The 72,089-nt window shown below is 42.0% G+C and overlaps 1 protein-coding gene across 1 annotated transcript; it reads right to left on the bottom strand.

Moving 5' to 3' along the window:
• Nucleotides 1–18,567: 18,567 nt before the first annotated feature.
• LOC110211382 (sodium-dependent lysophosphatidylcholine symporter 1-like) lies at nucleotides 18,568–64,818 on the bottom strand. Its single transcript, XM_020990632.2, has 14 exons — nucleotides 64,442–64,818; nucleotides 59,623–59,742; nucleotides 53,964–54,088; nucleotides 47,115–47,247; nucleotides 45,122–45,200; nucleotides 39,148–39,317; nucleotides 37,327–37,417; nucleotides 34,598–34,719; nucleotides 33,641–33,724; nucleotides 27,896–27,979; nucleotides 26,146–26,258; nucleotides 24,648–24,791; nucleotides 23,719–23,895; nucleotides 18,568–19,997 (listed from the first exon to the last, which is right to left on the bottom strand). Exons 1-14 carry the CDS (start codon nucleotides 64,511–64,513, stop codon nucleotides 19,973–19,975), a joined length of 1,539 nt encoding a protein of 512 aa, XP_020846291.1. The 5' UTR covers nucleotides 64,514–64,818; the 3' UTR covers nucleotides 18,568–19,972.
• Nucleotides 64,819–72,089: the final 7,271 nt, after the last annotated feature.

Here is a 72,089-nt window from a genome sequence, read left to right as displayed (position 1 = left end):
TCAAAGGCTCTGCCAGTGGAGCATAATCTGTGGCAAGTCCTAATTTAGTTTCTGATTGTGATTCTATCCAAAGATAAGAAAACTTCACAGAGGGCATTCTGGGAGTCTGCCATGTGCAGGCTAGAATAGTGGGGTTGTGAATAGAGTATTAGATTTGGAATCAGGGAGGACTTGCATTCAAACCTAATTTCTGACATTTCATAACTATATGACAGTGAGTAAGTAATTTTTAACCTTAACTTGAGAGTAATATAAGTTTCTTGTGGGCAAGAACCATTTTGTAAGTCTTTATATTTTCAGTTCTTAATGTTGTACTCTAAGATTACTTAGGTGCTCAAATGAGGGAGGGAGGGAAAAATATTAAATTCCTTCTATATTCTAGGCACTGTGCTATGCACTTTACAGATATTATCTCATTTGATCCTCATGGCAACTCCATGAAGTAGTGCTATTATACTATATTGTTTTAGTTCTTCAGTTTTGTATGACTCTTCATGACCCCATTTGGGTTTTTTTGTTTTGTTTGTTTATTTTGCAAAAGCGCTAGAGTGGTTTGCCATTTCCTTCTCTAGCTTATTTTACAGATGAGGAAACTGAGGCAAACAGGTTAAGTGACGTGCCCAGGGTCACACTGCTAGTGAGTTTCTGAGGCTAGATTTGAACTCTGATCTTGAAATGCAAACCTGGCACTCTATCCACTTCGCTATCTAGTGAGGGAGGTGATATTCCCCATGTTACAGTTGGGGAAACTCAAGCAAACAGGTTACATGACTTGCTTAGTCATACAGCTAGTAAATGTCCAAATCCAGAGTTGAACTTGAATCTTCCTGACTCCAGGTACAATGCTCTATCCACTGTGCTGCCTAGTGGCCTCAATTATAAATGTAAATCATTATTATCTCTCTTAGGGTGGTGTCAAACCTACTGAGGGCCTCAAAGTCACCCTTTCACCTTGATGCGGTAGCCTAAAGGGAATATTTTGGGTTCATAAGCTTGGAAATGACTGCTTAAGTGGTGAATGAAAACTATATTTTAGGAAACTTAGTTTAGGAGCAGCCTCTGCTAACCCAGAGCTAGTTGCTTAGTAAATAAATAACCACTGTTTTTAAAGCTCCTTCCTCTCCTGTGACCAAGAATGCTAAACACTTATTTATTATATTCAGAGAGATCACTTTTTTCCCCTCTTTCTTCATAGCTCTAGGGAGTTTTAATGCTTCATATTTGTGTGAAGTTTACACCCTTTCACATCCATTATCTTATTTGATCTAGACAATCACCCTTTGAAGTATCATCTGCCACATTTAAAAATTAGGAAACTGGAGCCCAGAAAGAGATAGTGATGCTAGCAAAGTAAACAGCTAATAAGGAGCAGAGGTGGAATGCAAACTCCAGTCTCCAATCCCCAGGCACCACATCACTTCTCAGTGAGTCTATTAAGTGAGTTAGGACTAGAAGGACCCTGTCTTATCTAAACTTGGTATCTCCTTCCTGCATCCAGCAGAGTGACCTTTAAACAGCAGTCACTTAGTAAATGTAAATTGAACTGAAATGGGTTGCCTGAGGCGCTATGTGACCTGGAGAGTTGGGGGCCTCTAAGACCCAGGTGAGTGGTAAAAAACTTTTTACCTTAAGAACAACTGTTAGCAAATAAAGTCCCAGCTTTGGTTCAGTGGAGCAGTAGAAGAAGTGGAAGCTGTGATTTAAAATTCAAATATATTGAAAATGACAATATCTCGGGGAAATTTAGAGAATCATTATTAGATGTAAGGTGTTTTCCCAGAAAGTTTCAAAAATTCAAACATCCCAAAAGGTGTCCTATATTCACCAGTGAAGATGCATCAACTCATAGGAAGTAATAATAATGAAAAGAAGCAGTCAGGTGTAATGGGAAGAACATTCCCCTTTTTTCCTAACTTCCCTATTATTGTAAAGGATACCACCATCCTCCCAGTCACCCGGGCTTGAAACCTAGGTGTCATCCTTGACTCCTCACTCACACCCCATATCCAGTCTGTTGCCAGGGCCTGTCAATTTTATCATTGTAACATCTCTCACACAGATCCATGTTCTCTCCTTTGATGCTACCACTATGCTGGTGCAGGCCCTTATCATCACACATTTGGATGGATGCAATAGACTTCTGGTTGGTCTGCTGGGACACAAGTCTCTTTCCATTCCAGTCCATCTTCCACTTAGCTGTCTGTGAGCTTCCTAAACACAGGTCTGACCATGTCACTCACTTATATAATAAACTCCAGTGATGCCAAATCACCTCCAGGAACACATATAAAGTCTTCTTTTCGGCATTCAAAGCCCTTCATAATCTCATTCCAGATGTCCCCCCTTCCCACACCTTTCTGGAGTTCTTACATCCTGCCTGCTTGCCTTCCTCCTTATCCCTTCTAGGGATAAGGTCTCTGGCCATGGAAGAGCTCAAAAAGGATTTTGAAAATCAAGTAAGAGAAGTAGAGGAAAACATGGGAAGAGAAATGAGAGTGATGTAAGGAAATCATGAAAAAGGAGTCAACAGCTTGCTAAAGGAGACCCCCCCCAAAAAAAAAGCCTGAAGAAAATAACAACTAAAAAAATAGACTAACCCAAATGGCAAAAGAGGTACAAAAAGCCAATGAGAAGAATGCCTTAAAAAGCAGAATTGGCCAAATGGAAAAGGAGGTCCAAAAACTCACTGAAGAAAATAATTCCTTAAAAATTATAATGGAGCAAATGGAAGTTAATGATTTTACAAGAAATCAAGAAATGATAAAATAAAACCAAAAGAATGAAAAAAAGTAGAAAACAATGTGAAATATCTCATTGGAAAAACAACTGACCTAGAAAATAGATCCAGGAGAGATAATTTAAAAAGTATTGGACTACCTAAAAGACATGATCAAAAAAAGAGCCTAGATATCATCTTTTAGGAAATTATCAAGGAAAACTGCCCTAATATTCTAGAACCACAGGGTAAAATAGAAATTTAAAGAATACACTGATCACCTCCTGAAAGAGATCCCAAAAGAAAAACTCCTAGGAATATTATAGCCAAATTCCAGAGTTCCCAGGTCAAGGAGAAAATATCACAAGCAGCCAGAAAGGAAGAATTTGAGTATTGTGGAAACACAATCAGGATAACACAAGATTTAGCAGCTTCTGCATTAAGGGATCATAGGGCTTGGAATATGATATTCTGGAAGTCAAAGGAGCTAGGATTAAAACCAAGAATCACCCATCCAGCAAAACTTAGTATAATCCTTCAGAGGAAAAAATGGACATTCAGTGAAATAGAAAACTTTCAAGCATTCTTGATGAAAAGACCAGAGCTGAATAGAAAATTTGACTTTCAAATACATGACTCAAGAGAAGCATGAAAGAGTAAACATAAGAGACATATTAAAGTTGAACTGTTTACATTCCTACGTGGAAAGATGTTTTTTGTAACTCATGACACCTTTCTCAGTATTAGGGTAGTTGGGGGGAATACACACACACATACACACACACACACACACACGCACACACACACACATACATACACAAACAGAGGGCATAGAGTAAGTTGAATATGAAGGGATGATATCTAAAAAATAAAATTAAGTGGTGAGAGAGGAATGTACTAGGAAAAGGAGAAAGGGAGAGGTAGAATGGGGTGAATTATCTTACATGAAAGAGGCAAGAAAAAGCTTTTACAGTGGAGGGGAAGAGGGGGCAGATGAGAAGGAATGAGTGAACCTTACTCTCATTGGATTTGACTTAAGGAGGGAATAACATACACACTCAATTGGGTATGGAAATCTATCTTACCCTACAGGAAAGTAGGGGGGAAGGGAATGATAAAAGGGAGAGCAGATTGGGAGAGGGGGAAATTAGAAGCAAACACTTTTGAGGAGGGACAGGGTCAAAGGAGAGAATAGAATAAACAGGGGGCAGGATAGTGTGGAGGGAAATATACTTAGTCTTTCACAACATGACTATTTATGGAAGTCTTTTGCATAATTACACATATATTACCTATATGGAATTACCTACATTCTCAATGAGGGTGGGTGGGGAGGAAGGGAGAGAATTTGGAATTCAAAGTTTTAAAAATGAATGTTAAAAATTGCTTTTACATGCAAGTGGGAAATAAGATATACAAGCAGTGGGATATAGAAATCTATCTTGCCCTACAGGAAAATAGAAGGGGAAGGGGAAAAGAGAAGAGGGAGGTGATAGGGAGGGCCGCTTGGGGGAAGGGGTAATCAGAATGCACACTCTCTTGGGGGTGGGGGGAGGGAAGAGATAGGGAGAAAATTTGGAACTCAAAATTTTGTGGAAGTGAATGTTGAAAACTAAAAATAAATTAATTAACTAACTAACAACAACAACAACAAAAAGAAATTAGCAAGGAAAACTGCCCTGACATCCTAGAAGCAGAGGGTAAAACAATCATTGAAAAAAATCCACTGATCACTTCCCAAAAGATACCCCAAAATGAAAACTCCAAGGAATATTATAGCCAAATTTCAGAATTATCAGGTCAAGGAGAAAATACTGCAAGCAGCCAGAAAGAAACAATTTAAATATCATGGAACCAGTCAGCATTATGCAGGCCTTAGCAGCTTCTATATTAAAGAGTCTGAAGTATGATATTCCAGAAGGCAAAAGAGCTTGGATTACAACCAAGAATCAACTATCCAGCAAAATTGAGTATAACCTTTCAGGGAAAAGGATGGACATTCAATGATATAGGAGACTTTCAGTCACTCCAGATTAAAAAAAAATCCATAAATGAACGGAAAATTCAATCTTCAAGTACAAGACTCAAGAGAAGCATAAAAAAGTAAAACAGGAAAGAAAAAAAAAGGTGTTATTCATTAAGGTTAAACTGTTTATATCCCTACATGGGAAGATGATACTTGTAACTCTTGAGAACTGTATCTTTATTGTGGCATTTAGAAGGAATATACATAGACAGAGGGTGTGGGAATAAGTTGAATTTGATGTGATGATAAAAATAATTATTTAAGGAGTGAAAAAAAGGATTGTATTAGGAGAAGAGGAAAAGGGGGAGACAGAATAGGTTAAATTACATCACAGGAAGAGGTGCAAAGACCTATTACAATAGAGGGAAAGAAGGGAGGGGAGTAAGCATTGTTTGAACCTTGTTCTCATTGTATTTGGCTCAAAGAGGGAATGAGACACATTCAGTTAGTTGTAGAAATCTATCACGCTCTATAGGGAAGTAGGAGGAGAAAGGGGAAAGAAAAGAGAGGGGGTGGATGGAAGACAGGGAGGGAAGAAGTAATAGGAGAAAGGAGAAAGAAAAGGGAGAGGGACTGATAGAAGGGAGGAGAGATTAAGGGAGGCAGTGGTCAGAAGCAAAACACTAGTGAGGAGGGAAAGGGTGAAAGGAGAGAGAAAAGTATAAGCAGGGGGGAAAATAGGATGGAGAGAGACACAGTAAACGTAACTATGAATGTACATTGGATGAATTCTCCCATAAATGGAAGTGGATAGCAGAGTGGATTAAAAACCAGAATCCTACAACATGTTGCTTACAAGAAGCACATTTGAAACAGAGAGATACACACAGAGTAAAGCTAAAAGGCTAGAGCAGAATGTATTTCGCATCACCTGAAGTAAAAAAAAAAAGGGGGTAAGAATCTTGATCTCAGGGGCAGCTAGGTGGCGCAGTGGATAGAGCACCAGTGCTGAAGTCAGGAGGACCTGAATTCAAATCCAGCCTCAAACATATAACACTAGCTGTGTGACCCTGGGCAAGTCACTTAACCCCATTACCTAGCCAAAAAAAAAAAGAATCTTGATCCCAAAGTAAAAGCAAAAATAGATCTAATAAAAAAGATGAAGAAGGAAACTACATCTTGCTAAAAGGCACCATAGACAATTAAGTAATATCAATACTAGACATATATGTACCAAGTGGTATAGTATCAAAATTCTTAGAGACGTTAAGTGAATTATAAGAAGAAATAGATAGCAAAACCAAACTAGTGGGGGACCTCAACCTCCTCCTCTCAGAACTTAGATAAATGTAACCACAAAATGAAAGGGGATAGAAAGGAATATGCCTTTTTCTTGGCATTACGTGACACCTACACAAAAATTGACCATGTACTAGGGCATTAAAAACCTTACAATCCAATGCAGAAAGGCGGAAATAATAAATGCATCCTTTTCAGACCATGATACAATGAAAAATTACATGTAATAAAGGGCCGTGGAAAGACAGACTAAAAATTAATTCGATACTGCATAATCTAATCCTAAAGAATGAGTATGTTGAACAACAAATCACAGAAACAATCAATAACTTCATCCAAGAGAATGACAATAATGAGACAACATACCAAAACTTATGGGATGCAACCAAAGTGGTTCTTAGGGGAAATTTTATACCTCTAAATGTTTACATGAATGAAATAGAGAAAGAAGAGATCAAGGAATTGGGCTTGCAAATAAAAGAGTTAGAAAAAGAGCAAATTAAAAATCCCTAATTAAATACCAAATTAGAAATTCTGAAAATCAAAAGAAATATTAATAAAATTGAAATTTAAAAATATTGAACTAATAAATAAAATTAACATCTGGTTTTGTAAAAAAAAAACCATAAACTTTTGGTTAATTTGATTAAAAAAAAAGAAAGAGGAAAACCAAATTACCACTATCAAAAATGAAAAGGGTGAATTCACCACCAATGAAAAGAAAAATTAAAACAATAATTAGGAGCTGTTTTGCCCAACTCTATGCCAATAAATCTAACAATCTAAGTGAAATGGATGAGTATTTACAAAAATATAAATTGTCAGGGCAGCTAGGTGGTACAGTGGGGGGCAGCTAGGTGGTGCAGTGGATAGAGTGCTGGCCCTGGAGTCAGGAGGACCTGAGTTCAAATATGGCCTCAGACACATAACACTAGCTGTGTGACTCTGGGCAACTCACTTAACCCCAATTGCCTCATATGAAAAAACGAAACAAAACAAAACAAAAATATAAATTGTCCAGATTAACAGAAGAGGAAATAAAATACTTAAATAGCCTTATTTCAGAAAAAGAAATTTAACAAGTCATCAATGAGCTCCCTAAGAAAAAATCTCCAGGGCCAGATGGATTTACAAGTGAATTCTACCAACATTTAAAGAACAATTAATTCCAATACTATATAACCTATTTGGAAAAATAGACAAAGAAGGAATCTTACCAAATTGTTTTTGTAATACAAATATTATGCTGATACCTAAACTGTGAGGAACCAAAACAGAAAGAAACTTATAGGCCAATTTCCCTAATGAATATAGGTATAAAACTTTTAAATAAAATATTAGCAAAGAGATTACAGCAACTTATCACAAGGATAATACAACATATCTAGGTGGGATTTATACAAGGAATGTGGGGCTAATTCAATATTAGGAAAACTATCAGCATAATTGATCATATCAATAAAAAAATGAACAGAAATCATGTGATAATCTCAATAGATGCAGAAACAGCTTTTGACAAAATACAATGCCCATTCCTATTAAAAACACTAGAGAGCATAGGAATCAGTGGAGTTTTCCTTAAAATGATAAATAGCATCAAATGATAAGCAGTATCTATCTAAAAGCATCAGCAAACATTATAGGTAATAAGGATAAGCTAGAAGCATTTCCAGTAAGATCAGGGTTGAAACAAGGATATCCATTATCACCATTGTTATTCAATATTGTACTAGAAATGTTAGCTTTAGCTATAAGAGAAGAAAAAGAAATTAAAGGAATTAGAATAGGCAATAAAGAAACAAAGCTATCATTCTTTGCAGATAATATACTTAGAGAATCAACTAAAAAACTACTTGAAATAATGAACAACTTCAGCAAAGTTGCAGGATATAAAATAAACCTACATAAGTCATCAGCATTTCTATATATTACTAACAAAGTCTAGCAGCAAGAGATAGAAAGAGAAATTCATTTAAAGTAACTGTAGACAATACAAAATATTTGGGAGTCTACCTAAGACAAATCCAGAAATAAATCCAGAACACAATTACAAAATATTTTTCACACAAATAAAGTCAGGTCTAAATAATTGGAAAAATATCAGTTGCTCATGGGTACACTGAGCTAATACAATAAAAATGGCAATTCTATCCAAATTAATTTACTTATTCAGTGCCATACCAATCAAACTATCAAAAATTATTTTATAAAGCTAGAAAAAATAACAAAATTCATCTGGAAGAACAAAAGGTACAGAATATCAAGGGGATGAATGAAAAGAAATGCAAGGGAAGGTGACCTAGCTGTACAAGATCTAAAACTGTATCATTAAGCAGCAATCATCAAAACTACTTGGTACTGGCTAAGAAATAGAGTGGTAGATCAGTGGAATAGGTTAGGTACAGAAGACATAGTGGTCAATGACTTTAGTAATCTACTGTTTGATAAACCCAAAGACTCCAGCTTATGGGATAAGAACTCACTGTTTGACAAAAACTTCTGGGAGAACTGGAAAACAGGATGGCCGAAACGAGGCATAGAACACCTTACACCATATACCAAGATAAAGTCAAAATGGGCACACGATTTAGACATAAAGGGTAAAACTATAAGCAAATTAGGAGAGCAAGGAATAATTTACCTGTCAGATCTATGGAGAAAGGAAGAATTTGTGACCAAACAAGAGACAGAACATTATGAAATACAAAATGAATAATTTTGATTACTTTAAATTAAAAAGTTTTTACACAAACAAAGCCAATGCAGCCAAGATTAGAAGGGAAGCAGAAAGCTGGGAAATAATTTTTACAGCCAGTGTCTCTGATAAAGGCCTCATTTCTAAAATGTATAGAGAACTGAGTCAAATGTATAAGAATACAAGTCATTCCCCCAGTTGATAAATGGTCAAAGGATATGAACAGGTAGTTTTCAGATGAAGAAATGAAAGCTATCTATAATCATATGAAAAAATGCTCTAAATCACTTTTGATTAGAGAAATGCAAATCAAACCAACTCTGAGATACCACATCACACCTATCAGATTAGCTAACATGACAAAACAGGGAAATGATAAATGCTGGAGATGATGTAGGAAAATTGGAACACTAATGCATTGTTGGTGGAGTTATGAACTGATACAACAATTCTGGAGAGCAATTTGGAAGTGTGCCCAAAGGGCTATAAAAATGTGCATACCCTTTGACCCAGCAATACCACTTCTAGGTCTTTATCCCAAGAGATCATGAAAAAAGGGGAAAGGATCCACATGTACAAAAATATTTATAGCGGGTCTTTTTGTGATGGCCAAGAATTGGAAATTGATGGGATGCCCATCAATTGGAGAATGGCTGAACAAGTTGTGGTATATGAATGTAATGGTATAAGAAATGATGAGGTTCCTCTTCCAGGAGCCAAGATGGCGGAGTGAAAAGGTAGTCGCTCTCACTCTCCCCTATCAACCTCTGAAAACCCAGAAAATATCACACCAGAAAAAAAAACCCTGGAATAGCTGAACTGGAGGAAAGATGGGGAGCAGCAGTGCAGCAGCCCAGCAAATGGGTCTCCCAGTGCCTCAACAAAAATAGGGGAAGCAGCACTGCAGGGGGCCCCAGGCGGATAAGCACCCTGCAGCATTCATCTGAAAGGAGCTGAAGAAAGCAACCTAAAGTCTTCATAAAGCCCCAGCCTTGCTGATTCCAGCCCAGCACCGGGTAAGCAGTCAGAACCCCAGGAAGAGATCCTGAAGCCCAGGTGGTGGAGTGGGCAAGCACCAACACCTGGACCTCCGATGCCTTGGTGAGGACGGGGGAAACGAGGGAGGCCATCTCAGAAAACCACCAGGTGCCTCAGCACTCTATCACAAAGGAATCTCCCAGTGCATTAGCAGAAACAAGGGAGGCAGCATTACAAGGGGCCCCAGGCAGATAAACACCCTGCAGCACCCATCTAAAAGGAGCTGAAGAAAGCTAAAGGAAAGGAAAAGCAGGCAACCTAGAATTGCCTGAAAGTTCCAGCCTTGCTGATTCCAGCCCAACACGAGGTAAGCTGCCAGAAACCTACAGCCTCCAATTCCCCACATAACAGGCCCCAGCACACAAAGACAGTGACCAAGACCTAGGCTCCCAACACAAGAAGCTTGGGTCAGTGCCCTCTGTTCCCCAGCAGGAGAGCTCAATCTCTTTAAAGGCCAGGGAATAAAAAAAACACCATGAGTAAAAAGAAATATACCATAGATTCATATTATGAGAAGAGTGAAGATCAAGACAGAAATTCTGAAGAGGACAACATTGTCAACAAACCCACATCTGCAACAACAAAAGGGAATATGAACTGGTCTGAAGCCCAAAAAGCCTTCTTAGAAGAGCTCAAGAAGGATTTTAATAGTCAAATGAGAGAGGTAGAAGAGTCCTTCAAAAATACAATTGGCCAATTGGAAAAAAAATACACTGAAGAAAACAAGTCCCTAAAAAACACAATTGGCCAATTGAAGAAGGAAGTACAAAAACTAACAGAAGAAAACAATCTGTTAAAAACTAGAATTGGACAAATGGAAACTAATGTCTCTATGAGAGAGCAAGAATCAGTCAAACAGAAACAAAAAAATGAAAAAATAGATGAAAATGTAAAATACCTCATCAGTAAAACAACCGACCTGGAAAATCGATTCAGGAGAGACAATTTAAAAATTATTGGACTACCTGAAAATCATGATGAAAAAAAGAGCCTGGACAGTATCTTTCAGGAAATCATAAAGGAAAACTGCCTCGAAGTCCTAGAACCAGAAGGGAAAATAACCATAGAAAGAATCCACCGATCACCACCTGAAAGAGATCCCAAATTGACAATGCCAAGGAATATAATAGCAAAATTCCAAAATTACCAGATGAAAGAGAAGGTGCTGCAAGCAGCCAGAAAGAAACAATTTAAATATCATGGAACCACAGTCAGGATTACACAGGACCTTGCAGCTTCTACATTAAAAGACCGCAGGGCATGGAACATGATATTCCGTAAGGCAAAGGAGCTTGGAATGCAGCCAAGGATCAATTACCCAGCAAAAATGAGCATCATTTTTCAAGGGAGGATGGATATTCAATGAAATAGGGACTTCCAAACTTTCCTGATAAAAAGACCAGAGCTCAACAAAAAATTTGATCTTCAAGTACAGGACTCAAGAAGGATATGAAAAGGTAAATGGGACAGAAAGATACAATATGTTGTTTGGGGGGGGCTGTTTACACCCCTACAAGGGAATATGACACAACCCTTGAGAACTGTATTGTTATTACACCATGTTAAAGGAGTATACATAAAGAGGGTGGATATTAGTTGACTTTGATGTAATGATAAAAAAAAATCTAATCAAGTGGGTTAAATGGATCCAAATAAGTGGATCAATCTGATCTTAGAAAATGTACTGAGAAAAGGAGGAGGCAGACAAGGGTAAATTACATTACAGGAAAAGACACAAAATCCTATTACAGCAGAGGGAAAGAAGGGAGGGGTGAGCATTGTTTGAACCTTACTCTCATCAGATTTGGCTCAAGAAGGGCATAACATAATCAGTTAGGTATAGAAATCTAACTTGCCCTATAGGCAGTAGGAGGGAAAAGGGGAAAGAAAAGGAGGGGGAAAGAAAAGGGAGGGGGAAAGAAGGGAGGGAAGAAGCAGTAAGAGTAAAGGGGAAGAAAAGGGAAAGGGATAATAAAAGGGAGAGGGACTGAAGGAGGTGGTGGTCAAAAGCAAAACACTAGTGAAGGGGGGAAAGGAAAAAGGAGAAAGAAAAGCATAAATGCGGGGGGAAAGGATGGAGAAAAAGACACAGATAGTAATCATAACTGTGAATGTGAACAGGATGAACTCTCCCATAAAACGGAAACGGATTACAGAATGGATTAAAAACCATAATCCTACAATATGTTGTTTACAGGAAACACATTTGAAAAAGAGTGACACATACAGGGTAAAGGTAAAAGGCTGGAGCAGAATATATTATGCTTCAGCTGAAGTAAAAAAGCAGAGGTAGCAATCCTGATTTCAGACAAAGCAAAAGCAAAAATAGATCTAATCAAAAGAGATGAGGAAGGAAACTACATCCTGCTGAAAGGCGCCATAGACAATGAAGTAATATTACTAAGCATATATGCACCAAATGGTATAGCATCCAGATTCTTAGAGGGGAAGTTCAGGGAGTTACAGGAAGAAATAGCAAAACTATACCAGTGGGGGACCTGAAACTCCCCCTCTCTGCACTAGATAAATCTAACCACAAAATAAACAAGAAAGAAGTTAAGGAGGTGAATAGAACATTAGAAAAGTTAGATATGATAAACTTCTGGAGAAATGATGAGCAGATGCACTTCAGAAAGACCTGGAAAGACTTGCATGAACTGATGCTGATTAAAGTGAGCAGAGCCAGGACAACATTGTACATAGTAACAGTAACATTGTATAACAGTAACTTCATTAGACTTGGTTCTTCTGAGCAATGCAATGATCTAAGACAATTTCAAAAGACTCATGATAGAAAATGCTGTCTACATCTAGAGAAAGAACTATGGAGTCTGAAAGCAGATTAAAACATACTATTTTCTCTTTGTTGCTGTTTTTTGCTTTTTCTTTCTTGTGGTTTTTTCCTTTTGTTCTGATTCTTCTTTCACAACATGACTAATGTGGAAATATGTAATATGATTATACATGTATAGCCTATATCAAATTACGTGCTATCTTGGGGAGTGGGGAGTAGAGGAGGGGGGGAAATTTAGAACTCAAAATCTTAAAAAAGAGAATGTTGAAAACTAAAAATAAATAAATTAATTTTTTTAAAAAAAGGTAAAAGTAGTCTAAGACAGTAAAATCCGCATTTCTCATCTGGACTAATACCTTGACTTTTTTTTTTTTGGCAATTGGGGTTAAGTGACTTGCCCAGGGTCACACAGCTAGCATCAAGTGTTTGGTCTGAGGCTGGATTTGAACTCAGGTCCTTCTGACTCCAGGGCCAGTGTTCTACCCACTGTGCTACCTAGCTGCCCCAATACCTTGACTTTTTATGAGGAAAAAAATTGTGTTGGTACAATAGCCTATGATAGTTGGGAAAGAATTGGTACGGGTTGGGGAGAGCAGTCTTTACCAAGCCCCTAATATGACACTAGGCCTAGAAAGTGGATCCAGGTGCACTTCAGGTATTCAAGACAAAAGACTGTTAACATATTATGTTTTGATGGGCAGAGCTGTCTAGTAGAAACTGAAAACAAGCTCTTTCTGTTTTATTTTAGTGGCCAATGGACATAAACTCAGAAACCGGAAAATATAGCTTGGTTTGCAGTGCCAACAAGCAGACAATATCCTGTGCTTGTGATGATTGTCGGACTTGACACTTACTAGCTGTGTGACTCTGGGCAAGTCACTTAACCCCAATTGCCCCCCCCCAAAAAAAGTAGTTATTGTCTCAGTGGACGACAACAGTTTCAGAGAATGGATCCTGATGTGACTGCAAATGCCAGTCCAGTGCACATTCTACAGATCAGAATTCTGCTGTCCAAGACGTTTATGACATCTCAGACCTTTTGGCCACTCACTCCAGTAAACTAAAACTCGTTCTCAGTCCACTCAACTTATCAGGTCCCTCTGAAAACAAATGCAATGCACTGTATAGGCAAACTCCTTTTCTCTGGGCCTCAGTTTTATCTTTTGGAAAATGAAAAGGAAACTAGAGTCTTAGCAAAAAGCAAGGTCAATGACTACAGTTAGTCAATCTAGCTAACACAGGCTATTCCAATTCTGCCTCTGGTTATTGTATGACCTTGGGAAAGTCACTTAACCTCTTGTTTGTAAAATATTTGTAAATATTTGTATTTGTAAAATAGAGGGATTAGGATTAAATAATCTTTAAGGTCCATCCTAGCTATTCACTCTGTGTATGATTTATGAACTAATAATCTAAGGAGCCAAGAATCTCAGTCTTGCTTTATATACACCCCCTGTTCCAAAGCTATGCATATGATACAATGGAAAGGTTACTGACTGGAGTTAAGAGGACCTGTGTTCAGATCTTACCTCCATTTCCTGTTTGCCCTTAGGCCTCAGTTTCCTTAACATGTTAGACTAGGTCAGACCTATGATTTAGAAAAATCGCTTTGGCAGCTGAGTGGAAGATGGATTGGAATGGAGAGAGATGAGGCTGGAAGACCAATTTGAAACCTAATTCAGTAACCCAGGAGAGAGGTAATGAGAGTTTTAAATGAGGTGGTGACTATGTGAGCTGATAACAGGAGACCGTGGGAGAGATGTGAAAGCAGAAACAATAAAATCTGGCAACGGTTTGGCTCTGTGGGGTGAATGAGGAGTCAAGGATAAAACTGAGGTTTTAAGCCTGGGTCTCTAGAAGGCTGTTAATAAGAATATTCAGAAGAGTTTGGTAGGTCTGTTTCAGTTCCCAATCTATGATCCTCTGACTTGTTTTTTCCAGTGTTTGCATAGGTCCAATTTTTCATCCATTCAATTAAAATTAGGTATTGCCTGATTCCATTGTCTGGATCAGCCAAGTCATTCATCCACTATTGGTCTGGCTGCTGTGTTTCATCCTCATTGGGTCATTCCTTGGTCCCATGAGTAGCTTTTGTATAGATCTGTGCTACTTGGAAGCTAAATTAAAAACCCACAACCATAATTGGCTCTTGGGTCACCTCAGCCAGGACCATTGGTTCCAAATAATGCTTGGCCATCTCCTGGCTGCCAAATGCTTCATTTATATTAATTCTGCTATGCATTTTAGAATTTAGGGTTTCTGGGACCTGAGATTGACTGTGTGGCTGATTAGCGTATGTTCCTGCCTTTCATTTTCCCCTTAATAAGCCACTTGATTTGACCAGTAAGTGGTGAGTGGGGGTGGTTTGTTCTTTGGCTCTATTCTGACAGCAAAGGGGAATCAGCAGGCAAATTAAATGAGTCAACAGTATGACCAGGCAGGCAAAAAAACACTAACGGAGACTTTAGGCTGCATTCATGAACATCCATTGTTCAGTGAAAGGGAGGTGACAGTCCTGTATGCTATAATCTGCCCTGAACAGACTGAAATCTGAAGTATATTGTGTTCAGTTCTTGGTGCCATGTTTTTGGAGGGACACTGACAAGCTGGAATGTGGTTGGAAGAGGATGGATGACCTTGTGACCCTATCCCATGAATATTGGGTTCTCAAAGGAGATTTAATGGAGAAGCGTATCAATCCATCACTGATATCAAAACATATTTATTCCCCATGCTTTACAAAGCTATTGTTTCACCATTCAGAAGTTCAGGTACAAAACTAGCAATGTCACAGTTTAACCCAACATTAACAGAAATAGGACTTTTAGGATTAATTAAACTTTCATTCAGAACAGACAAACTTAAGTTGTCCACAGATTACAATTTGGGAAAGTCACATGCTATGCTAAACTGCACCAAGTGGGACAAAAATGTTAATCTTGCAGTGCTAGGGAGGCCTCTTTCTAACTTGGAAAGATGCACAGAGAATGCCCTAAAACAATATGGACCATCCTCTTACCATGGGCAAGTCTGGCAGAGGAAAGCAGTCCGTGTTTAAGAGTGATGCTTGCAGACTTATACAAGCATGTTGTATTTGGCATGCACTAGAGAACCTGGAAGATGTACAGGTAAGCTAGGTGGGGTTTTTGGTCACAACTTATAAGCTTTCCATTTGATGCATACAATACTGGTGTGGCAGCTCCTACCAGAAGAGATGGAACATGCTTATGGTAACCCAGGTCTTGTTTCTCCTTCATTCAAAGCCCAGCTCGGGTGCTACTTCCTTCACGTTTCCTTCTCTGATCCACTGAGCTGGATCCTTTCTTCCTCAGAGCAGAGGATTCTTCCTCATATTACTATCTTGATCACTTTCTATTTATATTATAATTTATCTGTGTGCTTGTCTTCAAAGGCAGTGTGGCGTATTGGCTTAGGGTACAGGATTTGGAATTTTTAAAACTTGAGTTTTGAAACTTTGCTCTGTTACTATCTGTGTATTTTAAACTTCTGTGCCACAGTCTCCATGTCTATAAATTAAGTGGATAGTGACCTATTGGACTCTAGATGGTCAGGAATATGCCAATGGGCAGGACCACTAAGGACATACTCCTTAGTGGCAGGGAGGAGCCAACCAAGGATTAAAGGCTGCTCACAGATAATCTACAAAATGGATAATTAAGGAGTGATCTTTTTAAGATAAATCCTTTAAAGATAAACACAAATGATCTCTTAAGGTCTCTATACAGTGGAAAGGGCACTGAACTGGGCATTAGGCTGGTTTAGCCATTGACCAGTTGTGTGACTGTGGCTAATTTGTTCCTCTTTGCAGGGCCTCAGTCCTTCATTTAGATTAAATCATCTGTAATATCTGTTTTAGCATTGGTACTTTATGATCTGACATTCCTTCTAGTGCTAGTGTGGATGACTTTTGAGGTCCCTTCCAGATTTTATGATTCTATGAAATGTTTTCAGAAAAGAAACCAAGAATTAAATAATTAAAATACAGAACAGGAAAAAGGCAATTTGAAGTTGAGAGATTTGGGGGCACAATGACCAGGGAGAGCAATAGCCATCCATTGTGATCCTTGGGCTATAGAACAGTAGAACCAGAAAAAACCTCATTTATTTTGAGTTTGAAGAAAGAAAGCTAGACTGCTAGTAGAGCAAGATGGAATTACCAAATGAAATGAGACTTTTGAGGGTACCTGATTAGAGGGAAAGCTGTGCCTGGAAAGAGCTGAACTCTGTAGCCATATAGAGTACTATCGTTTGTCTCTGAAAGGTGGCGCTCTGCACTCTAAACAGCCAGTCATATGTGATATTGTTGATAAGTAGATACTGAGAAGAGGGCAAGAAAGGGCCAGAGAAGTCTTTCCAAAACCACAGCCACTAAAAAAAAGTCCTTAAATAGTGAAATTCATCTGGAGGAACAAAAGGTCAAGAATCTCAAGGGAAACAATGAAAAAAAAAAGTGGGAAGGAAGGGGGCCTAGCAGAATCAGATCTTAAACCATATTACAAAGCAGTTATCATCAGAACTATTTGGTACTGGCCAAAAAATAGAGAAGTCAATCTGTGGAACAATTAAAAGCAAATGAACCTAGGAGGTTCGTGTTTGATAAACCCAAAGATACCAACTACTGGGCTAAGAACTCACTATTCGACAAAAACTGCTAGGAAAACTGGAAAGCAGTATGGCAGAAACTAGGTCTAGACCAACATGTTACACTTTATACTAAGATAAGCTCCAAATGGATACATGACCCAGTAATACAGGATAACATCCTAAACAGATTTAAAAAGCAAGGAATTAATTACTTTTCAGTACATTTCAGATCAATGAATGTACAGGAAGAATTCATGACCAAATGAGGGATAGAGTACAATTAAAAAGTTTTTGTACAAACAAAACCAATGAACCTAAAATTATAAGAGAGGTAGATAATTGGAGGGGAAATCTTTGTAGCAAGTTTGTCTGATAAGGGTCTCTTATTTTACAGATTTTATCTGCCTAAGTAGACTGTAAATTTAGTAACAGCAGGAACCATTGTCTTATTCATCTTTATATTCCTGACAGTTCCCAGTATAGGGGCTTATGAAGAATAAGTACTCCATAAATGTTTGTTAAATGATTGAAATATATATACATATATACATATACATATACATATACATATACATATACTATATAAAGATTGGGCCTGGTGGTCTTGAGACCACCATTACAGTCTCCCCTTAAGGGAGGCTGTAGCTTACAGAATTTATGCATGGAAACCATTGTTATAAGATTATGCCCAATGGTCTTGAGGCCATCATGATGGTCTCCTCTTAAGAGAAGCTACAAAGGGGGCAACTAGGAGGCGCAGTAGATAGAACTCCAGCCTTGGAGTCAGGAAGACCTGAGTTCAAATCTAGCCTCAGACACATGACATTTACTAGCTGTGTGACCCTGGGCAAGTCACTTAACCCTGATTGCCTCACCAAAAAAAAAGATGCTATAAGCTCATAGAACATACTCATGGAAAAATACTAACAACAATATTTTTTGAAGGTTAGCACACCCGTGTGCCCCAAATAATATTTTGCCTACCACCAGCTTGTTTTTTTTCTCCTTGATAATAAACCCCAAAATATTTTTCCCTGACCTCTGATATGCATACTGACCAGCTCCAGGGGGGAGGGACACCCAAAATCAGAGTATAAGAACCCCACTCTAAGAAGAGCACTTTGAAGTAACCCTTCCCTCCAGCAGGCACATACCTTCACACTGGAGCACCCCCTTCCTGCTGAATGAACCTGTGTCTCTGGGATTCCCAATGCAGTACAACCCTTATGTGAGATATTCTCTATGTTGGTGTATATGCCTTTGAAAGCCTTAAGAACTCTGATCAACATAACAATCAACCACAATCCCAAAGGATTGATAACAAAGTATGCTACCCACCTCCTGATACAGAGGTGATGGACTCAGTGCCTATATAAATACATACATACATATATATATATTATATATATATAATATATATATATAATATATAAATATATATATATATATATATATATATATATATATATATTTGTAAACAAGGCCAATGTGGGAATTTGTTTTGCTTGACTATACAGATTTGTTCCAAGGGTTTTATTTTTCTTTATCTTTTCCAATGGAAGAGAAAATAATTTTGCTAACTGAAAAAAAAATTAAACCAAATGTTAAAAAGACAAAGAAGAAAGGGCCCTATAGTTCTTTGGGTAATGGGGATAGAAGTGACCAGCATTAAATGCTAGGAGCTCACTGTTTGGAATGCCCCTGGAATTTTGCCACAGCCTTTCAATGGGATAGAGAGACAGCTGAGTTCAGGGGAAACAGCTTGTTCAGTTGTTTTAGTTATCTCTAACTCTTCATGACCCTATGGAGTTATCTTGACAAAGATACTGGCGTGGTTTGCCATTTTTTTCTCCAGCTCATTTTACAGATGAGGAAACAGAGGCAACCAGCATTAAGTGACTTGCCCACATAACCAGTAAGTGTCTGAGGCCAGATTTGAACACATGAAGATGAGTCTTCCTGACTCCAGGCCCAGAAACTCTATCCGCTATGCCACCTAGCTGCCCTGTTTTACAGATGAGGATCCCTATTACAGATCCCTATTTTACAGATGCAGAAACTGAGGCAAACAGAGGTTAAGTAGAAGGAGCACAAGGCTTAAAGACAGAGGACCATGGTTGTAATCCCAGCTGTGTCACTTACTGGCTGCGTAACTGGGCAAATCCTCTTACCCCTCTGAACCTCAGCTTCCTCTGATGTCCCCAGTCTTTAAGTACTATATAAAGGTGAATCTTTATAAAAGAGGTTGGGCTTGTAGACCTAGTCCTGTCAAAGAGGTAAGCATTCAGGATGGCTTTGGTTGTCATGGGCCTCCTGGAAACAAGGCTAAAACCAAGCTTCCTCTCTGCTGTCTGCAATAAAGGAAGCACAGCAACCTCTTTTATGTCAATATACTCCAAAGCTGCATTTACCCCCGATGAGCTAGAGAGATTCAAGGAGGAACAGTGCTGTGTCCTGGGAAGAACGTAAGATGTAGGAGTCAGACTCGGGTGCCAGTCCTGCTTCTGGGGCTTTGCATGAATCAGCTGTCCTCTCTGGGCCTCAGTTCCTTCCTCCATACATGAAAGGTTTGGATCAGATGATCTCTAAGGTTCTTTCCAGGACTGACAGCATATGTTGCTGAGGTCATGTTTTCAAGCAGGAAGGATGCAAGGAGATAGTCTGGAGTTCTTCTGAGTGTATTCTTCCCCTCTGGGTCTGGCACGCATCCTCAAATGACTGACACAGCTTGATGGTGACTAAACAGGAACCTTCCCTGGAAGGGCTGCAAGGAAAAGGCCCCACCAGATGTTTATTGTTCCTCCAGCTGTAGCACCATCTTCATGATTGTAAAAAGTAGAAGTTGGGCTCCTTTGGAAATCACAACTGCTGGCATAATGGGTCCCTGTAGGAGAAAGAACAGTTTCCAGGGAGAAGTTAAAAGCAAATGCCACCGGATGGTTTGAAGCAGTCATCGGAGCTGGTACTGTGCTGTTAACTAGAGAGCCTCTTCCTTCCTAGAACTGGACTCTGCTCTCTGGCTCCAGAACAGTGCTCCTTTAAACTCAGGCTTCTGGCTGTCTATGGATCTCTTGTCTCCATCTTCTACCCCATTAACTCTCAAATCCTGGGTATTTCTATGCCAAAGCTGCCAAGCATTGCTGAAGAAAATCTCAAAATTGTCTTTATGGTATAAATTTGTGTTATCTAACTTCAACTGGACCCTCACCACTCCATGGCAAACCTTTTACCCATCTCTTATTGATTCTTTTTCATATCCCCCAGGGTGGTTATTTCAAGCCTTCTTCTTCTTCAGGACTCCAAGTCCATTCTCCCTACCACTAGCTGCTCTCAGTGGATGATTTGTACTCCTGCTTTACTTAGAAGATTGAGGTTATCCCACACTAACCCCCTCCAAACACTTCCATTCTTCTAACCTTCAGTGTCCTCACTAATCCTGTCCTTCTTCCAGTCTCAAAGGAAAAGCTATCCTCCTCCTTGCTAAAGCTAAAACCATACACTCCATTCTGCCTTGAAATCTTGCTCTATCAAACACTTCCACCCTATGTCATCCATCTTTAGTATTTCCCTCTTTACTGGCCTTCCCCTTCTCAAGCTACAAACATGCTTGGGTCTCCTCTTTGTTGTTGTTTAGCTATGTCTGACTCTTCGTGATCCCTTTGAGGTTTTCTTGGCAAAGATATTAGAGTGGTTTGTCATTTTCTTCTTCTAACTCATTTTACAGAGGAGGAAACTGAGGCAAACAGGGTGAAATGACTTGCCCAGGGTCAAACAGCCAGTGAGTATCTGAGGCCAGATTGAACTCATGAAGATGAGTCTTCCTGATTCCAGCTCTGTGCACCATTGAGCCACCTATCTGGGTCTCCTCTAGCCTTAAACAAGGCTTTTTCTTATCTTGTCACCCTTTTGATTCATTGCCTCCCTCCTCCCCTTTACTACCAAATTCCTCCACTTCCTCAACACTCCCTCCTCAACCCCCTGGAATCTGGCTTCTATCCCTCCACTATGTTGAAACTATCCTCTCCTTATCACCCAGTTTAATGGGTACTTTTTCCTGTTTTCATCTTTGACCTTTGGGCAGCCACTGTTACTGTGGACTGCACCATCCTTCTTGATACAAATTGCCTGCTAGCCATTTCTCAAACTCAACAATCCATCTCCTATCTCCATTCCTTTGTACAGACTTGGGAATATCACGTGCCTGGAATGTGCTGCCTCCTCCAAGAATCCCTAGCTTCCTTCAAGGTTCAGCTCAGATCCTACCTCCTACTCAAACCCTAAATGGAATCTTGTTAAATGCTCTCTCCCCTTTCCACACTATCTGGTATTTACCTATCTGTACACCTAATCTATCATCCCAGTGGAAATGTAAGCTCCTTGAGAGTTCTTCCTTTTTTTTTTTTGTTTATATTCCCATGCCTATCTTTTAATCTCTTATTTCCCCTTCTCTGTCTCTTTTTCTGGCTCCTCACTTTCCTCCTGACTGTTAAAGGCAAGTATCTCCCGAGACTGTATTCTGGGCCCTCTTCTCTTTTCTGTCTATACTGTTTTTCTTGGTGATTTTATCCACTTCTACTTTAATTGTAACCTTTATACAGATGACTTCCAAATCTATAATACCTCCCTGAAGCTCCAATCCAACATTGGTGCGCTGGATAGAACACTGAACTTAAAGTCAGGAAGAGCTGAATTCAAATCCAGCCTCAGACACTTATTAGCTGTGTGACCCTGGGCGAGTCACTCAACATCTGTTTGCCTCAGGTTCCTCAACTGTAAAATAGGGATGACAATAACACCTATGTCCCAGGGTTGTTGTGAGGATCAAATGAGATAATATTTGCAAAATGCTGATTACAATGCTTAATTAAGTGCTTAATATTAAGTAAGTGCTTAATAAATGCTTGTTTCTTTCCTACATTCCTTCAACTGGATAGCTCCCACCTGGATGTTCCATTGGCATCCAAGAATGGAAACTCAATGGGACCAAGTATAAACACATCATCTCCATCTCCCAAACTTGCCCCTCCCCCAATTTCTCTGCTGTTCACAAAGGGCCCCCACCCCTGAAGTCATCCAGGCTTCTAACTTTAAAGTCATCTTTGACCCCTCCCATTCTCTTACTAATTCTCAACATCCTCTCTCATCCTGTTTTCCTTTCCTCCAGGTTTAGAGAATGTGGTGGTCCTTGGATCCAAACAGATGCCAAATTCTCTCATTTTTCTCTCTACCAAATATTTTGAATCAAGTCTCTCCTTTCATTTCACACTACAATAACCTCTTCCCCCCCTTTTGGCTCCTAGACTACTGTAACTGCCTCCAACTGGTCTTCCTGCTTTCGGTCTCTTCCCACACCATGTTGACCTCCATTCAGTTGCCCAAGTGGTCTTCCACTCCCTCTACTATAATCCTGTCACAGCTCTAATCAGAAATCTTTAAGGGTTACCCCTGTAGCCTCCTGAATGAAGGAGGAACTTTTAATCTTGGTATTCAAGACCCTTTACGATTTGACTTCAATTAACCTTTTCAACCTAGCCCCAGTACTCCTTTTCACATATTCTAAATTCAGACTGGAGTACTTTACATCCCGTTTTAGTACTGTCCTCTCCCATCTCTTTTGCCCACATCATATTCCATGCCTGGAATGGATTCCTCCTACCTATCTCAATTAAAAATAATTTTTTTTCAACACTCAATTCAGATGCCAATTCAATGAAGGCTTTCTCTGATGTCCTTGTTCTTCCTCTCCACTGAGATGGAAGTATTCTCTCCCTCTTCCAATTCCTCATAGTGTATCTGGGCCTCCGACACTTGATCTTACTCTCTCCTGTATCATTACTATTTGTATACTTGTCTTTCCCCAGATGATAAGCCCCTTCAGGAGAGCTTTGAGAATACAGGATCATTAGGGGAAGCTAGGTGGTGCAGTGGATAGAGTACCAGCCCTGAAGTCAGGAGGACCTGAGTTCAAATCCAGCCTCAGACCAAACACTTGACACTTACTAGCTGTGTGACCCTGGGCAAGTCACTTAACCCCAATTGCCTAAGGAAAAAAAAAGAAGAAAAATACAGGATCATAGAAGCCAAGGAAAGAGTACATATTATATCTCTTTGTGTTTCCAGTGTTGAGCATAGGGTCCTGTACATAAATGACAATTAATAAATGTTTGTTGATTGAATGAATGGAGGAATAAGTTGGCTACTGTCCTGATGCCTGGTGGAAAACTTCCTCCTAAGTGCTTCCCCTAAAGAAGATTGCAAAGTCTGCCTACTTTGGGAAGCCCTCTGGGATTTCTCAGTTCATATTGCTCTTTCTTTCTTCTCCAAACTCTCATGTTAGTATCACCCAACCCAGAAGTGAATTACATGTTCTCTCCAGAACGGCAACTATTTATTGCATATGTGATGAGATAGTGTGGTGCAGAATAAAGAGCTCTAGCTTTGGAATTAGTAGACCCATATTTAAGACCTGACTCTGCTATTTACTAGCCATATGACCTTGGACAGGTTATTTCCTGTTTCCAGACCTCAGTTAAACCACTATACCATTTGTGCCTAAATGGGACCAGACCCTTCCTTCCCTTTTACAGAGAGCCATAGGGACTCACTTGGCTGCCTCCATCTTTGCTCTGATCTCCTTCCTCTTTCCCTCATCAATGGGGTAGAAGCAGAAGATAGTCAGGCCGATGATTAACAAGGTGATAGGAACGGGGGCCATGAGCACTCGGAGAATCAGTTTGACCATAGGATTTGGCTCACAATTCCCAGCTTGGTAGCCTGCAAAGCTAAATACGCAGTGGACAGTTATGGATATTATACCCAAGGCCATCCCTGTAGATCAACTACCATGCTATCTGCTGCATGGCAATAATTTGGGGGTGGGGGAGGAGGAAGTGGCCAAAATCAGAACTCATATTAACCCTTTCTTCCCCACCCCCTCCACCAAAACAGGACTCCCACATCCCAGCATTTTCCTAAAGCCCTTCTCACCTCCATGCCACCTCTGTCTACATTCTCTCTTTGGTGACATCATCTCTCTTTATTTTCCCACTCAAGGTCACCCTAGATGATCATTTTGAATTGTTGCCATCAGGATAAAAACATACAGTGTGGCTTGGGCCAGACCTTGTAACCTTTAGGACCAGCCTAGATCTTACCTTCCCCAAGGAACATCCATGGGTCCTGAAATTCCCTTAGGGACACCTCAACCCCTGATAACCCCTGGTGACAGGCCTAGACCTTTTATGTCCACAGTAATAACCTCCCAGGGCCATCATTGGGAAAGCTTAAACCTCTTATTTCTTCTAGGAACGCCCCAGGTCTTTCATCCATTATACGGAAAGCCCTAACACCTCTCACCCAAAGTCACAAGTGAATTGGTAAATCCCCTTACAAGAGTTAACTGAGGTCTGTCAACTGAATGTAGCCAACTACCTGGGTGAGGAGGAGGAGAATGCCAACATAGCTGCTTCACAGGGAGAACCAAAAGTGCCCTTGTTAAACCAGCCACAAGCAAGAAGAGTAAAGGAAGCCCTACTGTAAGCTCATGGTAGAGATCCCCAGGGCCAGGCCGCCTCCAAACTTGTTGACGAAGATGTAGAAAGAGTAGAAGAATGCTTCCAGGTTCTGGCAGCTGGGGTACTTTAGCTGGAAATCATCCATAGCATCAGGGAGCATGGACCTACAGAAGGAAAGGCAAAGACTGGAAGCAGTGGAGACGACTTGCTTGCTAGGCAGGGTGACTTACTAGCAGGTTATTTCCCTTCTCTGGGTCTCAGTTTAATCCACTTCAAAATGAGGTTAGAACAGATGAGTTCCAAGATCCTTTCTCACTCTAAATCCTATGATAACTGCCCAACTGTCCTACATTTTTGACCCAGGCAGTGCCAAAGAAGTTTGGCAAACCAGACCATCCTTCCCTGCCCCCTGCCCTCAAAGGCAGTGTGCTTTCATGGAAAAAATGGAAGATTAGGACGTTGGCACACATTGTTGATATACTCTCACATTTCACTTTCCTTTGTCTGTTTCCTCACTTGTAAACTATTACTTAGAATTGTGTAGTGTTGGCAATGGATGGAACCCCAGAGATCACCTCTTTTGACCCCTTCCTCTTACAGATGAGAAAACTATGTCTCAGAGGAGGGTCACAAAGAGGTTCAATGGCAACGCCAGAACCCAAAGCCAGATCTCCTGATTTTCAGGTCAGGGCCTACTCTGGCTTATGTTAGGAGGTAAGCAGCAGCCTTAATTTAGTAAGACAGCAGTGCTAGAGTGATGAAGGTCTCTTAGTAGCAATAAGTGTTTCCATGGTAATAGTCCCTTCCCAGACTTCCTTCCTCTCTCCAGGCCCCAAGTGTACTTCCCTTGTCTTAAGATGTCAGAACTGGTTAGACTTACTACTGGTAGAGATAGCTCTGAGACATGACTCCCAAAGGTCAATTAGTAGGGAATCCTTCCCAATATATCCCATTCCCACCCTATATAACAAGGTATTTTTGTGTTGCCAAAGCTGAGGCCAGTCACTTGACATCCTTGGGCCTCAGTTTCCTCCTCTTAAAAATGAGGGTGTCAGCCTAGACCAGTAGTTCTTAATATTTTCAAATCCCTTTGGCAATCTGGTGAGGTCTGAGAAGGAGTCTTCCTTCTCAGAATAATGTTTTAAATGCATAAAGTAAAATACATAGGATTACAAATACCAATTATGTTAAGATACAGTTATCAAAATTTTTGAAAAACAAGTTCATGGACCCCAGATAAAGAATCCATGGTCCAGATGATCTCTAAAGTCTCTTCTAGTCCAGTGTTCAATGTTCTAGGGTCTCTTCCAACTCCGGTCTTCTGTTTTATGTTCTTAAAGCCCTCTTCACCTCTAATGTTTTGTGACCCCAGAATATTTTCACTTCAATTTCCATGAATTCTTCCTCAATCCAGCCCTGATCCTGACTCTGTGGTACAAAAGTCTCCTTTCCGCCTACCTCCCCACTCCCATCTCCTTGTGAAGACCTGGAACAGTCTTAGCAGGAGCCCATACTCACCATGGCAACAAGAAGAGCACGGCTGTGCTGCAGCCCACCAGGATCATGGTGAGAGCAAAGGTGAGGAAGTTGTTTGTCACTTGGACGAAAATAATGAAGGCTGGGATGATGAGCTGGAGATAAAGTCAGTAGAGTAGGGCAGAGTGAGATGGAAGGCAGCAAAGGGGGAGCTCAGAGGCATAGCACTACTGAAAATGGGGGGAAGGGGGTAGAACTGTGTCCTTTTCTCTCCTCTGCCACCAGGTTTGATCTCAGGCAAACTACCTGGCAGGCAGTGTAGAACAATGGAAAGGGCTGTCCATCTAGAGGCAGAGGTTCTGGGTTGGAATCCCAGCTCTGTTTGTTGCTTACTTCCTAGCTGACTTCTCTTGGCTTCAATCTCTTCCGCTGTAAAATAAGGAGGTTGAACTACATGATCTTCTGGCTCTAAATCTACAGTCCTATAATGTCCAAGGTCCCTTTCTGATCAGAAGGCTTGGGTTTGAATCCAGGTCCTGACATTTTGTTTGCGATCAATCCTTTTGCCATTCATTTGCTCACCTCTGAGCGTCAGTATCCTCATTTGTAGAACACAAATAATACTGTATGGCCTACCTGCTCCTCAGGGGTTTTATGGGGAGCGAGTTTTTCAAATTCTTTTTTTTTTAATTTTATTTTTATTTTTATTTATTTTTATTTTTTTTAAATATAAATTTATTTATTTTTAGTTTTCAATATTCACTTCCACAAGTTTTTGAGTTCCAAATTTCTCACCCCTCCCCCCACCCCATGATGGCATGCATTCTGAATACCCCTTCCCCTGGTCTGCCTTCTTTTCTATCTCTCCCCCCTCCCTTCTCTTATCCCCTTCCCCTTCTATTTTCCTGTAGAGCAGGATAGACTTCTGTACCCCATTTCCTGTATTTCTTATTTCCCAGTTGCATGTGAAAACATTTTTTTTAAAACATGTGTTTTTAAAACTTTGAGTTCCAAATTTCCTCCCTTCCTCCACCCTCATTGAAAAGGCAAGCAACTCAATATAGGTTGTACTCAAATTCTAAAGTACTACCAAGACTACTGGGTGACACAGTTGATAGAAATCTGGGCCTTGAGTGAGGAAGACCTGAGTTCAAATCCAGCCTCAGACACTAGCTATGTGAACCCTAGGCCAGGTAAATCATTTAACCTAGGCTTGCCTCTGTTTCCTCACCTGTAAAATGGGAATAATAATAACACTTACCTCCCAGAGTGGTTGGGAAGATAAAATTAAATAGTATAAAGCACTTTGTAAACCTTAGAGTGCTGTATAAATGCTAGCCGTTAGTAGAGAGATGTGAGTTATTATAGCCCTTGCTCCTATAAGCTTGTTTCCTAAGCCAAGGTTTCTTCCTGTGACTAAAAGGAAAGGGAGAAGGTTCTTCTTGCTCTGTCACTTACTTGTGTGACTTTGGGCAGGTTGAAGAATCTAGACTAGATAATCCCTAAAGCTTCCTCTAGCACTGTTTTTCTATGCCTGTGAAACGGAAAGTGGCCATTCTCCCTACGGGAAGGATCCCGGAAGTAATAAGATTCCAGGAATGCAGGAGCCAAAGGACAGAGAGCCAGCTGAGTTTTGGTTCCTTCCCCACAATCTGCATCCCCCCCCCACCCCATTTCCCCTGCCTCCTTGCAGGGTATATGGAGTCTTGGCCAGAAGCATCACAGGAGAAGGTCAGCAGGCAAGGCCCCAGTGGAATTAAGAAAATTAGCCAGGAAAGCGTGGCAGACTTACTGAAAGCCCAACAAAAACTGTACTTTTCTTCCCAAACTTCACCAGGAACCATTGCCAGAATGGAATGGAGAGGGAGGCTACCACCTGAGGGAGGAAGCAGAATGAACAGAAATTAGTACTGGTGCTTAGGAACAGAACAGGAGGAGGTCAGAGCTGGAGTGGACCTTAGAAAATAGGTCGTCACAGATCAGGTCTGTGCTAGGATAATTTCTACAAGTGCCTCATTTGCCTAGAGGAGAAAAAAGGGATGGGAGACCAGCTCAGGCCTTAGCTGCCATGAAGCAATGCCTTCACACGTGTGTTTGGTCAGTCTTGGACACATGGGGGGAGGTTTGGGGAGGGAAGAAAGAAGGAGGAAAAGAAGGAGAAAAAGTTGTTTCAAATAATATAATAATGTTTCTAAGCAGGAGGAGAGAAGGGGATGGAGGAGTTGGAGGAGAAGGAGTTGGAGAAGATGAAATAGGAGGAGAAAGAGAAGGAGAAAGATGATAGTTGGTAAGCCATGGATGGTGATCCAGGGAAGTACTGGAAGAGAACCAGAAAAGAACCGTGTCACAAAAACACAGTAAGGTGAGGGGCTATTCCTTTATTCTTTGTGGGTTTATAGTAATAGAATATTTGAGATCTATGCAGCTATTTTACGAATGTTAGATTTGTATTAAACATATTAAAACATCATATTTAATAGTTAAAAAAAAGAAAAGAAAAGGAGGGGAGGACAAGAGTAAGGAATAGGAAGAGAGAAGGAAAAAAGAGAAAATAAAATGGAGACCAGTTAGGGCCCAAGTGACCCCTGGCCTAGGTGGCAAAGGTACCAGGGCTATACCAAGTTCTCTTCTTGAATTAGAAGGTGTCTGCTTTGAAAAACAAGAACCTGTAGTTCGTTCAAGGCCCAGCTCAAGTCCCATTTCCTCCAGGAAGTCTTCTCTGACTAACTCTGCTTCCCCCCAGACAAATACAAATAATACAAATTTGGTTCCAATAAGTACAGAAGAGGAGCGCAGAGTTCTCAGGGTTAGATGATGGAAAAATTATTTCCAGCAGGGAGATGGAAGATTGGGTGGGATGAAAATGGGGAAGGTTTCATGGAGAAGGCAGCATTAGAGCTGGGTCTTCAAGGATGGGTAGAAAGTAAATAGAATTTTTTTTAATGATGAGTAACAATATTAATAACCCATATTTCCATAGCACTTTAAAGTTTACAAAGCACTTTTCTGACAACAACCCTGTAGGGCAGGTTCTTGTACCATTATCTGTGTTTCATAATTGATGAAATTGAGGCCCAGAGAGAAACAGCTAATCCAGGTTCATGTATAACTAGTGTTGAAGCAAAGTTCAGAACCCAGGTCTCCTGAGGCCAGGTCCTGTGTACTTTCTTTGCCCCCTCTCTATTATGTAAATGTTGTACTTTTTAGAAATATATATGTTCAATACATTGGTTTCAGAGATGTCCTGCTTGACTATATCTTCCTTTGAACTTCTTTCTGTTCTCAGAATTTAAAAGAATGTTTCAGTGATACTCTTCTTTTTTCTTTTTTCTGGCATCACTATCACTATTCCCTATCTCCCCTTCCAACACCCCCCCCCGCCAAAACCAAAACCAAACCAACCTCTCTTACAATAAATAAGCACAAGTCAAGCAAAAGAAAATTTTAAACATATTGGCCATGTCCATAAACATATATCTCATTCTGCACCTCTACTCACGTCTCCTGTTAGGATATTATATCATTCATCTTCTGGATTCATAATTGGTCATTTCATTGATCATTGTTCTTAAATCTTTCAAAGTAGTTTTTTTCTTTATAATGTTGTATAAATCGTTCTCCTGGCTCTACTCACTTCATTCTGTATTACTTCATGCAAGTCTTCCAGAGTTCCTCTAAATCTATCACTTTTGTAATATCTTAGGGCACAATAATATTCCATTATATTCATGGACCATAATTTATCCACCTAGTCCCAAATTGATAGGCACCCTTCCAGTTTCCAGTTCTTTGCTACAATGGAAGGAACTGCTAGAAATATAAATATATAAACACACCCACACATATACATATATCACTGATGGGTCCTTATCACCTTCCTTTTATCTCCTTGGGGTATATGTTTAGTAATGGTATTACTAGGTCAAAGGGTATAGACATTTTGGTGACTTTTGAGGCATAGTTTCAAATTGCTTTTTGGAAGGCTGGAGCAACCCACAGTTCCATAAACAGTACATTAATCTGCCTGATTTCCTACATCCTCTTCAACAACTGTCACTTTCCTTTTTTGTCATCTTTGAAAATCTTATGGGTGTGAAGTGGAAACTCAGAGTTGTTTTAATTTTCATATCTATAAGGTGTCAGGATCACAGAAAGAATTTAGCAGGATTCCTTCTATGTCTATTTTTACAGTTTATGCAATATTGAAATTAATTGCTCTTTGAATATTTGATAGAATTTGCTCTTAAATCCAACGGTGCTGGGGTTTTCTCTTTAGGAGCTCGTTTATGGCTCGTCCAACTTTTTGAAAACTGACATTGAACTACTTAAAGTCTCTACTTCTTATTCTGTTAATCTGGATATTTTATGTGTTTGTAAATATTTCTACACTTTATTTATCAATTTTGTTAGCAATTAATATGGAAAATAGTTACTAATTATTTCCTCTATTTCTTTTTTTTATGAATCTCCTTTTTTTTTGTTTTTGATATGTGTGATTTGGTTTTCTGCTCTCTTTAAAAATCAGATCAGATTAGTACTTAACTTTTTATTAGCTTTTTTAAAAAGCTCCTAGTTTTATTTATTAAAGTTTTTTGCTTTCAACTTAATCTTTTTTCACTTTCAGAATTTTTAGTTATTTCAGTTTGTTGCTTTTTTTAGTTTTTTTCTTTTTAGTTGCATACCCAACTTGTTGCTCTGTTATTTCCCTCTTTTGTTGATAAAAAGCTTGTAGAGATAAATGTTTCCCTTAATGATTTTTTAGCTGCATCCTAAAAAATTTACCATGTTGCCTCATCATCATTTTCTTTGATGAAATTATCTATCGTTTCTATTATATTTTTTGACTCATTAATTCTTTAGCATGAAATAATTTAGTCTCCACTTAAATTTGAGTCTTTTCTTGAAAGGCTCTTTGTTGATTATGATTTTATTGCATTATAGTCAGTAGATGTTATATTTATATTTTTTGCTTTTGTGAATTTGTTTATGAAGTTTGTATGCCCTAGCACATGGTGGCATACAGAATTGAGAAATATGTGTATTCCTATTGTTCTTGTTCAGTAATTTTCAGAGATCTATAATTTCTAAAGTTCTATTAAGGTTCTTAACTTCTATCTTGGTTTTTTTTTTGTTAGATTTATCTAAGTTTCAAAGGTTACACTGGTGTCCCCAACTGTTATAGTTTTGCTGGCTATTTCTCCCTGTAACTTAATTAGCTTTTTACCTAAGGACTTAGATGCTATGATATTCAGTGCATGTATTTTAAATGTTGATATTATGTATTTGTATATAGTGCCTTTAGGCATTATGGAATTTCTTTATTTTAACAATGTGTATTTTTATTGTTGTCTTGTCTAAGATCATAATTGCTATTCCTGGGTGTTTTTTTCCCTCCCTGGCACATATTAACTTCTGCTCCAGCTCCTCTTTAATCCTGTGTGAATGTTTCAAGTGTTTTTTGCATAAAAATCATATTGTTGGATTTTGCTTTCTAAACTTATTCTATCCCCTTCCATTTTATGGATGAGATCATCCCATTCACGTTCATGGTTATGACTGTAAATTGTATATTTCTCTTTATCACATCATCTTATTTTTTCCCCTCTTTTGCCCCTTCACTCCTCTTTACAAAGACAGTGATGAAAGAGAAGGAATATGATCAACACTAATGATCTGTAATTGAAGAGATCTGCTGCCTTACTTGCACCTGTCTTTTCTTCCTCTTGCCTAGACTCTGATAACTAATTCTTTCCCTGCCTTTTAATCCCCTTTTTATGATCAGAACACCAGTATTTAAGTTTATTTTGCTTGTGGCTATTCCTTCTTTGACTCTACCCTCTTCCATATGTTGCAATCTCCCCTTCCTTATCTCTCTGTCTTTGTTCATTTCTCTCTGTGTGTCTTTATATCTATTGGTTTAGCTCTTCTTTATCTGGCTTAAATGAGCATTAAAGTCATGTGATGCCCACTTTCCCCACCCCCTTCCTCCACGTTTGTATATTCTTCTCAAGAATCCTAATTATAAGAAAGAGAAAGTTCTATTCCCCTTTTCCTCATTTCTTCCCTAGTATATTCCCATTTCCCTCCCTTTTTTCTCCTCTCTTAAGACCATCAAAACAGAACACAACCACTTCTGGGCCACCTGTCTTATTTAACTCCCAGTGAAGCTATGGGGTTCTGAAAGAACACTTGTGTCTATCTGTCCTATTAGAATGTAAGCATTTCATCATCATTTAGCCCCCTTTTAATTACTCATATATTTACCTCCCTAGGTTTCTCTTGAATCCTGTGTTTGCATTTCAAAGTATCTACGTAGCTCTAGTCTTTTCATCAGGAATGCCTGAAAATTTCCTGCTCTATTAAAACTCTTCCCCTCCACTTTTAGAATTATATGCAGTCTTATGTCAGATTCCACCCCATTCTGTACTCCTAGATGGGATGATGAGGCCCTGTTTGATCTTGACTTCAGTTACCTGGGCTCCTACCACTAGCTTCTTCTGTTTTTCCCAGTATGCCTGTGCACAGAATACTGGCAAGCTTCAGGCCCCTTGGGATCATCTGTGTTCAGAATGCAGAGGTTTTCAGGACCCTCTAGAACATCATCAGATTGCTGTACACTTCCAGCTTTCCAGGGAGTCACAGTCAGAGGTCTGTGGGTTTCTGACCCCCTTGGCATTTCCCTGTTCAAGCATTCCAGGCTTTCTGTCCTCTGGTACAGAGGATTTACAGACTTCAAGACTCTCTGGGATATCTAGTCAGAGGGAGCTTCTATGGGCTTTTGCACCCACCCCCTCTTTTGCCACATCATGGTCTGAGTTCTGCCTTATTTGTCCCTGATCCACAGTACAGTAATGCAGGATTCAGAGGCACCTTGGACTTCTTCATCTACTCATTCTAGGCTTCTTGCCCCCTGAGTAAAGAGTGCTGCAGGCTTCAGATACAAGGGCTGTCTTACTACTATTAGATTTGTCTTCCTTGTGCTTTGCACACAGTAAGCACTTAATAAATGCTTTCTTGTTCATTCCAGTGCCTCTGGAATGTCTCTGGTCAGAGTGTCTGTGAGTTTCCAGGTTGTCTACTCATTAGGGTTGGTTTCCCTGGTGGAGGGCTGCTAAGGCTTTTGGCTGTCTTGTTATATAGTTCAGGGTTGGGTGAAGGCACTTACTGTAGTTTCTTTTTGGATTTCTTGATCATTATTCAGTCTTGTTCTATTTTTACGCCTTTGCTGGAGATGCAGGAGAGCCAGGATGCTGTATGACCTTTCCCATAGCCATATAAACTGGAATTGTCCAGTACACTTTCAAAGACCACACTGCTTCTCTAATGTACCAAAAGTGCTTTGACAACTTTAAAGTGAAATATAAATGTCAATTGTCATTACACCCCCGAGAGCTCCCAGGAACGACTGAGAGTAGGTCCTTTGAGAGCATGTGAATCTCTTTCTCAGCTCAGACCCTTCTGGAAATCCCTAGCTGGGATCCAGGCAATGAGGGATTAGGCCCACCCAGCTTCTCCCCCAAATGACAAAACTTTGTACCAGTAGGATGAGCACCAGGTACTGGAAGTTCCCAGCGAGACCAGCAGCATGGGTGCAGAAGAAAGCAAAGATCCCCTGGGCCATCTGTGGGAGAGAAGGGAGACTGTCTTCAGGCAGATCCAGTTGCTTCCAGGGCTAGAGGGGCTGATGGGTGAAGTTAAGTGTGCAGAGTTGGCTGGCTCTCCTTCTCAAAGGATTCCTTGGAGTCTTTGAAGAGGAACTTAGAAACTGAGGTGGCAATATCATGTAGCAAAAAAGGCATAGTATTTGGACTTGGCATCCATGCCCATCTCTGCCATTTATAGCTGCTTAACCCTCAGCAAATCACCTCACCTCTCTGAGCTTCAGTTTCCCCAATTACAAATCAGAAAAGAAAACATGCTACCTGGTAAGATTGTTATAAGGAAAGTACTTCATTAACCTTAAATTGCTATATAAATATTAGTTTTTATCAACATCTCGTCCAGTCCCTCATTTTATAGAAGTCATTTGTCAATAGTGACAAAGTGAATTATTGGCTTAGCTAGGCACAGAACTCAGATCTTCTGGGCTTTTCCCATCATTATACGATGAAATCCAGCTGTGGCCTGGATAGGGTGGGAAGGGGCAGGCAGTAAAGCAGAACTGGGACCTAGGGTTCAGTTATAGTCCTCTGCATTCAAGATAGGATTTATAGATGTTAGACTCAAAAAACAATCTAGTCCAGCTCCCTCATCTTAAAGATGAGGAAATTGAGTCCCAGAGACATGTCAGTGACTTGACTAAGGTCAGAATGGTAGTAATTGCTAAAGCTGAGATTTGAACCTAGGTCTTCAGAGTTCAAACCCAATGCTATTGCATGATACCAAGCTATCTTTCAAATTCCCCCCACTCCTGGTTCAGTTAGAGTCAACCCTTCCTAATCCCTAAGACTCCCTGGAAGATCACTGTTCAGTCTCAGCAGATCTGTCCTTTTACCTGGAATGCCATGGAGACAAAGAGGAATCCACTTAGGAGGAGAGTATAGGGCCTATGCCCCATGACGATGAATAGGCTGTAAACAAATGGGAGTCTGGACTGGTCCAAAGTGCTGATTGGCCCTGCAATGGAAGGAATCAGGTAAGAGGGCTGACCCTGCTATGGGTTGGCCTTTGTACTCACAAGCACAGGCTGGCCCCTTGTAACCAGGCGGTTGCTAGCCTTTCTGATTGAGTTTACCTGGGAGCAGTCTGTTCCCCAGTTTTTTTCCTAAGCTATTTTTCTGGGCTTCTCCTTTGCTTGATCACACTCTGTCTTATATCATATTTCTTTGTCTATGTGTGGGTCATGACTCACCATTAGATTATAGGGTCTTTAAAGTTAGGGACTATGTCCTTTTTAATTTTTGTGTCTCCAGTGTTTGGCACTTAGGTTTTTTTTTTTATTGAATTGTAGAGTCTCCAAGGACTTCTCAACTAAAGTTCTTAAAAAGTGACAGAGGTGGGGAAAGAAAGAGAAGTCACCCAGTTAAGAGGCATGGGACCCAGAAGTCTGGGAGGGTGGTCAGAGGAGAAGGAGAAGATAGGAGCAAACAGCAAACAAGAGGGAAAGGAGCAGGAACTGGTGAGTGAGAAATTAGGTGAAGCTAGAATTTAACAGAGAAGGGAAGAAATCTTTAGAGTGAGAACCTAGGGATTGGCAATCCAGGAAGACAGGGGCCTCGAGAGCCATTCAGCTTGAGTTACAGTGGGAAACTAAAGAACCTTCCCCCAACTTTCCTACAGCTTTGAATCCACATTTCTTCTTTAGCCTGATTACATCTGACCTTGTATCATTTTGTTGTTGTTGTGCAGTCATGGCCAACTCTTCATGACCCCATATGGGGTTTTCTTGGCAAAGATACTGGAGTGGTTTTGCCATTTTCTTTTCCAGCTCGTTTTACAGATGAGGAAACTGAGGCACACAAGGTGAAGTGACTTGCCCAGGGTCAAACAGCTAGTGTCTGAGGTTAGATTTGAACTCAGGTCCACCTGACTCCACGCTGGTACTCTATCCACTGCGCCACCTCGCTGCCCCCTACCTGGTATCGTACTTATTTCTGTATCTGTTGATGGCTGTATTTAACTCCAGGCCTATGGCAGGGGCTATGTTCCTTTACTATCTTTTCCCCCTAACAATAAGCACAGGACCCTGCACACACCTGCCATTTGCTATTTTTTTTTTTTTGAGCAGCAATCGGGGTTAAGTGACTTGCCCTGGGCCCTACACACACCTGCCATTTACTATTTTTTTTTTTGGCTAGGCAGTCGGGGGTTAAGTGACTTGCCCAGGGTCACACAGCTAGTAAGTGTCAAGTGTCTGAGGCTGGATTTGAGCTCAGGTCCTCCTGACTCCAAGGCTGGGGCTCTACCCACTGTGCCACATCGCTGCCCCTTGCACCCACCATTTGATTGTTAGTTGTTGCCCTTTGTTCTCAAAGAGGACCAAAATGGCATCATTATGTTAGAGTCAAGGTACGGTGTGTCTGACTGTGGCTGATCAGAGCTTGGAATGCTCGTCACAGGTCCATCTGAACATTTGGGGTGGATTCTCTAAATTTATGCATCTCACATTTCTTCTGAGCTACTGCAATTTTGCTTTGCTCATAGAGCGCAGCACCTTCTCTGATGAGGGCACGCCATGCTGGGCAGCCTTTTGCAAGCAACTCCCATGTCATGCAATCAGTCTGAATGCCATTTGATAAAGGTTTGTTGAATTACATTGAATTCCCGCAAGTACACAGTTCCTGCCACAAGACCTTATCAGATGGTCAAGAGGCATTAGGGGTTCAACAGGAAAACCCCACACAAAACCGTGAACCCAGAGGCATAGTGATAGGGGGTTCTGGGCAAGACTTCCTCCTACCTCTCAACATCCCTGTTCACTGGCCCTGCATAGTTCTTCGGAATGTTTCCAGTCTTCTGTTGATTCACAGCTCCGGCCTCAGTTCCAGGGCCAGACTCCTCCCACATTCTACCCTCATGGACCTGTTTGGTTCTGGCTTCAATTACCTGGGACTCCCTGATGTGTCTGTGCTCAGAATGCCGGCAGGTTTCATGCACCCCTGGTTCAGCTATGTTCAAAGGAGCATTTTGGCCTTCAGGGTCCATTGGAGCATCTCATGGAGGGATTTCTACCCCTTTGGTTGAAGGTTTTGATTCCTATTAAAATGCAGACTTCCCTGGAAGGGGGTTCTTAGTTACCTATCACTATAAATAATTTAAGATTCTTTCTTGGGCATGCTTTTTGGAAGGAGAGGCAACCTATGGTTTGTGGAGCCTGGAGGAGAGGGAGCTTGGAGAGAAAAGGGGATTTGCCTAGGTGGGGAAAGTCGAGAAGCAAGGGGCAAATCTTGTCTGTTTCATAACTTGGGGCTCTGCCTGGGGGATCAGGCCAGGTTAGCCCAGCTGATGAGGCCTGGAGGTTCTGTGGTGCTCTAAAGCCCATGTCCTGTGGCATAAGGCAGGCAAATGAGATGTGGGAGGAAAGAACCTTGGATTGGGATCCAGGAAACTTAGGTTCTCATAGAATCACAGAAGGTCAGAAATAGGAGGGACCTTAGTGGTCATCTAATCCAGTTTCCCCATTTTGCCAAAGAGGAAAAGAAAGGATATGACTTGCCCATGGTCATACAATCAGGGTCCCACACCTTCCCTCTGGCCCTAACCAGACGTCCCCAGTGCTCTCACCATGCTGCTCCTTCACTCCAAGGACAAAGACTGCACAGGAGCAGCAGTAGAGGGACCCAATGACCATGGCTGCTGTCAGATAGGCCATTCGCTGCAGAATAGGAAGAGGCATCTGTCAGTTTGTACCCCTCACTGCTCTTGCAGGCACCAGGTTTATTCCTAACTCACATTTTTACTCATGCTGTACTCACCACCGGGGGTGCCTTCCACCATCTCCATTGTCATCTTTACAACCTGCCCATCCTTCAAGACCCTTCACATGCCACTGCTTCAAATATAGCCTTCCCTGACCACCAAACCCCAACATTTCTCCCTTCTCAGCCATCCACCAATCTTATCTGATCTTTCAATGGACAGATCCAATCTGACCTCTGAGAAGCTCAGGACAGGCAGGGTACCTAGAACCTGAAGTCCAAAGACCCGAGTCCTGCCTGTGACAAGGTGAAAGTCACTCCAGCTCCTATGAGCATCGGTTTCATTACCTGTAAAATGGGAATACTTGCACTAGTCTATAACGCACCAGCTACCATATATCATCAAGGAATCACTAAGAGTGAGAATAGGAAAACATCTTGGAATAATGACAGCACATTGAATGTTCAAATTATGAGGGTTCTTGGAATACAGAACCTCTGTCATAGATTAATTATGCCTCGGAACATAGCACATAGAAAATCAGAACTGGAAAACAAAACACAGAACTTGAGAGGTGGACATGTTCTTAGAACACAGAGCACCAGAGGCAGAAGGACTCTGAGAATGAAGAATACAGAACTGGAAAGGATCTTATCTCTATCTATCACAAACTTTTATAGATGTAGATCTAGATCTAGATCTGTTTTATAGATGAGGAAACTTAGGTCTAGAATAGGTAAGGAATTTTCTCCAACACAGGGAGCTGGGGTAACCTATGGACTCAAATCCAGGTCTTCTGACCCTTGGCTCAATATTCTTTCTACCTTCCCCTTCACCCACACTCAGCTTCTTTAATTACTTTCCCAGTGAATAAAAATAAGAATGATAATGGCTAAGATTTATGCCAAGCACTGTTAGGGACTTTACAATTATTATTTCATTTGTTCCTCAACAACCTTGGGAAGTAGCTGCTATTATTATCCCCATTTTACAGATGAGGAAACTGAGGCAAACAGCGGTTAAATGACTTGCCTCGGGTCACACAGCCCTGTGTGTATATTACTTCTCTAGCAAGAAAGTAAGCTCTCTCCAGGGCAGTGACTGAGTCTACTCCACTCTGGTGTCTCCCATATTATGATGAAGTACAAAGCTGGGCACAAAATGGGGGAAGCAAGAATTCGTCAGCACCTCTTGCTGACTACTCACTGTGGGTTTTTGTTTTGGATGTTTCTTTAAAATTTTGAATTTAACAAACACCAAATAAGAAGAACATTTCCAAAGACAAATGAGAACAGAAAAAGAGGGATTACACATGCAGTCATGAATCTGTACCACAGATGGCTTCCAAGTATAAAACAAATTCAACGTGTTATTTTCAAAGTTACCCTGCCTGGTCTTCCTACTGACCTTCCTTCTGTTCTTCTCTGTGCATTTAAAAATATGTTTTAATGGACCTTTTAAAAAATTACTTTTTCTTCCTTTTTTTTCATTTTGGCAACTGTACTGCTTACCCCCATGTACCCCCCTCCCCTCCCTCAACATGCAAACATTGAAAGAAAAACAAAACTCATATCAAAAAGGCATAGTCAAACAAAACACATTCCCACACTGGCTCTGCCTGAGAATATGTCTCATTCTGCACTCTGAGTCCATCTCGTTGTTGGGAGGTAGGTAACATGTACTCACTGTGTTTTCCAAGGTGTTGGTGAGTGGAGAGGTGCTGTTGCCCATGGTCTCATTAGACAGGGATCCATTGAGTCCCTGGCAGCTCAAGGTCATGCTGGCATGATATTTGCCCACAATCAGCCCCTGGAGGCTAGTGCCAATGAGGGTACTCAGGACCTCCATCCCCATCCCTGGGGGTGAGATACACCAGAGTTAATGGGACCCAAAAGAGAGCTTCCTTGGTTTATCAGCATCCCAACCCAGTCCCATTTAAGCAAATCTCCCCCTACACCCTTCTAAGTGAATGAGCCCCAGCCTTAGATCCTTACTAAACCTTCTGCTTGACCTTAGGGATTGTCTTATGAAGTCATGTGATTTACAGTTGGAAAAGACTTTTGCTATATCATCTAACTCCCACTTTCCAAATGAGAGAGGAAAGTAAGAACTGCCTCCCTGTTCCCTTACGGGCCAAGGCTCTCAGAGCATCCTCGAGGGAGGGAGGAACAGACGTATTCTCCAGAATGAAACAAGCAGGCTGTGGCAGAAGCACCTAGAGCTCAGACTGGCCGGCCTGGCATGGGGATGGGGACAGAGGGGCACTCACCTGAGAATCTGAAGATGGCTAAGAAATGGGTGTGTAAATGTAGCTGTGACAGGTAGTGTTAGAGGAGGAAGGAGGGAGAGAAAGCCAGAGAATCAGGAGCAGTGAGAGAAGGTGAGAAAGAGTAACCTAGTGACACCCTTACTTTACAGATGGGGAAGAGGAGGCCCAAGGTCACACAGGGATTTAGTGGCAAGGATGAGATTGGTGTCCATCCCCTGATGCAGTATCAGCAGTATGGACATGGACTTGGGTCCAGGACCAGATTTGACACTTAATCAGTTATGTGACTTTTGGCGAGTCACTTCCTTTCTCAGAGATTCAGGTTGTTGTTTTAATCTGTAAAACTGTCATGATAATTCTTGCTTTGTCTCTTTTCGAGGGCTATCCTGAGGATTAAATGAGGCATATGATTTCAAAGTATTTTGTGAATTGCAAAGTGCTATAAAAATGTGTGCTATTACTGTAAGATAAGGTATTATATGGTGATTATGGAGGCATGATGGATGGAGTGTTGTCTTGGAGGGAGGAAGATGTGGGTTCAAATCCTACCTCTGACACAGACTGGCCATATGACTCTGGGCAGGTCATTTGACTTCTAAGTGCTCCTAGTCAACCTCTCTCTTTAAAAACAAAACATTGTTATCTTTTGGTTTTCTATCACCTCTCTTTCTAAACAGGCGTCTCCTGCTCACTACCCAGAGAACCACTCCCCTGTAACAAAGACTGAAAAAGAGTCTAGCAGCATATGCTATAATTCACACCCATAGTCTCCCACCTCTGCACAGAATGAAGGGAGGCTTAGGAAACTCTCCTTGACTTTAAATCAATGAAGGAATGTTCTTAGGATGCCAGAGCTGGAGGGAGACCATGTAGGCCAAACCTTCATTTTATAGATACTGTACTGTACTGATCCTCCCAGTTCGACATTCTATGTTCTAAGGTCCCTTCCAGTTCTGACATTCTATGTTCTAAGGTCCCTTCCAGTTCTGACATTCTACATTCTAAGTTCCCTTCCAGCTCTGACATTCTATGTTCTAAGGTCCCTTCCAGTTCTGACATTCTATGTTCTAAGGTCCCTTCCAGCTCTGGCATTCTATGTTCTAAGAGCCTTCCAGTTCCAATATTCTATATTCTAAGGGCCCTCCTAGCTCTGACATTCTATGTTCTAAGATCTTTCCAATTCTGACAATTCTATGTTTGAAGGACCCTCCCAGCCCTGAAATTTCATATTCTAAGGTCTCTTTCAGTTCTGACATTTTGTTCTAAGGCCTCTCTCAGCTCTGACATCGTGGTTCTGTAAATACAGTGCAGGCTGTGGTGTGGGTGAGGGATGAGGCTCAGAGGAGTGGCTAGTGGCTCTGGATTGGAGGTGGGATGTGGGGATGGCACTGCCAAGCCACCAGACAGCTTGGATTCTGTGGAGTGTGTGGGCTTCCATGACTCACCCTCAGCTCTATGGGGGCTGCATAGCCCCTGGCTCAGGTGAGGTAGCTCTGAGTCACTGTTGTGCTCTGGGAGCCTTCTGACTGTGACTCAGGCTCCCACTCAAAGAATTTGTGTTTTCTTTGCTCTAAGCTACAAGTGGGCCTGGGAGACATGGGGGCATTGCTGTCATCCTAAAATCTTATCTCATCCCACTTGATTCTCTCCACAGAATCACAGGCTACATATATGTCCCTTTACCTACAGACACCTCTGCAAAAAATATGGTAGATTTGGAACAAGCTCATTAACTCTATTTCTGCATAGAATTTACTTCATCTAGTGTAAAAAGCCCTGAGCTGGAAGTCAGGAGACCTGGGTTCTAATTTTAGCTCTGCCACTTACTTGCTGTGTTATCTTGGACAATTAACTTTTTCCTCTTTGGGCCTCAATTTCTCTATCTATAAAATGAGGTGGCTAACAGTTTGTTCTATATTCTAAAGTGCCTTTCAACTCCACTATGTTCTAAGGTCCTTTCCAGCTCTGACATTCCATGTTCTAAAGTTCTCCAGCTCGGACATTGCTCTATGCTCTCTTTAAGAGCTAAGGTTTGGGGCAGCTAGATGGCACAGTGGATAGAGCACTGGCCCTGAATTCAGGAGGACCTGAGTTCAAATAAGGCATTAGACACATAACACTTACTAGCTGTGTGACCCTGGGCAAGTCACTTAACCCCATTGCCTAGCCAAAAAAAAAACAAAACCCAAGGTTCTCTGAGTCTACATTTCTTATTTGTAGTAGTCCCCAAGGGGGGAAGAAGCCAATATTCCCATTCTAGGCAGCCAGGTGGAAAGAGTGTTGGGCCTGGAGTCAGGAAGATCTGATTTCAAAATTGGCTTCAGATTCTGTCTACAGAACTAAAGGACACTCTCCCTCCTTCCTCAATGAGTTCTGTGCCTGGTTCACAGTCTTTCTCTCCTCCCAACTCCCGGCCTCATACCATGGGACTTCAACATGCGTATCGATACTTTTTCAAATACCCTACCCTTAGAGTCCCTCAGGTTACTCATTTCCCATGACTACCTCCTCCACTCCACCTCAGCCACACACAAAGACGGTCAGACCTTTGATCGCCCACAAATGCACCCTCACTGTGTTCCTGAACTCTGGAATTCTCTCATCTGATCACAAGCTAGTGTCATTCCACCGCTCCCTCTGCCTTACTACCCCAAACCCTATCCTTCATTCATACTATGGCTGTCTATTCCCTGACTCCTCAGTTTTCTCCCAGGCTGTCACCCGTGCACTAGCTTCATTCCCCTGCCTTTCCCATCTTGAACTCTTGGTGAGCCAGTTTAAATATACACTTTTTTTTTAGTTAGTCATTTCCTTATCATATTGTCAATTGTGCCCTGCTAACTCTGAACTTTAGATCATTCCCACCATGTGCTGCTTTTATTCCTACACATGTACTGCTAAACAAAGCTGGAGAAAACTATGAAAACATGCTGCCTGGGTTCACTACAAATTTATGTTACATAACCTCAGTTGGACCCTCACTGCAGCAAGGCAATCCTTGTGCACCTTCCTGATTAACTGACTTGCCCCCCCTCTCCATAGCAGCTCTTATAGACCTTTTCATTCCTTCATAAACCTCCCATGGCTTCCCCTCTCCACACTCTCAGCTGAGAGCCTTGTCTCATATTTTACTGAAAAACTGAGGCCATTCACCGAGAGCTCCCTCTTTTTTCCACCTTGTCACAAATCACTCAGATGCCTGTGCCACCATTTCCTCCATCTCACCTGAAGAGGTGACCCTTTTCCTTGTCAAGGCAAATCCCTCCATGTGGACAAGTGATCCCGTTCCCAATAAATATATATTGACTGGCATTCCCATCTGCTCTAGCATATTGCTCCTGCTATGATCCCCACTCTCACTTTGATTTCTCCCTGTCTACTGACTAATTCCCTACTGTTCATAAACATGCCCTTATCTCCCCTATACTCAAAACGTGCTCCTTTGGTCCTTCTATCCCCACCAAATATCATCCCATGTGTCTTGTGCCTTTTGTGGCTAACCTCCTTTAGAAGACCATCTGCAGTAGGTGCCTCCACTTCCTCTCCTCTCCCTTCAGCTCTCTACATTCTGGCTTCTGAGCTCATCTTTCAACCAAAACTGTTCTCTCCCAAGTTACTGATGATCTCTTAATTGCCTAATCCAATGGCCTCTTCTCAATCTGGACCTCTGGACCTCCATGTAGCCTTTGACCTTGTTGATCACCCTCTTCTTCTTGATGCTCTCTTCTCTCTAGTTTTTCAGTACACTGCTCTCTTCTGATTTTCCTATTACCTAGTTCATTGTGTCCTCTCAGTCTCTTTTGCCAGATCTTCATCCAGATTATGTCTGCTAACTGTGGGTGTCCCACAGGACTTTGTCTTGGGCCCACTTCTCTTCTCCCTCTATGCTTTTTCCCTTGGTGATCTCATCAGCCCTCATAGATTCAATTATCATCGTTAATGCTGATATCTCTACTTATCCAGCCCTAATTACTCTGCTGATGTCCTGTTTGCACCTCCAATTTCCTATTAACATTCTTGAACTGGCTGTTCTATAGATCTTAAACTCTACATGTCCAAAACTGAACTCATTATCCTTCCCCCAAAACCTTTTCCCTTTCCAAATTTTCCTATTACTGTTGAGGGTACCACCAACCTCTCAAATCACCAAGGCTCATGATCTAGGTGTCATCCATGACTTCTCACTACCTCTCACCGTCACCCCCCCCATTTCCAATCTGTTGTCAAGGCCTATTGATTTTATTTTTGTAACATGTCTTGTATATGCCTCTGTCCCCCATCTCCTCTGATGTTTCCATCACCCTCGAGCAGGCCCTCACTCCTTACACCTCTACTATTATGATAGCCAGCTGGTGGTTTACCTGCCACAAATTTCTCCCCACCCCAGTCCATCTTTCATTCAGGTAACAAAGTGATTTTCCTAAAGCACAAATCTGACCATGTCACCTGTGACTCTGGGCAGAACACTTAACCTTTCTGAGCCTCAGTTTCTCCATTTGTAAAATGGGCATAATAATAGTGACTATGTCAAAGGGTTGTGAAGATTAAGTGAGGTAATATATGTAGCATTTGTAAACGTTAAAGTGCTATATAAACAAGCGCTATTATGATGGTCCAAGTAGCAGGCCCTCAAATCAAACATGCTTAATAAATATCGAGTGAATTGTAGTCAGCTGTCCTAGGTTTACTTGGCTTTGGGAGTTCTCTCAGCTGATTCTGAATAGAGGTAGGGTATAAAGGGATGGGAATCAAGGCAGTAGTCTCTAGCCTGACTACACACACATTATTTAAGGAATGACACATTTTGGAGCCTCACTTTCCCTAGGTAAAAGATACATTCTTTGATGTGTAGTTAATGCCTTACTATTTTCAGGTTCAGAAGGCTTATTCCTTATAACCCTGGGTGGCAGATTGGACAAATAGCCATTATACACCATTTGACAGATGAGGAAACAGAGGTTTATCAAGATGGAGTGATTTGCTCAAGAATAACAGACTATGAAGGTAGGTGGTATAAGTATCATCATCACCATTTTATGGATGGGAAAACAGGTTGGGAGGGAGAATGACTATTTACTCAAGGTCACGTAGCCATGAATATTACAGCATGGATTTGAATCCAGTCCTCCTGATTTCAGTTCCAGTAATGAAGAATGGGGATCTGCTTGTTTATTTTTTTTAAGCAAACGTTGCAGTAAAATTCTATGTAAATTCAAGAGACAGCCACAATGGTCTCTGGAGCCACTGGGGGAGAAGGTGTAATATAGATGGAGCATTGTGGTTAATACTGGGGCTTTTAGTCAGCATGTGTTTGGGGGATGCCCAGAGCCATCCTAGATCTGGCAAAATGCATCCCACCCTGCATCCACTTCTGGGAATGTTGGCACTTACTGTAGGCAGTGGCAGAGTCTCGGTCACTCTGGCTTCCACCCAGGAACATGGTCATCGAAGTATATGGCACATGGTAGCACTGCAGAAGCAAAGTCCCATGGGTACTAAGGTCTCTAATTGCCATATACACCCTTGCACTGTTCCCCTTACCCTGGGCCCCATAGCACAAAGGTAGTGATAGACACTTCCAGACACAAAACAGATATGCATCCTGATTCTTGTTGGGATATTCTGCCAGGAGAGGACCCCAAACTACCTGTGCACATACAGTTAACGAGCACAGCAACTCTCCATTATCCGGTGATAGTTTGCTCATTTTGCCCATTAATTGCTTTCTGTCCTAACAGCCTTTTCCTCTCCACTTTCCCATCCTCGCTTTGCCTCCCTCCACGTACAAGTCTGTCCTTTATCTCAAAATGGTGGAGCTGGAAGGAACCTTAGATACCATCTAATTAAAATCTTCCGTCCTTCTTGACCTCTCTGTAACATTTGACTCTTTCCTTCTGGATACTTTCTGACTTTTTAGTGACACTGCTCTCTTGGTTCTCCCACCTCTCTGAAGGCTCCTTCTTAGTCTCAATTCCTGGATCATCCATCCATCCATCCATCCATCCATCCATCCATCCATCCATCCATTCATCCATCCATCCAATGATAGGTGTTCTCCAAAGCTCTGTTATGGGTGCTTTTCTCTTCTTACTACATTCTTGAGGGTCTCCTCTACCATAACTGAAGTATCATCTCTACATAGATGGCTCTCACTTCTACATATCCAGCTCTGGATCTTCTCTGGGGCTCCAGTCCTATACCACCAACTACCTATTGGACATTTCAAACTAAAATGTCCCATAGACATCTCAAATCCAACATGTCCTAAATGGAACACATTATTTTCTCCCCCAAACACACCTCTCTTCTCAATTTTATGCCTTCTGTCAAGGGTACCACAGTCCTTCCAGTCCCACTGAGCCATCCTTAGGCTCCCTTGCGGGTCTCTTGGACCCACATATCTAATCAGTTACCAAGTCTTTTCAAATCTACCTCTGCAGCATTGCTTATGTCTGATCTCTTCTCACCAGCCACACGGTCAGCACCCTAATTCATACCCTCATCACCTATTGCAATAGCTTCCTCATTAGCCTCCCTACTGCCTCCCTTCCCTCTCCAATCCCCCCCTCCACAGAGCTGCCAAAGTGACAGTCTGGAAGCACAGGTCTGACCACGTCGGTTTCCTGCTCAATAAACTCCAGAGGCTCCCAATATCCTCTAGGATCAAATACAAATTCCTCTGGCACTTGAAACCCTTTACAACCTGGCTCCAATCCAACCTCATTACAATTGCTCTCCTTCAGGTACTCTTTGGTCCAGTCAAACTAGCCATCTTGCTGTTCCTTCACACACCACATTCCATCTCTATGCCCTTGTCTTCTCCCAGGCTGTCCCCTCATGTCTGGAATATGCAGTCTTCACCTCTGCCTCTTAAAATTCCTGGCTTCCTTCAAAGTCGAGCTCTCATGTCACCTCTTACATCAGGTCATTCTTGATCCCCCTAGCTGCTAGCACTCCCCCTTCAAAAATCACCTTATATTTTACTTTTTGTATTTATTTGGTATGTGCCCATGTTGTTTCCCCAGATGGAATGTAAATTCCTTGAAGGTAGAGATTGTTTTATTTTTGCCTTTGAATCCCTAGCACCTAGCACATGCAGGTGATTAATGAATGTCTCTTGATTGATTGATTACAGATGAGGAGACCTGGGTCCCTTTGTTTAAGGTCACATAGTAAATAAGTGGCAGAGATGGGTCTAGAACCTAGACCTTCTGACTCTCACTCTTGCATCCATTCTCATGCTCTTAGCACGAGACCACACACCAAGCTCTGAATCTCCCTCTCCCTCCCTCCAACCCAGCCCCAGTTCATACTTTAGTCTACATTTGGCATCCACAGGCTCCCAAGTGATGCCCAACCCCCAGAGCTCTTGGAGCTACCTTACACTCAGACATGTCTGGAAGAAGCAGTAGGTGGTCAGGTACCAGAAGAACTTCCAGGAGGTGGGGAGGGTGTCAGAGGGTGTGAACCAGAGGAGGCAGTACAGTAAGACGCCAAAGGGGGTAGAGCCCAAAACCCTGTGAAACAGAGAAAGAATGGGGGGGGGTAACCCTATGAGGTCATGTTCAGAACTCTGGACTAGAAGTCAAGAGACCTTGGTTCTAGTCCTGGCATAGAAAATACCTTGCTGTGTGACCTTGGACAAGTAATTTCTCCTCTCTGGGCCTCAATTTCATCCTCTATAAAATGTCATCTCTCCTAGCACTGTAGTACACTCCTCTTACACACAGTAGCTATTTAATTTTGTAGATTTAAGTGAAGAGGTTGGATGGTTTCTAAGATACCTCTCACCTCACACATTCTGTGATCTGAGGCCCCTTACAGCTCCAACATTTTATGTACTGAGGTCCCTTCCGGTTCTGACATTCTATGTTTTATGCTATGACGTTCTATGTTCTAAGGGCCCTCCTGGTTCTTACACTGTGCTCTGTGATCTGAGCTGGGGAGAAATCTTATGATACAGCTGACTGAGAATTGTTCATCTCAGAATGGGTGGGTGTTTGGGGGGCAGAGCCTGGCATAGAGGGACCTCAGTTAACTAGAATTTAACTAAGGCAGCTCGAATAACTGAAATTTTCTTCACTTTAAGAATAAAAAAAAGTCAGTAGAAAATGATCCATTGTTTGGAATTTACTAAAACAGACAAAGTTCTGGGAGATTTCTTCCTCTCTGGTTTGTGAATCCCTGAAGGAAGCACAACAAACAAAGCAAGACTCAAGGAAGTTTAGCATCCAGTCCTGAATCAATTAGAATTGTAAATCTGACATTTCTGAGAACCTTCCAAGGACGAAACAGGAAGAGTTGCCCTTCCAAATGCCATGTACAAGCCCCACTCCCGCCCCCACCCAAACAAGATTTCCAGCACATTAAGACTTGAGTGGTTCAGATCATGGCCCTTAAAGCTAGAAGGAGCCTCAAGAGATTATGGGGTGCAGCCTCCTGCCTTAGGGGCAGATAAGACATCATTATACTCATTTTGTAAATTCTCATTAGACTGTAAGCTCCTTGAGGACAGTGAGCTGTATCATAAGATTTCTCCCCAGCTCAGATCACAGAACACAGTGTAAGAACTAGGAGGGCCCTTAGAACGTAGAACGTCATAGCTAATAGGGACCTTGAAACATAAAACATAGAATGTCAGAACCGGAAGGGACCTCAGTACATAAAACGTTGGAGCTGTAAGGGGCCTCAGATCATAGAATGTGTGAGGTGAGAGGTATCTTAGAAACCATCCAACTTCTTCACTTAAATCAAAGGAAAACAACAAATCTACAAAATTAAATAGCTACTGTGTGTAAGAGGAGTGTACTACAGTGCTAGAAGAGATGACATTTTATAGAGGATGAAATTGAGGACAGGGGCTGGGTGTTTTGTTTGTTTGTTTGTTTTTTGTGGTTGTTGGGTATTTTTGGGTTTTTTTTAGTGAGGCAGTTGGAGTTAAGTGCCTTGCCCAGAGTCACACAGCTATGTGTCTGAGTATATGTGTCTGAGGCTGGATTTGAACTCAGGTCCTCCTGACTCCAGGGCCAGTGCTCTATCCACTGCGCCACCAGCTGCCCTCTGGCAGGGACTGTCTTTTGCCTCTTTTTGTATCTCCAGTGCTCAGCATAGTTGCCTGGCATCTTAGAAGGTGCTTAATAAATGTTGACTGACTGTAGATGAGGCAGCTGAGATCCAGAAAAGGGGAGCCACAGATGCCACAGCTGAGCTTTCCTAACTTTGAGCACAAAGCTCCTCAGGTCCAGAGCTGGCTTTATGAAGATACCATTCAGCGTCAGAGGACTTTGAGGTTTCTAATACTAAAACATCTCTTGGAATTTGGCCAGAAAAATACCCTTCATGGAAACCCCACTGGGCTATAACAACTTACACTTATATTTGTGTGGCTTTGCCTCCATTGTGTTCCTCATAACAGTACTTCAAGGTGAGCAAGGTTATTATCCCCAATTTACAGGTAAGAAAACTGAGGCCCAAAGAATCATAAGCTGTCTGACCTGGTAGAGAACTCAAAGCTCATTTAGTTTAACCCCCTCATTAATAATAATAGCTAGCATTTATGTAGCACTTTAAAATATATTATCTCATTTGATCTTCTCAATAATCCTATCAAGTAGCTGCAATAATTATCCTTATTTTACAGAGGAGGAAACTGAGACTAAGAAAGGCTAAGTGACTTGCCCAGAGTCACAGAGCTAGTAAGTGGCTGAGGCAGAATTTGAACTCAGGTCTTGGTGACTCTTAAGTCCAGAGCCCTAGCAACTATACCGCCTAGGTGCCTCATTTTACAGAGAAGAAAACTGAAGCCCAGTTTCAATTCAAGTCCACTTTGAATACCACTTCCATGAAGTATTCTTTGATCTCTTTAATCAGGAATAGACTTTCCTTTCAGACCTCATAATGCACTTTGCTTTGTACCTTTCTAATGCAGTTATGTAATAACTACCTATACTCTGGGTTCTGGTGAAACCGTACCACTGTATTTATCTCCTTACTAGGCTGTAAGGACCCTATCTCCTATGTAAACCTGTATTATCTTAGCACCCTGTACTGTGTCTGGCCTATGGTAGGTAAGGTTGGTAATTAATAAATATTTATTGATCCAATGAATAAATTAATTACTAGGATTAATTTCTCCTGACTCCTAGGCCAGAGTGAATCAATCAAGAGTATGAAGGGACAAGAGAGGCCCAGTTTGAGCATGCAGTTTCATCCTGCCATGTCCCTGTTTGGTGAGACTGCTTATTCTTGGGAAAGTTTGAGTCTTTTCTCCTGTGGTTGAGCAGTCACCTGGGTCCAACCCAGAGAAGGCATCCTTTTTTTTAAAATTTTTAAAATTTTTTTAAATATAAATTTATTTATTTTTAGTTTTCAACATTCACTTCCACAAGTTTTTGAGTTCCAAATTGCTCACCCCTCCCCCCACCCCAAGATGGCATGCATTCTGAATACCCCTTCCCTAGTCTGCCTTCTCTTCTACTCTCCCCCTCCTTCTCTTATCCCCTTCCCCTTCTATTTTCCTGTAGAGCAGGATAGACTTCTGTACCCATTTCCTGTATTTCTTATTTCCCAGTGCATGTGAAAACATTTTTTTTAAAACATGTGTTTTTAAAACTTTAGTTCAAATTTTCTCCTTCCTCCCTCCCCACCCACCCTCATTGAAAAGGCAAGCAACTCAATATAGGTTGTACATGTGCAGTTATGCAAAACACTTCCATAGTAGACATGTTGTGAAAAACTAACTCTATTTCCCTTAATCCTATCCTGCCCTCCCATTTATTCTATTCTTTCTTTTGACCCTGTCCCTCCTCAGAAGTATTATTGCTTCTGATTACCCTCTTTCCCAATCTGCCCTCCTCTCTATCATCCCCTGCTCTCTTGTCCCCTTCTCCCCCTATTTTCCTGTAGGGTAAGACAGATTTCCATACCCAATTGAATGTGTATGTTATTCCTCTCCTTAAGCCAAATCCTATGAGAATAAGATTCCTCATTCCCTCTCACCTTCCCTGTTTCCCCTCCACTGTAGAGACTTTTCTTTTCTGTTTTTTTTGTGAGATAATTTACCCCATTCTACCTCTCCCTTTCTTCTTCTCCGAGTATAATCCTCTCTCATCCCTTAATTTTATTCTCCAGATATGACCCCTTAATCTTCAACTCACCCTGTGCCCTCTATCTATCTATCTACATATACATACATATAATTTTTTTCCTCCAACTACCCTAATACTGACAAAGGTCTCATGAGTTATAAATATCATCTTTCCATGCAGGAATGTAAACAGTTCAATCTTAATAAGTCTCTTATGATTTCTCTTTCCTGTTTACCTCTTCATGTTCCACTGAGTCCTGTATTTGAAAGTCAAATTTTCTATTCAGCTCTGGTCTTTTTATCAAGAATGCTTGAAAATCCTCTATTTCACTGAATGACCATTTTTTCCCCTGAAGGATTATACTCAGTTTTGCTGGGTAGGTGATTCTTGGTTGTAATCCTATCTCCTTTGCCCTCCAAATATTATATTCCATGCCCTGTGGTCCTTTAATGTAGAAGCTGCTAAATCTTGTGTTATCCTGATTGTGTTTCCACAGTACTTGAATGTTTCCTTCTGGCAGCTTGTAATATTTTCTCCTTGACCTGGGAACTCTGAATTTGGCTATAATATTCCTAGGAGTTTTCCTTTGGGGATCTCTTTCAGGAGGAGATCTGTGGATTCTTTCAATTTCTATTTTGCCCTCTGGTTCTACTATATCAGGGCAGTTTTCCTTGATAATTTCTTGAAAGATGATGTCTAGGCTCTTTTTTTGATCATGGCTTTCAGATAGTCCAATAATTTTTAAATTCTCTCTCCTGGATCTATTTTCCAGGTCAGTTGTTTTTCCAATGAGATATTTCACATTGTTTTCTAATTTTTCATTCTTTTGGATTTGTTCTACTGTGTTGTGATTTCTCATAAAGTCACTATCTTCCAATTGCTCTATTCTAATTTTTAAGGAAGTATTTTCTTCAGTAATCTTTTGGACTTCCTTTTCCATTTGGCCAATTTTGGTTTTTAGGGCATTTTTCTCCTCATTGGCTTTTTGGACCTCTTTTGCCATTTGGGTTAGGCTATTTTTTAAGGTGTTATTTTCTTCAGTATTTTTTTGGGTCTCCTTTAGCAAGCTGTTGACTTGTTTTTCATGATTTTCTTGCATCACTCTCATTTCTCTTCCCAGTTTTTCCTCTACTTCCCTTACTTGCTTCTCAAAATCCCTTTTGAGCTCTTCCAAGGCCTGGGACTGATTCATATTTTTCTTGGAGGCTTTGGATGTAGGAGCTTTGACTTTGTTGTCTTCTTGGTTGTATATTTTGATCTTCTTTTTCACCAAAGTAAGATAATATAGTCTGACTCTTTTTGCGCTGCTTGCTCATGATCCCAGCCAATTACTTGAGTTTTAAACTCTTTGTTAAGGTAAGAGTCTGCTTCCAATGTGGAGAATGTACTGTCCCAAGCTTCGGGGTTTGTACAGCTGTTTTCAGAGATACTTGTAGGGCCCTGTAAATTTTCAGTTCTTCCAAGGTGGTATGATAAGGGGCGAGGTGTTTACTCCTTTCCTGGCCTGTGACTACAAGTACTCCTTTCTGTCCTGTAACTGTGAGGAGGGGTCCTCTCACAATCCACTACAAGCTCCACCAAGCCAGTGCTCCTCCTCACCCAGCATGCCCCAGAACTGTGACCCAGATCCAAACACGGGCAAAGCAAGAGATTCCTGCCTCAGCACTGGCAAAGAGATCCCTGCAGTCCCTCTCTGATCAGCCACTGGATTCCCCCTCAGTCTGTGGGCCGGAAGCTTGGGAAGCAGCTGCCCCCCCAGCGCCATGCTCTTGGGGAAAGGAGCTGAAATGCTGCCTTCCTTTCTCAGCACCGACAGAAACAGACTTTTCCCACTGACCTTCTAAGTTGTCTTTGGCATTGGTGGATTGAGGAGTCTGGAAACCTCCACAGCTGCCCGAGATTCAGTCCTCTGAGGCCTGCTCCAGGTTCACGGCAGGCTGTGCGCCCACGCCTCGCTGCGCTGCGCTCCCAGCCTGGTGCGATACACCTTTCTGATCAATCATCCAGGTTGTCTTGGGCTGGAAATTTGTTTCACTCTGTCTTTTTGTGGGTTCTGCTGCTTCAGAATTTGTTTAGAGCCATTTTTTATGAGTATTTGCAGGGGTTTGGAGGAGAGCTCAAGCAAGCCTCCCCCAGACAAGGCATCCTTGATCCCACACCTCAATTAGGAAGAGCCCTGAATTTGACATGGCATCTCCTTGTGCCAAACCTTGGCACCAACTATGCCAATGTCCTTCTTCCTCACCTCTGCCTCTTAGAATCCTTAGCCTTGTTCATGACTGAGCTCATGGACCACCTCTTTCCTGATCACCCTACCTGTAAATGTTCTCTCACCTTAATTCATCTTGTATTTATGTATCTGCTTCCATGTTATATCCTCCAAAAGAATATAAGCTCCTTGCTAAAAGTAGTGTTTTCAGTCTTTGCTTTGTATTCCCATCACCTAGGACAGGGTCTTGAACACAGACATTTAATAAATGTTTGCTTAATTGAGTGTTTTGAAATAGCCAGTGTCAAATCTAAACTCAAAATCCATTACTGTTTTTCTTTTGTCTGCTGATTAAAGCTCAAACTCCTTTGCATGGTGTTCAGGGCCTTAAGCTCAAACCCCTTTGCCTGGTGTTCAGGGCCTTAAGCTCAGACTCCTTTGCCTGGCATTCAAGGCTTTCCACAAACTGGTGCCACCCTATCATTATGTATTATCTCATAGCATTCCCATAACCACACTCTATGCCCCAGCCAAACACCCTGTGCTTCTGAACCTTTGTTTGGGGTTTCCCCTCTGCTTGGAATATGCTCCCTTCCTACTTTGCCTATTTAATTTTTCTTTTTTTCTTTAAAGCCCAATTGAAATGCGAACTCCTCCGGGAAGTCCTTCCTAATCCTTCTGGTCAATAACCACAGCATTATGTCTAGATTCTCTTTAATGCACCTAACATGTCTTACGATGTGTGTGTCTTATTCCCCCCCTAGATTGGCCTAAGTCTCATTTAAACTTTTAATGTCTACTAGGGACCAGCTTGGTGTTCCCCACACAGTTGGCACTTAATAAATGTTTGTTGAAATGACTCAGTCTTTGAGCATTCAGTAGCAGGGAAGGACCTGGAATCCTGCTTTTTCCAACCTGCAGGATCTGGCTCACTCACCATGGAATCAGTTTGCCACACTTCCTCCGAGGGCTCCTGCTCACTAAGAAGCCAACAATGGGGTCAGCTACTGAATCCCATGCTCGGCCGATGAAGATAACAGAGGAGGCCCAGAAGGGATCCAGCTGGAATGAAATGAAGAGAGACTGGGGTTGGGTCACCGGGGGACAACCGACATAGTCCCCCTGGAACAGACAAGAGAGCTGGCCTTGACTTGCTGCGTGATCATGGGCAGATCACTTCAGTTGTCTGAGCCTCAGTCTCCCCATCTTTAAAATGGAGATGACAACCTACTTTTCTTTTCTTGTGAGTGAAAGTATTCTGCAAAGCTCTGTCATACAAATGTTATACAAATTAGAAGGATGAGATATGAGAAGAGGAGACAGAAGAAGGGAAAGGTCTAGTTTCTATTCCTGGTTGTCACTGACTTTCCAGTTGACTTTGTCTCCTAGATTTACTTTGTCTCCCCAGCCTCAGTTTCCCTGTCTGTAAAAGGGCAGGATTGGACTAGCTAGTTCCTTACTGCCCTCACATTCTAAGTCAAATGTCCCTCCAGCTTTGACACTTCGTGTTCTATATTCTCAGGTTCCTTCCAGCCGTATGAGAAGGAAGAGAGAAGAAAGAAGAAGCTGGACTAGCTGTAAAAATTACCATTCTGTGATTAAGCACAGGTAGATTGTGCTGCTCTTGGAGGTGTGTGTGGTGGGACAGTCAGGACAAAAAAATGCCAGTCAGTTTGGAAGGAACTCCTTGCCCTGGAAAAACCCACAAAGTGGTAAAAATTCCTCTGGATAATGGGGAATTGGATGTACTAAGTAAAGATGTAGTTGCACAGGAGCCATGGAAATTAATTGATCAGAAAGGGGAGAAGGGAGAGAGGACAGGGAAAGGGAGGGAGAAGTGAGAAAAAAAGAAAAGAAGAAGAAAGAAGATAGAAAAGGAAAGGGAGATAAGAGAGAAGAAACAAAAGAGAAGAGGATAGAGGAAGGACAGAGGGCTAGGGGAGGGAGAGCATAAAGGACTGAGCAGGAGTTTTATCCTGTGATCCAAAAATCGATTTCTAGGAGTTGTATAAAAATTGCAGCTTTATTTTCAGTAACCTCTAAATAAATTTTAGCATTTTCAACTATTTTAAAATATGATTCTAAGGCAGAGTCCATAGGTCTCACTGACCTCCAAAGGGGTCCATGACACTAAAAAAAAAAAAGTTAAGAAATTCTGGGACAAAGGAAGGAGAGGAGGGGAAAAAGGAAGAATGAGGAGGGAATATGAGAAAAGAGTAGGGAAAGGAAAGAGGTAGAGGGAAAGGAGGAGAGAAGGGGAGGATGGAGAAAAGAGGAGGGAAGGGGAAAGAAGGAGGGAATTATGGAAATGAGGAGAAGGGAAGAAAGGAGTAAGAAAGGAGAAATGGCAATGAAGCAAGAAGGACAGGAGGGGAAGGGGAAGATAAGGGAATTCAGACACTAGCTGGTGTCCTTGGAAGCCATCGCTCCATTAGAGTATAGTGCTTCCGTCTCCAGTAGAAGAGTGAAACATTTTTGCTGCTCATTAGAAAAGGAGCTGACAGATTTCAAAAGCCCCTGAGAAAGCACAGGTTCTTGCTCAACCAGGGAAGATTTTGGACTGTAGATTGCTCTAAGGGTCTGAAAGCTGCATAGAGGGCATGACAGTCTATGCATTGTTTATTGGTGAAGATAAATTTTGAGGGGTTCCTCAGTGATCAGAAATGTTCCAGCAGGATTTTGCTAGGTTCATATCTATACCCTTCTCCCCCTATTACTATAACTCAGAAACCTCTCCTCCTTTGAGGTTTCAATCCATATCTACCACCTAATCAAAATTGGGTAACTGTTATCTACTGACCCCCTAAGACACCCCCCTTCTTTCCTCAATGGGTTCAGTGCTTGGCTTTTCATTTTTCTTTCCTCCTCAACTCCCGTCCTCATAATATGGGACCTCAATGGACATAACCTCATGGCTCTTCATAATATGGGACAGTTCAACATACAGACTGATATGTCTTCAAATATCCTAACCTTAAGAGCCTGTCATTTCACATAACCTACTCCTCCATCCTACCTCAGTCCAAACAAAGATGGCCATACTTTTGACTTTGCCATCACCCACAAATGCACCACTTCTATGTTCATGAACTCTGAATTCTCTTCTCTGATCACAACCTATCATCATTGCACCTCTCCTTCTTTGGAACCCCAAACCCCATTCTTCGTCCATGCTATTACTGTCAATCTCTTGATCCCTCAGTTCTCTCTCAGGCCATCATTCCTACACTAGCTACACTCTCTTCTCTTCCCTATCTTGACTCCTTATTGAAATGCTTTCCTTTTCTCTTAAGTCTGCTGCTCCCTTACCGTATCTTGGGTCTTGCTCTGCCAAACCTTAGCCTTGGCTCATTCCCACCATGTACTGCCTTTGTTCTTACACACATGCTGCTAAACAAAGCTGGAGAAAATCATGAAACTGTGCTTCCTAAGTCCACTAGAAATGTCTTGAATAACCTCAACTGGTCCCTCACTGCTGCAAGGCAATCAATCCTTTTACATCTCCCTATTTGACTCACTTTCCCACTCATCAATAACTCTTCCAAACCTTTTCATCCTTCTTCAAACCTCCCATGGTTCCCTATCTCCCACCCTCTCAGCTGAGAATATTGCCTCATATTTTACTAAAAATAACTGAATCTGTTCACTAAGAGCTCCCTCTACTCTCTTCCTTCTCATCTGGTTTCAACCAAATACTCTCTGCCACTACCTCCTCCTTTACCTCCGATTCACGTGGAGAGGTGGTTCTTCTTTTTGTCAAGGCAAAGCCCACTCACTACATGCACAAGTGATCCCATCTTCTCCAGCAGATTACCCCCTCTATCTTCTCTACTCTCTCACTTATCTCCAACCTTTTACTGTCTACGGGCTCCTTCTATACTGTTGACAAACATACTCATGTCTTTGCCATCTTCAAAAAATCCTCACTTGCTCCATCCATCCCATTTCTCCCTGCTCTTTTGGGCTAAACTCTTTACGAAGGCTGTCTGTAATAGGTGTTTCCATTTCCCTTTCCTTGGGGCAGCTAGGTAACCCAGTGGATAGAGTGCCAGGCCTGGAGTCGAGAAGACTCTTTCTGAGTTCAGATCTGGCCTCAAATACTTGCTAGCTGTGTGACTGAGCAAGTCACTTAATCCTGTTTGCCTCAGTTTCCTCAACTATAAAATGAACTGGGGGAGGAAATGGTGACTCACTCTAATATCTTTGCCAGAAAACCCCGTACAGAGTCATGAAGAGTTGGATGCAACTGAACAACAATAATAGGTGTTTCCACTTCCCTTTCACTGTCTTTTTAATGTTTTACAGTATGGCTTATGACCTCATCATTTAACTGAAATTGCTCTCTCCAAAATTATTGACAATCCCTTAACTGCTAAATCTAATGCCTTTTTCTCAATCCTCATCCTTCTTGACCTTTGATCTTCAGCCTTTGATAGTCACCATCTTCTCCTTGATACTCTCTTCTCTTCACATTTTCAGGACACCACTTTCTCCTGGTTCTTCTCCTACCTATCTAACCATTCCTTCTGGATCTCCTGGGTCTTCATCCAGGTCACATCCACTACTAATCATGGGTGTCCTGCAGGATTCTGTCCTGGGACCTCTCCCTGGATACCATCTCACTTGGTGATCTCATCCGCTCCCATGCCTTCAATTATCATCTCTATGCTGATGACCCTCAAATCCATTTATCCAGGCCTAGCCTCTCTTCTGACTTCCAGAGTCACATCTCCAACTGCCTATTAGGCATTTCAAACTGGATGTCCAGCAGACATCTTAAACTCAACATATTCAAAATTCAACTAATTATTTTCCCCCTAAAACCCTCCCCTCTTCCTAACTTCCTTATTACTACTGAGGGCACCACCATCTTCTCAGACACCTAGGCTCATAACCTAGATGTCGTCCTTAACTCCTCAGTTTCTCCTCACCCCCCCCCATATCCAGTCTGTTGTTAAGGCCTATCCATTTTACCTTTGTAACATCTCTCAAATAAACCCCCTTTTCTTCTCTGACACTGCCACCACCCTTATGCAGGTCTTTATCACCTTATGCCTAGAGTATTGCAATAACCTGCCTGACACAAGCCTCTCCTAACTCCATCTATCCTCCATTCAGCTGTCAAATGGATTCTTCTAAAGTGCAGGTCTGGCTATGTCACTTCCCCCAGTACCTCCACCGCCATGCCACTCCCAACTCAATAAACTCTAGTGGCTCCCTATCATCTCTGGGATCCAATGTAAAATCCTCTGTCATTAAAAGCCCCTTCATAACCTGAGCCCTCCTCCCTCGTCTTCCAGTTTTCTTATACTTTTCACCCACTCCAGCTCCCTGTACTCCTTGATAAAGTGATACTGGCATATTTGTTGCTTCTCTCACAAAACACTCCATCTCCTGACTCGAAGTGTTTTCATCTATCCCCCATGCCTGGACCATTCTCTGTCCTCACCTCTACCTCCTGGCTTCCCTGACTTCCTTCAAACCCTAGCTAAAATCTTACCTTTCTCAATCCCCCTTAATTCTAGTGTCTTCCCTCTTTTATTTCCAATTTATCTTGTATGTAGTTTGTTTGTGTGAAATTGTTTGCATGTTTCCCTCATTAGACTGTGAGCTCCTCAAGGAGCACAGACTTTCACTTTTGTTTTTGTAATAAATGCTTTTTGATTGGTTGACTCATTGAGTAACCTTGGGCAAGTCATTTCCTTTCTTTAGACCTCAGTTTCCTCATCTGTAAAATGGGAAGAGAGGTGGTGGAACTGGGTGATCTCTAAGGATCCTGGTACTTCTAACAGTCTGTGATTGAATGTGAGCCTGGCTTCATCACAATACCAGTTACAATACCACTTAAAGACAAGAGCCAGATGCATCTAGTTCTTTCTCCAGTTGCATTTACAACCAAATTAAAAGTTCCACGTAATTGATTCATAGCTGACATCTTCCACCAGAGAAATCACAGAAACATAGAACTTCAAAGCTGGAAAAGATCTTTGAACACAGAATGTCTGAAAAGGAGGAGACCTTTGAACACAGAATGTCTGAGCTGGCATGGACCTTATGATAGAAAATGTTGGCACTGAAAGAGATCTTAGAGCTGAGGTTCTTTAGTTGGGATCCATGGATAGATTTCATGAGTTTGTGAACTTAGAAATTTAATATTTTAATAATTATATTTCAATATAATTGATTTCCTTTGTAATCCTATGTATTTTACTTTATGCATCTAAAAAATTATTCTAAGACGACATCTATAGGCTTTGCCACATTGCCAAAGGTGTCTGTGATGCAAAAAAAGGTACATAGAATGTCAAAGCTGGAATAGTCTTTGGAACACAGAACATAGAATTTAGAGCAGGGGAAAATGAGGCCCAGAGAAGGGAAAAGATCTGTCCAAGGTTATATAGTGAGTCAATGGCAGAGCTGGGATCTGAACCCAGGTCTCTAGATTCCCAGCCCAGGCCTCTTTAAATTTCTGCTTACCTGGGAACCCATCACAAGATGTCAATACCCATTGTCCTCAACATATATAGTTACTGATAGTGCCAAATGGAAGGTAAGGGACATTTATTCATATCCTTTCTCCCCCTTGGGATTCTTACCTGTACTACATCCAAGAGGAAGATCTGCAGAAAGAAGGAAATAGCATTGCCAGTCAGCTGGTATGGGGCTCCTCCCAGGGCATAGCAGATCTTTCTGGATGTGGGTAGCCGTGGTTTCCCCTGGCACAAACATGAAGATCAGTGAGCATAGGCATTTGCCACCCTCCAGCGCCCCCTTTTCTCACCCCATGCCTCCCAAACACTACAACTCTCTGTTATTCTCTCCTCTCCCCTCCCTAGATCTGTTTGAGCCAACACCTGGCACCACCTCAATATTTCTTCTTCCCAACTGAACTTCTAGCCTGAGAACCCCAAGGCCATGGGAAAAGGCTACGTCACAAGTCTGTGGAAGAAACTAGGGATGTTTAGCAGGGAGAAGAGAGGATGTAGGGAGAACCTGTGGGAGAGGGGATATGTTTTAACTTCCCAGATAAACTGTAATCCCCACCTCCTAGCCCCAGGGACTAGAACCAAAGGGGAAAGAGCATAGTATAATGAAGAAAGCTCTGGCTCTGGAAACTAAGGACTTTGGTTCAAATTCTACCTTGGATGCTCATTATCTATGTGACTTTGAGGAAGTCTGGTAAATGATGTGGTTCTCAATTTCTTCATCCTTAAAATTTAGGTGTTGGACTAAATGGCTGTTGAAGTAGTGAGGTGCTGCATTGAATAGAATGCTGAGCCTGGAGTCAGGAAGGCCTGAGTTCAAATCCAGCCTCAGACACTTACTAGCTGTGTGACCCTGGCCAAGTCACTTAACCTTGTTTGCCTCAGTTTCCTTATCTATAAAATGAGCTGGAAAAGGAAATGGCAAACCACTCTAGTGTCTTTGCCAAGAAAACCCTAAATAGGGTCATGAAGAGTAGGACATTTAAATGACCGAACGACCATGCTAAGTTAGAAGAGAGCAAATTGATTCAATGTAAAGAATTTCTGAACCTTAGAGATATCCAACAGTGGAACTAGCTGCCTTGGGACGCATACTGAAAGCTCTGTCTTTGGAGGTGTTGAAGCCGTCTGTATGAACACTGGCCAGGGGTGAGGTAGAGGTGATTCCTGCTTTAGTTGGGGGTTGAAGTCATTCTCAAGAGCTGGAAAGACTCTCTGAAGTCCCTTCTAACTGGAAGATTATATGACTAACACTTACTGTGTGCCCTTGGGAATATCACTTGCACTTTCTAAGCTTCAGTTTTCTCTTCTGTAAAGGGGAATCATAATCCCAGCTGTTTCCCTCCACAGAGGGGTGCAGAGAGAAAGGGCCCTAGAAGATTGGAACCATAACCTATGTTGTAAATACGAACAGTTCTTGATATTATTGTTATATTCTGGCTGAAGAGGTTCAGTCAGCCAGTGAACATCTATTAAGCACCTTTTATGGGCCAGGCACTATGGGAGAAATAACATAACTGTATGTACAAAGAAGCCACGGACAAGATAAGTTGGAAATAAGCAGGAGTGAAGCAATAGGATTAAGGGGAACAGGGAAACAAAAGCCTTCCTGTACAAGGAGGGATTTTGCCTGGGACTTGAAGGAAGCCAAGGAAGTCAGGAGGTAGAGGCTTTTTCCTGGTAGGAGGCAACTGCTCCGTAACAAGGAGAGGCCCAGCCAACTCAGAGGACGGTGTCCCCTTCCAGGAGAACAAGCAACACCCTGGCCCTTTCAAGGCTCACAGCACAGGGACGCGGTGAGCTGCCTGGCATCACACAGAACTCGAGCTCCCTGCCACTCTGGTTTCCCTAATGACTGCGGGTGTGTGGACATGTGTAAGAGTCCTACTCCTTCTCTCCACCCCACCTGGCACCTCAGCCAACCTCCCTGAGGTGGCCCCGTTTCCTAAGCAGGGAGATGTAGGCCTGAATCAGCTATCTCCACTCCAACCCCTCCTTCTTCACACTCACAGACACATGGCTGAGAAGACTCCTGTGTCTCCTGTATCTGTTCCGTTATCCAATCCTGGCTCATCCGGTCAGGCTGGGCCAGCTTTGTTTGTGAGTGCTCCACAGAAATACACACATGCTCACACACATCCACACAGGGCCCCAGATACATGTGGGCATAAACTTGAAAGCTTTCATAGATGGAGGCAGCTCAGTGTTGTAGAAAAGACATGTGGATTTACATCCCAGTTTTACCATTTACTGTATGACCTTGGTAAAGTTATTTAACCTTTCTTAGCCTCAGTTTCCCCACCTTGGTTGGACTAGATGGTCTCTCACATCCCTTCTAGCTTAGAATATGGAATATATGTATACATACATTTATGATATGATACATATTGTGTGTACATAAACACAAACACAGACTCAGATGGACACAGGACCATACAGTTTGTGCTTGGAAAGAAATTTTAGAGGACTGTAAATGTTTGTTGAATTATATCTAATCCAGCCTCTTCACTTCCCAGATGACAGAGCTGAGGCTCAGCGAAGTGACTTGCCAAAGGCCATCCAAGGAACCAAAGTGGAGTGATTAGAACCCAGCTCTTCTGACTTCCCATCTAGTACACACTCAGGGTTGGTGTGATGTAGTGCACATGGGGCTGCTAGCTTCAGAAGATGGACTCAAATCTCACCTCAAAATGATTGTGTGACCTTGCAAAAGTCAATTAACCTCTTTAAGCCTCAGTTTCTCCATTTGCAAAACAAGGATCATAAAACAACCACCTGTCATCGTTGCTGTGAGCACTAAATGATGTATATAGTTAACATGGAGCAGCTAGGTGACTCAATGGATAGAGTGTTGGGCCTGAAATGAGGAAGACCTGAGTTCAAATCTGACCTCAAATACTTACTAGTTGTGTGACCCTGGCCAAGTCACTTAACCTCTTGCCTCAGTTTCTTCATCTGTGAAGTGAGCTGGAGAAGGAAATGGCAAACCACTCCAGTATCTTTACTAAGAAAACCCCAAATGGGGTCATAAAGAGTTGGACACTACTGAAATGACTGGACAACAAAAGCAACATATTTAATGTAAAAGGTCTTACAAACCTTATAGTGCTATATAAATGTAATTTGTTATTCCTCCTCCTCTTCCTCTTTCCACTCTACTGTGCAGCCTCTTCCATGTAGACATAAAAACACATAAACACATACTTACACATTATAGATATACATGCATGGGCAGCTATACACAAGGATGATGAATAGATATACACACAAGACAGACACACAGACACACACACACACACACACACACACACACACATATATATATATCTTTGTGTACTGATGTACCTTGATGCACATACATGCATATACACACACAATGAATTGATTATGCTTGAATACACACAAGCTTCTTTGCAGCAACATTAAACAGAGACAATGATGAAGACAACATTTATTGGCTTGTTATGTTATAATAGACTAAATATTATAATATTATATATTTAGGCTAAATATTATAAACCTGGTGAGTCCCTTTCCCTGTGCTGGAGACCGGAAAGCTGGGAAGGGGGAAACAAAGGAAAGAAGAAATCAAGCCCTAGTTTTGGAGGAGCTGCTAGTGTTACAGGTAAGCCAGGTCAGGCAGTACAGCCTCTAGGGACTCTCTAAGCCAAGAAAGGATGGGAAAGGAGAAGTCCTGAAAGGCTTTGGGGGCTTCCTGGCGGGGTAAGATAGGACTGTTTTTGAAGGCATCAAGGAGAGAATGAACAGAGTAGACAGAAAGGAGGCTCAGGCCGAAAAGGGATGATGGGAAAATCCACGTCCTCTGCTTCCTTTCACTGTCCCTCAGGTCCAGGCCTTTTTTGGGGCTACAGTTCCATAAGAAGCCGATTCCAGGGAGCTCTTTGGAGAGAGGCTGCACTATCAATCTGGAGACCTGAGTTGGAGTATTGACTCTGCCCTTCTCTCTCTGTGTGAACTTGGCCACTTACCCTCCTTGGGTATGCTTCCTCATCTATAAAGTACAGATAATTAATTCCTCGCAGGACAGTTTTTTGGGCTATAGAAACGTTAATTATTATTGGCAGGAGTAGTATAGAATCTCTGGGTCTTGTTGGTCTATAAAGTTAGGGCGAGGGAGCAGGTGGGGAGAGGCGTAGAGATAATTCTCTTTGCCAACATTGGTCCTACCCCCAATCTTCTCAGGCATCAAGTGACATAGGACACCAGAATATGCCAGAATTCCCCTTTTGGATTTCGTGGAACTGAAGCCTGATCAGATGAAAAATTTACTCTATTGAGCCAGCAATGGGACTGCAAAAAGGACTCCTCCCCTTTCAAATGTGGCTGGGGAAGGGTAGGAGCCTGAGATCTTCTCCAGATAAGTATGGGGTAAACCGCAAAAGAAGCAGAAGGTTTAACTCCGAGGAGCTGGCAAAGGGGGATGTGATCGGCAGCGTCTCTAGTGACACCTTCCCCTGGGCTGGGCTAAGATTCTGTCACCACCTGATGACTTTCAGGATCTCATCTGGCTACTGCCCAGAGATGAAAAATGTTGCCAGTCCATTCCTAGGGAATAGCCATTCCTTCCTTCCCTTTCCCTGGAGAGGGTATCTCAATGCTTCCTGCTTCTCTGGGCGCCCAAATACCTGGGCTCCCTTCCTGCGAACCTCGCGCCTCGCCTTAGAGCCCCCTTGGGAATGGGGTGGTAAGGTTCAAAGAAGTCATTCCCCAGCAGTGCTCTAGGTACTCTGTGCCCCAGATCTTCTCCCTCCTCCAGTCCCCCCATCGGCCTCCTCCAACCGCAGTGGGGAGGGACTCGCTACACATCTCCTCATCGAGGCTGAGTAGCCTCCAGTTTGAGGCGCTAGGGTAGGGAGGGAAGGAGGGCGGAAGCCTGGGAGGGTTGGATGTCTCAGTGTCTCAATCTTACCTGGCCCTCCAGCTTGCGGCCCCCAGAGTCTGGCTCCCCAGGGTTCGCATCCGTCTGGCAGGCAGGCTGCATACTTCCCTCCCCTCTGGGGAGGACTTCCCGGAGGAGGTGGCGGCAAAACAAAAGGAAGGAAAGGCTGGGTGGGCTGGGTAGGCAGGAGCAGTAGCAGGAGCAGCAAAGAACCGGAGAAGAATCGCCGAGGGGAACGGCGAGTAGCAGCTGGGCTCTGGGGGCGCAGGACGCGGCGGCGTGACAATGCCTGCGGAGGCGGGCCGCAAAGATAACTAAGATTACTAGACTCAGGCCCACAGGAGGAGTGGGGAGCAGGGCGGGGCTGTCACTCTCCCACCTCCCCTCTACCCCAGCCCAGTCCCAGCCCTCCCTCTTCCTCCACCGGTTTCAGTTTCCGCCTCGGGTTACTCTGTTCATAACCTGCGAGCAGCTGCCCCGGCGTCCCCAGGAGACCAGGCGGGGCCAGGGCCGGGAGGGGCGGGGGTGGCGGCGGCGAGGAGTGACCCTCTCTCTAATGTAATTGGCTTGGCTCGGCCTTCCCTAAATCTCGGAAGACTGGGATGTGGCGGTGACAGTGGAGGATGAAAGGGAGGTGGGGAGAGGGTAAGGAGGATGGAGAACAGAAGGAAGAGGGAAGGCACCAGAGGTGGAGTGGGGTAAGGAGTGGAAGAAGAAGGAACAGACATGATGAACTAGGGGGCGGAGGAGGAGGAGTGGTGAGAACTGAAGGGAAAAGTATGTTGGTATGTAAAACTTTGGAGTAGGCACCTTGGATCACTTGGGCAGATCTCTCCAGGAACTTTTCCTAACTGACTTCCCATCTTACAACAGGGGAGACTGGAGAGGGGCAGGATTCACCCTGGGCGCAGTGGGCACTGGAGAGAACGCTGCCCTAATAAAGGTTGTGGAGACGGTGTCTCTGGTTCATTCCTGAGTCTCATCACCAACCTCCAGTCTGACCGGATACCAGGGGCCTTAAGACTTATTCAGGAGTTTTGAGACATTTCCCCCCAAGTCCCATCCAAGTTCAAAGATTTCAGAGACCTAGTCCTTGAAGGCTGAGCTTGGGAGACCCTGAATGTTCTTTCAGGGCAAACAAGGAGTCCTTTCAAGGCCCTGTGTGTGGTTGTGTGGCTTGTCCTTCATTCCTGAACAGGACAATGACATCAGCAAGGTGATGACATGACTTGCAATTGACTTTGATTTGAGTGAGTGAGGGAGGGCTGTGCAAAGTCACCAGCCTCACTTTCTCTTCCAGAGCCATCTGGGTCCAGTGGCCAGATATCAGTCAGGACAACTGGAGATGGCCCAGGATGCACTGGGAGACCTTGGCTCTTTTAAGTCTTTCCAGGTTCTCAGTCTGAGTGAGGCAACACCCATTTAGTGAATAGGCCTCTTTAAGAAGTGAGTCAAGGGATGGCCCCTTTAATAAAAAACAAAAACGAAAACCGAAACTGGGAGGGAAAGACCCTTAGGGTTGCTGGCCAGAAATTCTCTGTCTCTCTCTGTCTCTCTCTCTCTGTCTCTCTCTCTCTGTCTCTCTCTCTCTGTCTCTCTCTCTCTCTCTCTCTCTCTCTCTCTCTCTCTCTCTCTCTCTCTCTCTCTCTCTCTTTTCCAAGGATTAGGACCTGAACAGAGCTGGAGGCTGTGGAGTCAGGCCTGGAGTCAGGAAGCTTTGAGTTCAAATCCAGCCTCAGACAGTTATTAGCTGTGTGATCCTAGGCAAATCACTTTAACTTCTGTTTGCTTTCATTTCCTCATCTGTAAAATGGGGGTAATAACAGCCCTCACCTCCCAGGGTTCTTGTGCGGATCAAATGAGACAACAATTGTAAAGCACTTTGCACAATTCCTGTTACATAGTAAGCGATAGAATAATGTCAGTTGTTGTTGTTATGCTTCCTTCCTTCCCTAGGACTTCTCTCAGGCCTTCTGGCGTGTTCAAGGGCCTGATTCCTGTGCCTGAGAAAACAGGAGAAAAAAACGCTTCAATTTTCAAAAGGATATGTACCATGAATGTAATGCACTATCACTGTGCTAAGTAATACTTAGAATCTATTGCTGTGATGAATATGGAGAAACACAGACTTACATAAACAGAGTGAAGTAAGCAGAACCAAGAAAATAATATATACAATGACTAACAATGTGAATAGAAAGAACTTCAACCAAAAAATATTCAAAACTGAATGTTGTGAAGAACTTTGTAATCAAAGAATAAGCATGGTCCCAAAGAAGAGTTAGGAAAAGACACATCCCCTGCTTCCTCCCTCCTTTGCTGAGGTAGGAAGTCCACAGGTGTGGAACATTGCATGTAATATTCAGATTTCTTTTTTTTTGGGGGGGGAGGGCTAGGCAATGGGGTTAAGTGACTTACCCAGGGTCACATAGCTAGTAAGTGTCAAGTGTCTGAGCCTGGATTTGAACTCAAGTCCTCCTGACTCCTGGGCTGGTGTTCTATCCATTGAACCAGCTAGCTGCCCCAATATTCAGATTTCTTTCAATGTTTTGCTGGAGCTAGGGCTATTTGGTTGCAGTAAGAATCAGGATTAGGACCACCTGGGTTAAGTGAGCTGTCATCTCGTAGAGGACAGTGGGCCTCACTCTTTGGAACCTGATAGATCTGATGTCCTTCATGGACTATCTGACCACGTCAACGCTGTCTCCACTGCCTTATCTCTCCAGGATTTGTCGTAGTTCATCCTTCATTTAGCCTAACTTGGGCTGTAGTGGCAGTAGCAGCCATAATAAGCAGCAAATGACAAGCATCAAGCAGCTAGCAGGGTGTCCTGGTGATGATGGGAGGTAGGACAGTGAGGAGCTCCTGCTGTACTAGGCTACCTGGCAGAGTTTTCAAAGTATTTTACATTCATTATTTTATTTGATTCTCATAACTCAATGAGATGTAGGGAAGGAGGCAGCATGGTAATAGAAAGAACACTGGGCACAGAGAGACCTGGGTTCAGACCCTGACTGCCTCTTGTAGGCTATGTAACCATAGGCAAATCACTTTCTTCTCTAGACTTCAGTTTCTTCATTTGTAAAATGAAAGCATTACAGTAGATGCTTTCTAAGGTCCCCTCCCTGCTCTTGTGGTTTATAAAAGTGTATTATTATGCCCAATTTACAGATGAAGAATTCAAGCCTTATAAAGGGACTTGCCTAAGGTCTTACAGTAAATTAAAATGCTTGGACTCAAACCTAGGTCTTCTGACTTGAGTGTTATTTCCACTGTATAATTGCTATCTTTTGGTGTACAGCACCCCTCTTGCCCCAAATACTACCCATTTTACCAGTTACGGTGCCTTGAATTTCATCACTGAAGTTTTATTTCTTTGGGTCTAGAACAGGGGCTTTATTTTTAGAGTGTGCCTTGGTAGATTGGCATCCAAATTTTGTACTTATTTTTAAATTTATTTTTAACATTCTTTTTTGAAAATTTTGAGTTCCAAATTCTCTACCTTTAGCCCCTTCCCTTCCCACTGAGAAGGTAAGCAATATGACATTAATTATACATGTGTAATCATGCAAAATACATTTCCGTATTAGCATGTCACAAAAAGCAAGAAAAATAAGAAAAGTGAGAAAATTATACTTCAATTTGCCCTTAGAAGAATACGGGCTCCTAACCTTCTTTGTGTTATGGATCCCTTTGACAACCTGATGAAGCCTATGGATCTCTCTAAATAATTTTTTTAAATGCATAAAATAAAATACACAAGATTTCATAGGAAATTAATTATATTGAAATGAAGGTATGAGTTTTTTCCATTCAATTTTATGGACCCCCTGAAATCTGTTCATGGGCCCTAGGTTAAGAATTTGTGGTCTAAACAGTCTTTTTGCAAATACCTCTGAAAAGTGGCAGAGTCCATATTATAGAATCATGAAAGGTCAATGGTGGAGGTGATGCAGTTTGGGGTGCTGCGAACCCTAAAATGTAAGGGTACAAAGTGAGTCTGCCTGGAAAGAATTCAACCACTTAAGCCTTCTTTCAGTCAAAGTAGCAGGTTTATTGTGACACCAACAGAAGAAGGCAAAGATTCCTAGTGAGTCTTCAACAAAGACAGTGAGAAGTTCTGGATGGGATTAAGGAGTAGTAAATAGGCAGGTGAAGAGAGGAAAGGAGTTAAGTGGTCAGAGAGCCACAATGAAATGGCTGTTAAAAGGATTATTGAGTATCTAGGTGGGCTGGGATGGGTTAGATGACTTGGGAGAAATGCCAGTTATCTGGGCTGCTGAAATGTATGGGGAAAGTTCAGGGACTGGGCTGCTTTCAAAGACACGGTCTTTTCCTTTTAGGGGTCCAGATCCCCATTAGAGGAATCTATGAAAGTACTATAGAATGTCAGAGTTGGAAGATACCTTAAAACCTAAATTAGAGAATGTTAGAGTTGGAAGGGACTTTAGAGGTTATTTAATGCAGCACTATTCCAGAAAAAGAAACTGAGTCCCAGAGAGGTAAACATCTTATTGAAGATCACACAGCCAGTTAGCCCTTATCAGCTAATGTTTTGGGGGAATATTTCTCTGTGAGATCAGTTTTCATCTGTGACAGACACTGATAGTTGGAATGGGTAAGAGTTTAGGTGTGGGGCTGACCTCTGTAGCATTGCATACTTGATAGAGCCTTGGGAATTAGGAAGAACTGAATTCAAATCCCACTCAGAAGCTTATTTCTGTATTACCTAGGGCAAGTTATTCAATTTCTTTGGGCCTCACTTGCCTTATCTGTAAAAATGAAAGGGCTGTATTTGATGACTTCAAAGGTCGGTTCAATCTCAAAAGTTCAGCTCAAGTATTATCTCCTATGAGAGATATTTGTTACTCCCCTCCATTGTAAGAGTTCCCTCCACAAAATTATTTTGTATTTACAGTATTTTGAATATATATTTTGTATCTACTTTTCAGTGTACACGTGTTTAGTAGTAAAATGTAGTATGATCAGAGACAGAAACTATGTGTATTTGTATCCTAAATATCAGCACAGTTCATGGCACATAATAGGTAGGTGCTTAATAAAGGCTTTTTAAATCTGGTTTGGCTCTCTGTTATGCCCAACATAAAACTTAACTGTTTCTCAGTTCTCTTCCCTATTAAAGAATCTGCAGCCATTAAAAATTACATGTGATTTCCCTTGATTATCTATGAGTATACATGATAAGCAACATAAATTGACAGAAAAACATATTGCAGTCCTAGGCAATCACCCCAGCTACATAGCACAATGCACATGCAGGCACCTTACTTTTACCATTCACATTAGAATGTAATACAGCTAGCATTAGCATGCACATATGCCATAGCATATATTGTGCAATATATGACACACAGCATAATAAAACAGCATTTTATACAGTGATTACATACATAGATCTCAAGTACACATAAAGCAATATTATTACCTTCATATCATAGCAGCTAAGGGTTAGAGTAAGTAAAATGTCGGACTTGGAGACAGCAAAGCTTGAGTTTGAATGCTGCCTTAGATACTTAGTTATGTGACCCTGGACAAGTCACTCAAATTCTTTCAGCCCATTTCCTCATCTGTAAAATGGGGATAATAACAGCATTTGCTTCACAAGGTTTTTGTGAGGCCCAAATGAGATAATATATGTAAAATGCTTTGCAAACCTTAAAGTGCTATCTATGTTAAGTGCTGGTTATTATTATTACATTGTTGTACTCTGTGCGTATATAGCAGAGAAGTATAATACTACGCGAGAAGGATCTGCATAGCATAAAAGCATTTTCATAGCATAAAACAACTGAAGTTGTGGTTACATACAGAGTGCACCTTACAAAAATGAACATCAACTTATTACATGGATAACCGTTTTTCCTATTTTTCCTGAAGCATCATAAGTAAGCCCAATCAATAGCTGAATGAATATGGCTCTTAACAAAATAAAAAGTTTTATGGATTTTATTGAGTTACAAAACCATCTTGTACTTGGAAGGGACTTCATTTGCTATCCATGTCAAACCATTTTTGAAAAAAACAGAACACCCTCCCAAACATGTAGAACAAATGAACAAGCCTTAGCTTAAGGACTTCAAGTCTTTCAGGGAACCCACCTTTCTTTTGAGGCAGTCCCTTCTGTTGCAGGCTGAGAGGTTGAGAGGCTGTGACCCCTCAAAGACTGAAGTATATGGGTCATCTGGAATGAATTTACAGTCTCAAGCATTCTTTAAGCCAAGGTGGCAAAGTTTATTGTTACGCTTTTCAGCGGGCAAGGATTCTTAAAGGATCCTGCAACCTTAGAGAGGTACAGTTAACGTTTATATAGGATAAAATACAATAAAACATGTGCCAACTATGCTAACGAGGGGATTCAGGGTGGGATTAGGGAATGGTTAAGGAGTGGTCAGTTCTTAAAAGAACATGCACTTCTTGTACCTACTGTGTAGGCATTTTACCCAGAGTTCACTAGGAAAAGCCCACAAGGGGGGGACACATGGAGGTGTGGTTTTAGGCCCGCTATGTCACTAAGTCAACCAGAGTTCAGGGTAACTGAGAGTTGTCCAGTCTGCCACCAATCAATGTCTTGTTTGACAAGATAGATGTGGGGAGTTATACATATGTCTTAAGTCTAGAATACAGTTAATGAGGAGCCCAGGATATAGATAATGAGGTAGGGCGGTAGGATAGTATAGTAGTGGGTAGGAATGTCTTTATGACCCAATGCAAAGCCAGTTTAAACTAATAAATCCTTCAGGTGCTGTTTGAAACTGCACTAGGGAGAGAGATAAGGGTCTTGCTGGGGCCCACTCATGAGTAATTGCTAGGCACAGGGTCCTTGGGCTGGGGAGAAACTGTCAGGGACAGTGTTTCTGAGGCTAGGGAGAAATTGGGGTCCAAGTACAAGCACCCAAGCATAAGCACCCAAACATAAGCACCCAAGCACCACATCACTTCCATGTCTTTTCCTTGTTATATAGGGACCTTTTGCATTCATGGATGGTCTTGGCTGGCCATCAGCATCCACAGACTCCTAGTGTCTACACTGTATATATGCCATATATATATAGTATAGAGACCTCTAGTCTCTATACTGACCTTGTGGATGGATGACCTAGGCATATTCTCATTGTCTTGAAGCTCAATGGGTAGTTCCCAGGGATCTCTAGTACTGAAGTATTAAGCTTCAAAGGGAGTGCCCCTAGGTTAGCCCTTCCGCTGTCTAAACAAAAGTCCCCCGAGGCATACTTGGTTGATTTCACTGACCCTCTGTTAGATCAAAGGATCAGGGAGTAATAGATCTAGAACTCTATAGAGCTTATCTAATTCAACTCTTTCATTTTATAAGTGAGAAAACTGAGGAACAGAGGCAAAATGATTTGTCCAAGGACTGAGATTTGAACTCAGGTGTTCTGACTTCAAATGCAATGTTTTTTCCTACTATTTCACACTACCAAAACTCAGTTTCTTTCTCATCTGAGTTCACTGTTTTCTGAGCTATGATCTATCTCTGATAGTCTGCTGCAATTGGTAAGCAGGCTCTTTACCATTGTTCCTTTTCCTCTCACTAGGGAGTCTGATGGATTCTCTAGTACAGAGGTTCCCAAACTTATTTGGCCCACCTCCCCCTAAAACAAACAAACAAACAAACAAACAAAAAACCAACACTACTCAG

This window comes from Phascolarctos cinereus, unplaced genomic scaffold (assembly GCF_003287225.1).
Source record: "Phascolarctos cinereus isolate Bilbo 61053 unplaced genomic scaffold, phaCin_HiC Scaffold_2;HRSCAF=192, whole genome shotgun sequence".
In the NCBI taxonomy this organism is placed as follows: domain Eukaryota; kingdom Metazoa; phylum Chordata; class Mammalia; order Diprotodontia; family Phascolarctidae; genus Phascolarctos; species Phascolarctos cinereus.
Note: the sequence above shows the minus strand (reverse complement) of the source record. Positions and strands in the feature narration are given on the sequence as shown.

Coding starts and splice junctions, on each gene's coding strand:
- LOC110211382 (XM_020990632.2), bottom strand. CDS start 64,513: ATGCAGCCTGCCTGCCAGACGGATGCGAACCCTGGGGAGCCAGACTCT. Junction 47,248..53,963: donor TGTGGCAAACTGATTCCATG/GTGAGTGAGCCA, acceptor TCTGTTTCACAG/GGTTTTGGGCTCTACCCCCT. Junction 26,259..27,895: donor CAGTTTTTGTTGGGCTTTCA/GTAAGTCTGCCA, acceptor CTTTATCTCCAG/CTCATCATCCCAGCCTTCAT.